The sequence below is a fragment of the Haemaphysalis longicornis genome, unplaced genomic scaffold (genome assembly GCF_048455015.1).
Source record: "Haemaphysalis longicornis isolate Haplotype H1 unplaced genomic scaffold, Haemaphysalis longicornis Haplotype H1 scaffold_10, whole genome shotgun sequence".
Taxonomy (NCBI): Eukaryota; Metazoa; Arthropoda; class Arachnida; order Ixodida; family Ixodidae; genus Haemaphysalis; species Haemaphysalis longicornis.
This window is the reverse complement of record NW_027526204.1, coordinates 33,121,784-33,193,872: the sequence shown is the minus strand read 5'-3', so window position 1 is coordinate 33,193,872 and position 72,089 is coordinate 33,121,784. Positions and strand designations below refer to the sequence as shown.

Sequence of the window (72,089 nt, the reverse complement as noted above, 5' to 3'; positions counted from 1 at the left end):
TTGAGCAATGCCTATGACGACCTGCTCAGCGTCATATTTCCCGTCGAATTTCTTTTTAAAGAAGATAGTCTTTCTTGTGCTACTTTAATGCGAACATTTTGTTGTGTTCAAAGTTCAAACAATTCTTCAAGAGAAACATACATACGAATAACCGTCACATCTAAGAAAACTGCTTGACTAGGTCATACACGTCCCCATTTCTAAGAGCAAAGAAACCCTGAACACATTTGAGCACAAGTGTAACCACATAATCCCAATTTACCAAGTTCTTAGTTACGGATACACTTTTCGCGTGGTTTTGCTGTAACACTAGCAAAAATACCGAAGATAAACATGAATTTAAACATTAGCAAATGTTAGCTAATGATAGCGAATGTAAAAGTAATGGCGCACGCCGGCACCAGCTTGTTCGAGATAAAAGTAATGTGAAAGAGGACAATGCTCGCGTGCTGATCCCATTCTAGAAAGAACAAAAAAATAAAAATATAAGCGCTTTCATAAGAGATGCTGCGTCTGCAGTACAAAGGCAGGAAAATTGAACCAATTTAAACTAACTCAAATAACGTTTCAAGGAACCAAGAGAAAGGGTATGAGCACAAGGAATATTTTTACCTACTGGCCGTCACTTCTACCTCTGGAGGCACTGGTGCTGCAGTCGTTTTGACGCCACCCATCGGTTCGCCGTGCCACGTTGCTGCGCAGTTGGCTTGCAGCGTGTGACCCTTGCTTTAGGACGCACTTTCTAATTGCAGTGTCGAGTAATTTTCGGCGTTCGAAGTCAGATCTTAGTTCGTCAAGCGTAATTTGACCTCCTGGGGTATTCGTAACCGTAACAACTTGGCTAGACTTCCCGCAAACAACTCGAGCACAGTGGTGCATGCGGACCTACGCCACCAAATTTTATGTACGCGTGCGCTGCATCTCGCTTTCCCGATCAACAATGTACGTCATGACGAACGCTTCCGGTTCTGCATGCAGAAACGGTATGAAACGGCCATTACACACGCCGACTGTACGTGCACGCACGGCCAATGCAGCGGCTCCAACCGACGCAGGCGGCGGCAGCAACGCCTTGGCGCATTTTAAAATAACATTGGTCACGGAAAAAGACGTTACACCAGGGCAAACATAGATGGTAGTTTGGCGCAGAAATTGTGCAATCTTTTTCCGGAGCGATGATTTCAAAATCAACGATCACAAAAAATGCCGCAGGGCGCACTGGTTGTCCAAAGATAGAGAAAAATCACAGCTAGCGGCTCCTCTGCCCTCGTCGTAGATTGGCTGGTTGCACCTCATATGTATTTGCCGACTTGCGCTGAAAGTTTTCCATGACTGCCAGACCCGGATAGCTTCGTCGGCAAGCTTTCCCATCTTTATAAAGTGGACCACGTCAGCCCGCACTAGACGTACGCCATTTCGAAAAAGCCAACCCGGGGATACGAACCCAAAGAGAATTTTTTTGCGCCTGGAATATAACGATAGCTCAGACACTAGGTTCATAGTACGAGGCAATTAGGTTTGATTCCGGCAAAGGCAAGCGTTTTTTTTCCCCAGTGGGCAGCTTATCCTAATGTGCCCCACCGCTGCTAGCCCCGTAGCACTTAGGCCCAGTGGTGATGTTGCCGGTTGCACGAAGTGAAGGTGCAGGATTCGATTTCCTGAGACCTCCGAAACCACGATTCTTTTCTCAAGGCACCCACTCCCAACACGTGTTCAGGGTCTACTAGCCACTTGCCCACACTCTCCAAGGTTTTTTATTGCAAAGGTTTTTGTTGCTTGGCTTGAACAGCTCCGCTTTTAATAATTGCGAATAGATAATACTCGCGAATAGACCGTTTTAGCATACTGTGTTCCGTACGTCCCGCTTGTACAGTGCCTACCACAGCCCGACTGGGACTGCGCAGGCGGGAACGGTGAGGGGTGCCGCACTCCGCCAGAAATGACTGCGCGCACATGGCGAGGCGGGGGCGGCCCGTCAGTGGAACGAAGCCGCCCTACCGGAATGAATGCGCAAGTGCCCAGTCGGGTGGCGGTACGTACGGAACACACGGCCGCAATATACGGCAACCGACTTCAGAGGTCGCTGCGCGACCATGCACAGCTGGCACCAGAACGTGCTTTTTCACGCGCGCTACAGTGAGCGGGTACGGAGGTAGAGGAGGATCAACACTTTATTAGAGAGCTTTAGCAGTCCGTCCTTTCCGTCGCGTACGTAGATAGCGTGTTGACCGGGACCGGTATGGCCACTTGGGCATTCGTCACGGTAGTGAGATTAGTTACGCGGGCGTGCCTTCGCCATTTCCGCGCCTCCTCGACCTTCATCCTCGCCCTTCCGCGCGCGCAGGCGTAGACCGGTCCCGGTTAACCCGGTAACAACGTAACCAACGAAACGGACGGACTGTTAAAACTCTCCATTAACAGTGAAGCCAAGCGGTTTAGTAGGCGTGGTCGGCCCTACTCTCGATGAAGGATACAGAGGCTATGGCAGGCTTCTTGATAATCGATCGCTAAAATGACAATCGCCACGTAAACCAAGTTCCACATGTGAAACGGTTGCTATCATGTTATGAAAAGTTGTGTTAATGAATTATATTCCGAACGGTATTGCTAGCTGAGATTAAATATTTGCCTGACGCTAAGGATAAAGTTCCCAACATCCGACGCTGAGCAACTGAAGCCGGCTGCGTGCTGCAGGAGGGGACCCCCTTCTAACCTACGTCTCCCGCTAGCTTGTTGAGTTTGGGTTCCTCACTTCTTCGGTTCCTAATGCTTTATTATCCTATTCTAACACCTCCTATTGCCGGAAAGCTTTACACTACGCCTTTTTGGCTACGTAAACATCCGCTCCTTTTGCGCGCTGTTGTACGTTCTTTACCTTGATACTACCGACAGGTGCGCTTATTCAGTTAAAAAGACCAAAGTAAAGCCAGCGTTGCACATATAATTTCTCACTCTGAGGAGCTAGGAAAAAGTAAACAAAAGCATGAGTAAACCCGCTCGAAGCCGCTGAAGAATTTTGTTGATAAAGGGCGGGAGAGTTGTGGCAAAAGGTAAAAATATCCCCCGTACAGACTGCGGCAGCGGTTGGTAATGAAATGGGGGAATCACTAAAAATCTTGCATCTCTTTTTCTAAGGACGACGATGGTTGAACGCGAAGCTTTGTCGTTGGGGATTATTTGGTTTGCGAACCCCACAATGCGAGTGTGTGCTACTGCGGAGGTATGCACCACTTTTCTAGAATAAATAGAGCAACTATCGGGAGTGCGCTGTGTAGGCCTTACGCTTGGCTTCAGGGTGTACGGCGCGAATCGATACCAGTTGCGTCGCGTTCGCTTCGACCATGTCGAAATTGAGCGCGCGGATAGTCCCCGGCTTCCCAACACGAGAGACCCAGGTTCTGTTCCTCCCACGAAAAGCGTTTCACGTTAGAAGCATTGGAGGGGAGATGGGCGCGGCTTACGCCACAGTAAATAGATTTTATTATGAGGTTTAACGAGCCACGCTATACAAGCGTGCCGTAGGAAATGGCTCCGGATTATTTTTACCTATGTAGCTGCTTTAACGTGCACCAAATTCTCGAACATACGGGCGCTTTCGCTTTTCGCCACGAGCAGATTCTGGCAAATTGCAGGTCATACCTGCACAGTTAAGCATGTGGAGCGAAGCACTCAGCTGAACGTTCTCGCGTACAGTTTATGATTGCCAGGCAATGCTCGCCGTAAGCGCGCTAAGATCAAAACTGAGCAACACGTTTCTGTCACTGTTGCAAGATTTGTTGTATTCGTTGCACACACATTCTGGTACATTAGGTCGCAAGTATTTATGCGTCAATTAACAGCGCACTTTCTTCAGCATCAGTTGCGTTGTCCTATGGCGTTGACTGACTATACGAGCTGTGAGTCTCAGTGGTAGCAACTATATATCCAGACGCGGCGGTGTCGCCAGGACTAAGCGAGTCGCTGTTTTCTTACACAAATGTTTCGGTCACTCGACAACCTTCTATTGCCAGAAACAACGTGGAGGTTGGGAAAAGGCCGCCATATCAAAAACACATTACTCGCGGTAGCATAAGCCCATGAAATGTGTTCTAGGAAACGACAACCTGACACTGCTTCTAATAAATGGCGTTCCTCGTGGGCTGCGCCAAGTTATGTCCTCGAGGCGAATACTGCACCCTGTTGGCAATTATTTTCCTTTCATTTATTTAATTGGGAATGACAAATGTTGAATTGATGCAGTATAAGGACGAATAAATTTTCATCACGCTGGCGGCACCGAAGGGACATGAAATGTGTAAGCTTGAGCAGAACACTGTAATTTATGCTTTCTCTTTTCTTTTTCTGAACTTTGCTGCCAGCTGGCGATTCCACCGAACCTGACGATTCTGCACCGGAGGGCAGTGATAGGGATGAAGGACCAAGGACTCGTCGCCCCGTTATCCAACCAGAGCGACGAACATTGACCGATGGTGCGTGCAGAAAATACAGAAGGCCGCAGGAAGATGGAGTGATTTGCTACAAAAATAGAAGAGGGCTAGAAGCGTTCCACTTGCCAATAAGATGACTGAATCCTCTGCTAAGGTTGCCGAGTTCCTCGTATGCGTTTGCAGGAACGCAACAAAGGGGCAAAAAAATTTGGAAATAGTCTTTTCGTAACCTTCTAGTGAGGAGTCATGGAACCGTTGATGATGTGGCCTCCTATATTTAATCAGGATGTGCGAGCCAGGCCTTAACACAAAGGATGGCAAATACAGACGACCGCCCTGGCGCGTGGTTGTATTCGATCTCCGTCGCGTCGCACAGCTCACGCGACTGTCCCCGCAGCGCTTATGATGTTTATGGAGAGAAGTGGATGACGATGATATTGGCGTAAAGATCTGTCGAGGTTGAAGCCACTACAACGTAATTTGAAGGGGTTTCTCTTTTGATCTCTGTGTGACGCTTGAACTGGCTACCAATGTTATTGGTCCGGAACTGAACCTGTAAGAATTCGGAGTGCGTTCCATATTCCTACGAAGAAAAGATAAGTTCAGAAGGGGAAATTGGAATATAAAGAATAAGGACAATGGGCGAGGACGAGAGAAAATAGAATTTGCAAGAGTAGCAAGAGAAGTACGGAAAGGGAGGGCTTCCAAGAGAATTGCGAACTAAACGAAGATAGGGAGATAGTAGAATGAGAAGAGAGTGAGACGGTGTAAACAAAAATTATGCTGTACTGATGACATTATTAAAAAAAACATACCAAGCAAGACATGAACGACAGGCAGTAAAGCGAAAGAGCGAGTTAGCATAGAACAGGGTCAAAAGAAAAGTAGGAATTTAGGAAAATCAGTGTCCACAAGAGGAAAAGAGGAAGGAGAGAGAGGTAAATCGAAGGAGAGAAAAGACCGAAAAGAGGGGTTGAGAGATCTCTGGCTATCGAAGAAGGCGAGGTTTAGGAAAAAGGGAAAGGCCGGAGGTGAGGGGAATCCTAGAAGAGAGAATATGAACGGGACGCAAGGGGACTGTATGGTAGGAGGAAAATAGAGGAAAACTGTACATGCCAAAGGTTTCGGCGAGTTGCTATTCCAAACCATACTTCACGCACGCGAAAAAGACGACGGATGAAGCCCGTCCTGCAATATTTGAACAGTGTGAACATAATGCGCATTGTGAACATTGTGAACAACATTGTGAAGAACTGCGCAAACTAAGTTCGCATTGAATTCACCCATTTTCCTTCACGCAGGAGAACCTAGCATATCGTCGGAAAACGCCATGGAGACGACGCCCCTGACTGGTAATTCCGGAGCGGGATTATTTTGCAGATTAATTTTTAAGAATGATTCGTGGACAGCATATATTTTGCTAAAATCAAACCTTTTTACGCAGAAAATTAGTCCCTATGTGAAGTTTAACTTTCGCACGTAAAGGGTATGCACGAACGAGCCAAGAAAAGAGTCGGAAATCTTGCCGAAACACATTGTACCGCGTAGGTTCGACATTTGCTTGCCTAGTAAAACAAAAATAGGTAGAGATTTATGAAGGCACGGGAGATTGAGAATAAAACACAGTGTGGTAGTAAGGCTCCGCACAGGTCACCATGCTAGATGTCGTCGTATAGTAAGGACTAAGACGTAATGCCAGGTACCAATAGGGTGATGAGTAGGTTACGTTCGGAAGCGCTGAGCAAAGGGACAAAAACGGCTTATGCCCGTCTTTCCACCCAGTGTGAGAAGCCGGGAGAGAAGGTCATATTGCAGGGTACTTAAAGTACGCTAGCGACAAAGGACCTATTAGAGTGCATGTGTGGTAAACCTCACCGGCAGCAGGCCTCACCTTTTGATTAGGCTGGAAGAGACTAGCCTCAATACGAGCAAAGAAGGTTCCGTGCACTGTGGAGTGTGCACTTTTGATGTTTTGCACTCTTACAGGACGCCACATTGCACGAACTCTTAAACAGCGCCGTTGCTGTTTCCCAGAACAGAAGCCAAAATGTAAACGTGCAGCGGTCGCTGAGTTATGCCGGCTATGGTGTGATACAAAACCGTGCTGCTACTCAACAAAACCTTGCTTTGCTGGTTTGCCCTCTTGTCTGACTGCTTGTTTTCTGGGTCCTGATATGTGGCAGTTAAATGTTCACCGCTAACACTTTCACCCATTTGGACAACGTATCACGGTAGATATTAGCACACTCTTGCAAATTTCCTCCGAGGCTGTTCGATATCTTTGCGTGAGTAAAACACCGAGTTAGAACAGGAAGGCTTGATGTTGAGCACGTTTGTATAGGGGCATGAAAAATGTATAACGCTTTTGAAATTTCAGGTGGAAAGCACTAAAAAGGAAAAGAACCTACAGCATGAGTGAAGTTAGATTTTCTGTTTACGTAATTTCCGTACATTGTTTTTTTTTGCGTGTTTTCAAAAACGCTCTCCACTTTGCCATGTGTACAGGTAGAGGCTCTTTTTATTCATTCTTAGTCTTTCGTCTGGCAAAAAGGCGTGGGGTTGGTCTGCCATAGGGTAATTGCAGTTTGTCCACCCCCAGTCAGGATCCTAACAAATCCCTTTGCGGTTGTGATTGCGGCCAGGCCAAATTTTTTCTGGACTCAATTTTGGCCACCAGGCACGTGGTTGTCTTAAGCATTCTGTTCTTCTTAACTCTTCGCGTGGGCTGATGCAGCCTAATCATCAGTATGTGTGGAACCCAGGGGAAGAACTTCGGTTTATAAGCCCAAATATGCTTTATGTGTCCCCTGCAAGCTTATATGTATGTGGGTTACAGAGTCGTTACCAGCCTACAAGAATGCAACCCCTCCATACATTCCATGGTAGCGGCTTCTATTTGGACCCAGCATCTCATGAAGCAAGAGCTCAGCAACAGTTGCGAAGTGTATTGTGAATAACATTGTGAAGAACAGCACAAACTAACTACGCATAGAATTCACACAATTTCCCCACGCAGGAAAACCTACCGTCTCGTTGGAAACCACCGTGAAGACGACGTCCTTGACCGGTAATACCACACCAGGATAATTTTGCAGATTGGAATTTAAGAATAATTCGTGGACTGCATCTGATTTTGTTAAAATAAAAAATTTCTAGGCAGCTTACTAGTTCCTATGAGAAGTTTACTTTCACACGTAATGAGTATACACGCATGAGTGAAGAAAATAGACAGAAATAGGACATTTTTCCGAGACAAATTGTACCGCGTACGTTCGCCTTTTGCTTGTGCAGTAAATGGGGTGTATAGAATTTGTAAAGGCATGGGAGATCGAGAATAAAACACAGTGTGGTAGTAACGCTCCGCACAGGTCTCCAGGCAAGATGCCGTGGTATAGGGCGGACTAAGACGTAATCGAAGGTAAGAATAGAGTGAAGACTAGATGAGATTTGGAAACGCGCCGTAGAAGAACAAAAAACGGCTGATGCCCGTCTTTTCACCCTATGTGAGAAGCATGGAGAAGAGGTCGTATTGCAGGGAACTTAGACCCCGCTAGCGACAAAGGACCTGTAAGAGTTTATGTGTGGTGGCCCTCACCGGCAGCAGGCCTCACGTTTTGGTTATGCTGGAAGAGACTAGCCTCAATACGAGCGAAGAACGTTCCGCGCATTGTGTAGCATGCACTGCGGATGTTTGGCAATCTTACAGGACGCCTGAAGGCGCCAACGTTTGAACATCGCCCGTGGCTGTTTCCCAGAAGAGAAGCCAAGTTGTAAACGAAACAAGAGTCCGCGTGCACCTGCTGCTGAAGCGGTTGCTGAGTTCTACAGGCTATGCCATGAAGGGAAACCGTGCTGCTACTCAACAGAAACTTGTTTCGCCGGTTTGCCATCTTGTCTGACTGCTTGATTACTGGGCCCTGATATCTGGTATTTCAATGTTCACCGCTACCATTTTCACCCATTGAGACAACTTGTTAGTGTAGGTATTTAGCACACGGTTACCAATTTCCTCCGGTGCTGACCGATAGATTTGCGGGAGAGAAACTTATAGTTATAACACTGAAGCCTGCTGTTGAGCTCGTTGTTATAGGTACATGATAGATGGTATGAGGCTTTTGAGGTTACAGATCGAGACCAGTAAAAGACACGAACATACAGCATGAATGAAGTGCGATTTCCGGTTTCGCGCGTGTGCTCGAGCTTTACGTTCCCTCCGTATATTGGTTCTTTTGTGTGCTTTCAAAAACGCTCTCCAATTTGCGATGTGTACAGGTAGGAGCTCTATTTTATTCATTCTGCTTGCTAAGTAGCGCAAAAAGACGTGTGGTTGCTCGGCCATTGGGTAAATGCTGTTTGTCTATCCACATATTGGAACCTTAGAAATGCCTTTGCGGTTATGATTGCGGCCAGCCCTAATTTTCTTTCGACTGAGTTTCGGCCACCCGGCAAGTAGATGTCTTCAAAATTGTGTTATTGTTAACTCTTCCGCGTTAGCTGATACAACCTTCTCACCAACATGTGGGGAACTAAGGGGAAGAACTTCGGTTTACAAGCGCAAACATGCTTCAGGTTGTCACACAAGATTAGATGTGTGTTGGTTACGTAGCCGCAACCTGCCTTCAATAACGCAACGCCTTCATAGATTCCATGGTAGCGGCCTCTAAGTTTAACCTTCATCTAATGAAGCAATGGCTAACCAACAGTGTCGAAGTGCATTGTGAAGAACAGCACAAAATAACTTCGTATTGAATTCACCCATTTTCCCCACGCAGGAAAACCTACCACCTCGTTGGAAACTACCGTGAAGACGACGTCCTTGACTGGTAATACCGGATGAGGATTTTTTGCAGATAGTTATTGAAGAATGATTCGTGCACTGCCATGTTTTTTAAATCAGAAATTGCTAGGCAGCGTACTAGCCAAAGTGTGAAGCTGGACTTTCGCACGATCTGGGTATGCACGCACGAGCGAAGAAAATAACCGAAAATAGCGCGTCTTGGCGAGACACATTGTACTGCGTACGTTCGACGTTTGCTTGGCCAGGAAATGGCAAGCATACAATTTATAAAGGCAGGGGAGATTAAGAATAAAACACAGTGAGGTAGTAAGGCTCCGGACAGGTCTCCAGGCTAGACGTCGTGGTAGTGGGAGGACTAAGATGCAATCGCAGGTAACAATAGAGTGAAGATTAGGTTATGTTTGTAAGCGATCAGTAAGGGAACAAAAAACAGCTGATGCCCGTCTTTCCACCCAATGTGAGAAGCATGGGGAAGAGGTCATATTGCAGGCTACTTAGACCCCGCTAGCGACAACGGACCTGTCAGAGTGCATGGGCGGTATTACCCACCGGCAGCAGGCCTCCCGATTTCATTATACTGGAAGAGACTAGCCTCAATACGAGCGAAGGATGTTCCGTGCACTGTGGAGCGTGCACTGTGAATATTTGGCAGTCTTACAGGACGCCACATAGCACCAACGTTTAAACAGCGCCCGTGGCTGTTTCCGCGAACAAAAGCCAAAATGTAAACTAACGAATATTCCGGGCGCACCTGGTGCACCTGCTGCAACGTGAACCTGCCACGCGCACCTGCTTTTTCAGTGGTAGCTGAATTCTGCAGGCTCTGCCGTGAAGGAAAACCGTGCTGCTACCCAACAAAACCTTGCTTCTCTGGTTTGCCGTATTGTCTGAATGCTTGATAACTGGGGTCTGATATCTAGCATTTCAATGTTCACTGCTAAGATTTTCACCTATTTAGACACATTTTTACTGAAGGTATGAGCATACTCTTACCAATTTCCTCCGGGGCTCTCCGATAAATTTGCGCGATTGAAACGTCTAGTTATAACACCGAAGCTTGATGTTGAGCTCCTTGTTATAGTTGAATAATAGACGCTATAACACTTTTGAAATTACAGACGGAAACAGCAAAAGGGGAGGAACATACAGCACGATTGAAGTGCGATATACTGTGTCGTGCGTGTGCTCGAGCTGCTCATTTTTTCTGTATATTGGTTGTGTTGTGTGTGTTCAAAAACGCTGTCCACTTAGCCATGATTACGGGTAGACAGAGGTTCTATTTTATTAATTCTGATTTCTTCGTCTGGCGAAGAGGTGTGTGGTTGCTCGGTCGTAGGGTAATTGCTGATTTTAGAGGGGGCAGGAGTTTATTTCATAAAAAAACTGTACAAACATGTTGATATACAGACGAGGGTCCTAGAGTCAACAGCCGGATGACGATAATGGTTGGATGTTTATGGCGCAAGGCTAACTGGGGCAACGAGCACCAAAACAATAGTCATATATGAGGGGTGAAACCTTAAACACTAGGAAAAGTCAGCAAAAACAAAAGTAAAAGCACAAAACGACAATGAGCATGGCTCCTTTTAAAAATTTAAAAACGCACTTGATAGAAAACATGGGATCGTCAGACAGGAAAAACGCTGGGTATAGTGGTACGTGTAGTCTGTATAGCTGTGGGAAGTGTTTGCGTCGTGTTGTGTGAAGTGCTTTGCATTGGATGAGCATGTGAACTATGGATAGGGCCTCTCAACACCTGCCACACAGAGGTCTTGAAGACCCCGTGAGGAGATACGAGTCTGTAGCATGTGGGTGACCTATCCGTAACCTAGCAACGGCAACTTCTGTGTATCTGTTGCGTGTGTCAGGGGTTAATGGCCCCAAGCGTGGTTTTATTACGTGTAGCTTGTTATCTGTTTGTTCACTCCAGTGTGTTTGCCATCTGTTGCGAAGTTGGTGTCTGATGTGTGGCTTCATATCTGTGTATGGCAATGTTGCTATGTCCATTCTATTTAAGAGTGAAGCTGCAGTGACCATTCGATCTGCGGTTTCGTTCCCGGCAATTCCAGAGTGTCCTGGAACCCAACAGAAAGTTATTTGAAGGTTTGATGCATATGCAGACATTGTAGCCTTAAAAACATGATTGATGACAAAGTTTTAGAATGCTTTCCTGATGCAAGTGCTTGTACAACGCTAAGAGAGTCCGTGTACACGATGGATTTTAGGATTTGATGTTGGAATATGTGATTTATTACCATTAAATACCGTATGCTTCCGCTGTGAATATACTGCTACAAAGGTTCATTGTTTTACTGACGTGAAAGTTTGGCCCATGCGCAGCACAAGCCACAGCAGTTGCAGTATTGGACGCATCACTGTAAAACTCTTCACAGCAGTACTTATGCTCCACAAACAAGTATTACTGCAGAATCGCAATCCTTGGTGACCTGTTCTTGTTAAATTACATAAAACACAGGTCACGTGACAAAGGGCGGAGATGCCATGGTGGAATTGAATCAATAATGGGCGTCTTGTGAATGCCTGAAAACGAGACTTCTAGCTCAGAAGCTTCTTCTCGCACTCTTAGAGGAAACGACATGGATATTGACGGACTATTTAAAAAGAGTTGCTGTGAGGATGCATCATTAATGGTCGGAGCAAAAAGATGATTTGTCATAGAAAGGATTTGTGAGGCATATAAAACGTCCATTCACACCCTCTGGTGCTCTATTGACCATTTATTGCATTCTACATACAGACTTTGGACAGGGCTAGTGCGAAAAACACCACATGCGAGGCGTAGCCCTAAATGAGGCACCGGGTCCAGCATTTTTAGTGTCATTTTTGTTGCGCACCCATATACAACACTGCCGTAGTCCAAGTGGGATCCCACGAGGGCGCTATAAACCCACAGAAGGAGTTGCCTGTCTGCACCATACGAATGGTGGGAGAGAACTTTGAGGATATTCATAGTTTTTAGGCATTTTTGCTTAAGATGTTTCAACTGTGGAACAAATGTTAGCTTGTTATCGAATATTATGCCTAAAAACTTGTGCTCCTTTTTAACAGAAATTGAAACGCCATTCAGAGCAATATCTGGGTCCGGATGGGTCCCGCGCTTTCTGGAGAACATAAAACAAGAACTTTTTTCTGGATTGAGTTTAAAACCATTCTTGTCTGCCCAGCTGGCAAGTTTTTTAACACCAAGCTGGACCTGACGTTCACAGATTGACATATTACAAGATTTAAAAGATATCTGTATGTCGTCTACTTACATAGAGTAAGAAATGGTAGGTGCCAATGCCGTACCAAGAGAGTTCATTTTAATTATAAAAACAGTGCAGCTTAGAACTCCACCTTGCGGCACGCCGTTTTCTTGCACATGAATCCTTGATAGTGCGTTACCTACTCTCACGCGCAACGTTCTTTCGGACAAATAACTAGGAAGAGTGTTGAGCATATGCCCCGAAACACCGAAAGACTTCAGGTCACTGAGGATCCCGTAGCGCCAGGCGGTGTCATAGGCCTTCTCAAGGTAAAAAGACACCGTTGTGCAAAACTGTTTGTGAATGAAAGCGTCCTTTATGTATGATTCAAGGGCGACAAGTTGGTAATTTGTAGATCGCCCCGCCCTGAAGCCTGTCTGGCAGCCCTCGAGAAGATCGTTGTACTCAAGAAAGTACACGGGTCCTGTTTATCATCTTCTCGAGGAGCTTGCACAGCCTGCTTGTAAGGGCGATGGGCCGATAGCTGGCGGGAGAGGAAGGGTCCTTTCCTTCCTTCAGGAAAGCCACTACTATGGCCTCCCACGAAGAGCGAGGAATGTGCCCCAAAGGCCATATGTTATTGCATAGATGTAGAAGTGTTTCAAGGGTATCTGAGTGTAGGTGTTGTGTCATGGTGTGTGTGATTTTGTCTGCACATGGAGTTGAAGGCTTACATGTTGTCAGGGCTGCCTCCAGCTCATGAATTGAAAAAGGAGAATTGTACGAAGTGTGCGACTTGTTGCTATCACGCAGTGACTTCTTGAAAAAGTTTGTGTAGTGTGCTGAACTTGACACATGTTCGAAGCGTTGTGCAAGTGTGTTAGCCTGGTCTTCAGTGTGTCCCCTGTTGTACTAACCATGGGCAGGCTGGTGTCGGTGGTCTTTTGAGCTTACGTATGTATGTCCAGACTTTGTGTGTGTCTGTGTACGAGTTTATGGATGTCAAGAAGGAGTGCCAACTCTCTCGTTTTGCCCCACGGCGCACACGTTTTCCAAACGCCTTGGCCCATTTGAAAGAGAAGGTTACTCGACGTGGGGTACCGACGAAGGATACCCCACGCATTGTTCTGGCCCTCTCGCGCCCTCGTACAGTCCTCATTCCACCACGGCCTCCTCTGGTTGCGCGGGACACCAGAGCCGTGAAGAATGGACTTTTCGGTGGCATCGAGGATGTGCGCCGTAAGAAGTTGGGTAGCTTCTTGAACGTGTAGGTGCCCTATAGATGTGTGGTGTAGTTTATATGTCTCTGTAAATGTATTCCAGTTAGCTCGTGCTTCATTGAACCTATTATGGGAAGATGGACTGCATGGGATTGAGTTTACATACCTAACATAACTATGTATGTTAGTGAGGTGGGGCAGTGGTCACTGCCATATGGGACAGAGCCCACACCCCACTCAAGAAGAGGAAGCAGAACTGCAGAGCTAATAGCCAAGTCGAGATATGAGTATGTGTTGTGTCCTTTGTGTTATGGTATGTAGGCTGTTTATTGTTGAAAAGGCATGCTCCAGAGGATGAAAGAAACCTCTCTATCTGGTGTCCCCGGGCATCCGTATGAGAAGAGCCCCATAGAGAATTGTGAGCATTATGGTCGCCTGTTAAGTTGTATGGTTCGGGCAGCTGGTCAACCAACGCCTCGAAGTCAGAGCTCGAAAGTGCAAGATCAGGAGTAATATATATGGAGCGTACCGTTATCAACCTATTAAATAATATTGTTCGAATTGGTTCAGCCTCAAGGGCAGTGTTCAGAGTGACAGGGTGGCAGGCTAAGAATTTCCGGGCAATTATCGCCACACCGCCAGAAGAGTGTGTGCAGCCATCCCTGCCCTTTCTGAAGACGATTTAACTATTCCAAAAATTTGTGTGCTTGGAATTCAAATGTGTTTCCTGAACACACATTACACTTGGCTGATTAGCATGCAGTATTTCGTATACATCAAGATTTTTAAGAAGGCCTTCACAGTTCCATTGAATTATGTTTTCTCTTCCCATTATTTAGTGTGAGAGCTACTGGAGTGTGTATGTTTTTTTGTGTGTCGTCTTTCGGGGCTGTGACTCTCGCCTTTTTTGGCTTGTCGGGAGGCTTTGGCGCCGGGATGCGTTCCTTGCGGTGCACCGCAGACAAGAATGGTTCGACGTCAATTTCACCCTCGGATGTCTTCGGAGCACCTGAGGGATCAGGCTCCTTGAACCGCGGACCCTTCGGGGTGCGCTTTTCTTTGCCCGCTACCGACGAGGGTTTCAAAAACGCCTCTGATGACGCAGGCGGTGCGGGGAGGGGGGGGGGAGCTGCCGCTGGCTCCCCCATTTCCACCTCCGTGCCTTCGCATGTGGTTTGGGACGGTGGAGCGGAAGTGGAGCATGCAGCATAACTCCCACCGGACGTGGATGCCACCACAGCCGGTGCTGGCCCAGCGAGCGGTGCGGAGGCGGGTTGGGCTGCAAGAGGCAACCCAGGGGGGGGGGGGGGGGCGGCGGCCGGACCAAGTCCGACTCTCGGTACTATGTCCCCGCCGAAGCAACACGGCGCTCTGCCCCCCGGCGAGCTGCGTCGACGTACCTCCCCAGGGGGAAAGAGGCGAACCTCTTTCCCGCCTCTGGGTAGGTGATGTTTTCGTTGACTTTTAAGGCAATGATCTGTTTTTTTGTTTGAACTTTTCACAGCTCCCAGAATGGGCTGCATATGGTCCCTGGCAGTTCGCACAGGTGAAGTTCTCGGATTTACAATTGTCAATTAGATGATCATGTGCTGTACAATTTGCGCACGTCAATTTACCACGACAACAGGTTATGCCGTGGCCAAATCGCTGACACTTGAAACAGCGGAGTGGGTTAGGCACGTAGGGTCGGATTGGGCATCTCAAGAAACCTGCTTTGACCGACTCAGGAAGGTTTAAGCAGTCAAGTGTCAAGAATATGTGCTTGGTAGGAATTATTTCATCATTCTGGCGTATGGTGATTCGACTCACTGCTGTCACGCTCTGATCTCGGAGGCCCTCGAGCAGATCTGCTTCAGTCTCATTCACTAGATCCCGATCAGACATCACGCCCTGGCAGCTATTGAGCCTGAGATGGGGCGTGATCTTGATGTCAACATCTACCATGCACGTTTGCTTGAGGAGGTAGTAGGATTGTTGTTTGTTTTCTACTTCTATCAAAACTTCTCCTGTTGTGAGTTTCTTAGCCTTGTACGACTTTTCGATAAGGCTTTCATGAAACGTGGAGATTAGAAACACAGACTGGGAAGTGATGGGCTTTGTCTTGTCAAGAGATTCCATGATCAAAAACCGCGATAAATTATCAGGCTTTGGGAGAGAGATTGATGGCAACGGAGGAAAATAAACTTCGGTGCGGCCCCTTTTCGGGGGCCGTTCACGTTTGAGGCGGGGTTTAGAAAATGCCATATATTATAGTATAGAAGCAGGGGACAGGGGTACTTTCTTCTTTGACTTTACCCTGATGAACAAAGAGGTCCCGGAGCTCCATGACTGGTGAACTGACAGGGAACCGATCCGCCGGAGCTTGACCTGGGCTCCGACGGCCACTGTTTGAGGTTTCTACCCTTCACCTTAAAACTCATTACCACCGTCAGCTACAGAGTGAGTGTGGGGGCTCGGGGTACGCGGTGTCGCCAACACCGTCACCAAGATTACTCAAGGTGCACCGTGCGGGGGAGTCGATTATGAATGCACAAACAAAGGCATCAAAGCAGCAAATGGACGTGAGAGCTCATCATATAATCAAAGAAATATAAAAGACAAGTGAAGTAAATCTATAAGTACATAAACTCAAAAATAAGCCTAAAATAGATACCAAAAGGTATACAAACAGTTTGAAGATAACACGAAGGAATTAAATGCATAAGACAACATAAGAGAACAACAATCATAAATACCAACAAAACAGGATCATAATTAAATCAAAAGAAACTCTCTAAGATTTTTTAAAGCACGTAATAGATGACGATAATTTGGCCGTGACAGGCAAATTATTCCACAATGTCACAGCTGCGAAACAAGAGGTTTTCTCACCGTAATTAGTGAGAACTGTTGATAATAAGAAATTATTATTACTTGAATATATAGTGAAGCTTTTGCTTCTTAAACTAACAAGATCAATGAAATCATGTGAATGTAACAGTGCAAAAATTTGTAAAATAATATCCCCAAATTATAATAAAATACTGCATTAATTGATAGCATGTATTCTGACGTAGTAGACCTGAGGCAGAAGAACGACATGAACTAAATGGTATAAAGCGAATACATTGATTTTGAGTGTGTTGAACCGATTAAACGTGAGATGAGCAAGCATTTCCGCATAAATATTTGCCATAATGGAAGTGGCGGTGAACAAAAGCAAAATGTAAAGGCAGCAAAGCAGGATGAGGGGAAAAGCGGCGAGCCTTGATTAAAGCTCGAATGCCGAAAGCGGTTTTTTTCCTGAGATTGGAAAAGTGACATTTACAGGTAAGGTTAGGGTTGAGATGAATGCCAAGGAATGTTACTCGGTCACATGGCGCAATTGAATCAGGCCCAAGTTTTATTTCCGGAAAATGGCGCCACCAGGGGGCTACGCTGAACGGGTGAGCTCCGTATGGGCTGTGCCTTTTCACACGTTCTGTGGCGTAAATTCAACGATTATCCTGAAATAACCACCGTATCGGGCGTCCAAAGGCGCTAGCTGCTGACGGACATCGTTTCCTTGGATTACTGGACCACCGCCTAGCTCATATCAGCCGGTTTGTTCAGCGAAGCGGGGCCACCCTGCTAACCCTACTTTGGAACCATGGTCCACCGGGGAGGAGCGGCGACGGCGGCCTGAGCCCAGCCGCCTCGCCCCCGCTCGGCACCCACCCAGTCTACCGGCACCTCAACCCCCGAGAGCCGGAGAAGCACAATGGAGAGAATCGAAGTGGACGGTGAGTCCATCTCGCCTGATGAAATCACCGAGGAAGCCGGGTGGCTCACGAGCCATCGCCGACGTGGAGCTCGTGCTCTCGCGCAGCTCGGCATAACCCCGGCACACTCCCCCGGGCAAAAAGGCGATGGCTGCACGCCAACCAGCGGACACTCACGTGCCAAGAAGGCAGCAAGCCGGCAACCACGCCTTCCGCGTCAGCCGGCCTTGCCGAAAGAAGACATCAAAGTCGTGCTGCGTCCGCGTGAGGGGCTCGACATCACGAAAGTTAGCCAGGCCTGTTTGCGCGATGGCGTGCTCCGTGCGACCGTCCTCAGCTGCAACGAGGCGGCGGAAGATCTCCTCAGGATCAACCCCGCAAAAAACATCATCGTGGCCAGCACCCCCAGCATTGAGCGTGCAAGTAAATACACCGCTGTCAAGGAGCTCCACTTCGGAGAAAATTCCTACAAGGTCACCGCTTACGCGGCGCCTCCCGAAGACACCCTCAAGGGGATCATACACAATATACCAGAGTACGACAGTGCTGACGACATCACAAGAAGTCTTCTCTACAAGAAGAATCCAACGATTCTGCAGGCCCGGAGAATGGGCCGTACTAATTCTGCCATTATCATCTTTGAAGACACAACGGTGCCGCATTATATATACTACCGCGGCGCCGAATATCGCTGTTTCATCCACAAGAAGCGACACGAACTGTGTGACAGGTGCGGCAGGCTCGGTCATCGCGCGGACGTCTGCCCAGCACCCGACAAAAAGATCTGCAAGATCTGCGGCACCGACTCACCGCTTGAGAAACATCAATGCGAACCCAAGTGTACTCTCTGTGGACGGGATCATCCAACCGGCGACAAGAAGTGCCGGCTGCGATTCCAGACTCCCTACGTTCTCAAGAAGCGCAAGTGGGAAAAGCAACAGCAACAAAATAACAACCGTCGACGACAACAAAACGGCGGGCGCAACGAAACTTCGACGTCGTCCATACTCCATAAGGACGGGCCGAGCGAAGCGACAACCGGCCAGCGTGGTAGATCGGGGTCCTTTCCACGGCTTCGGCAGCATGAACGACCTAGCAGACGGGACGTAAGTCGCGAGCCAGGCACCAGGGACAACTCGGCAAGCAGTCAACACCTGCGACACCAGAGCCCCAGTATCGCTGGCCGCCAGAATCACAGACGCAAGTCGAGATCCCTGTCTCGAAACGGAAGACAGCCGACCGGAGGCAACCAAACAAACAAGGTGAGCTGGGCAAACACGGTCTCTCACGGCAAAGCCTCCCAAAAGCGCAGCGCCCCTACCACAGGCGTTCCTGGTTCTGAACATTCAGATCAACAGTCCGAGATTACAAAAATTAAGCAGATGTTAGAGCTCGTCATCTCGGAAAATTCAGCCCTCAAGGCGGAAATAGCTCTACTCAGGGAACCAGTGCGGAATCAACGACATCCTATTCCCCACGCAACCTAGGCCAGGCGGGTACTAATTCAGGACAACCCAACCAGGTCATTACGTCAGCTAAGCAGTCGCCTGAAATTATTTCAGAACACAGCTCTGCAGACGCGATGGACGACTCACCAACGGGCTCTCCACCGCCGAAACGCAAGGCCAAAGAATCGACCCCCACTAGTTCTAGCCAGCCCGCACACTCGTACTCTAAAACATACGTCGATGAGGACATGCTCGGCCAATTTGGAGAAGACCTCAGTAAGGCCATAACCGAGAATCTCAGCATAAAATTCAAGGCCATGCTGGCGGAATTGGCCGAAAATATCGGCTCCCAAATTTCTCCACTTAGAGCTAGGGTTACAGCCTTAGAAAGCACCACCACGTGGATGGGCAGGGATGGAGGAACGGGCCTCATGAAATCAACAAAACCCTACTCCCGTCCAACCTCAGCGGAAAGCTCCAAAAATCCTCACGACCATGTCTAATCACTCACAGAAGAAAACCCGAAAGCCAAGTGCGCTTGTCGTATGGCAATGGAACTGTCGAGGATTTAGGAGGAAACGCGCTCACCTTGAACAATTTATTAGGACCAAGGATTCAAGCGAAATGCCTGACGTCGTTTGTCTTCAAGAGACCGGTGTTTTTGCAAAGCTTAGCGATTACAAATCTTTCGCAGACGTAGAAGAAGACGGCGCTGGTGTTAACTCGAAGCAAAAACCCATGGTAGCCACTCTCGTGAGGCGAAACATTCTGGCGATTCGTCACGATGCCGGGGTGGGTGCGTCGTCTGCGGCTCACATCCTTGTTGAATTAATTCCAGACAGCAAACACAGAACACAGACCATATTTATACTTAACATATACAGCTGTCCTCGAAACGCCCACAAATTCGGTCAACTTTTTCGTAAAACCCTCGAACTGGCCAGGGGAAACACCCTAATAGTCGTCGGAGATTTCAACGCTCACCACACCGAGTGGAGATATAAACGGGACACGATTAAGGGGCGAAACCTCTGGCTCGATGCGCATAGAGAGGGTCTCACCTTAATAATCACTGACCCCACATGGCCTACCCGCATAGGAAACAGCGTGAGTGGCGATACTACTCCCGACCTCGCCTTCACGAAAAACACACGCAAAGATGCCACTTGGTTCAACAGTCAAGAAAACCTTGGCAGTGACCACTACATCGTCGTGATTGGGGTCGAATCTATGGTCACTAAATACCCGTACGGTAAGAAACTCCACCTTATTGATTGGGACACCTTCCGCAAAATACGGGCCGCCGAACGTACCTCATCTGACGTTGATGGCAGCCCTGCCATCGAGGAGATATCTGACATTCGGGAATGGACAGAACAACTCTGCAGGGATGCCAAACAGGCTACTAAAAAATACCGGCAGATGCAGGTCTTTATCAAGCCGATGCAAAGCTCCTTCACATGTGGGAGGCCCAGCGCAGTTTGCACCAGAGACTTCGGAAACAAAAGCTAAATCGCAACCTGAGGCGGCGCCTCGCTGCTCTCAATCGCGACATTGAAGATTACACAAGTCAACAAACACGTCAAAATTGGCACAGCACGTGTGATCGAATGGAATATGAAATTGGACTCTCAAAGACCTGGAATATTCTACGCTGTCTCATCGACCCTGACAATAGTAAAACCACACAGAAAAACAACCTCAACATACTTCTACACAACTTTAAGGGTTCCGACACCGAGCTGATCAAGACAATTAAGGATAGATACTTCGGAGACTCCGCACGTGAGGTCCTCCCTCGCTACACGGGACAGGAAAATGACCTCCTTGATCGACCCATCACTGTCAGCGAAGTACGAGGGGCCATCGTAACCCTGCGAACCCGCTCGTCGCCAGGTCCAGATGGCATCACAAATAAAATGCTCCGAAATCTGGACGATGAATCAATTGAAGCCCTCACCCGCTATATGAACGTGTGCTGGGAGCGGGGCCAAATACCCGACATTTGGAAAACGGCAAAGGTGATTATGATTCCGAAACCAGGCAAAAAACTTCAGCTCGAAAACCTCAGACCGATTTCGCTCACATCTTGTGTAGGGAAATTAATGGAGCACGTCATACTCAACAGGCTCAACAGCTACATGGAGGACAACGGTCTTTTTCCGCACACGATGATCGGCTTTCGACCAAAACTCTCTGCGCAAGACGTGATGCTTCGCCTCAAATACGACATCATAGACGGGGTGCGCTGCTCACCACTTGACACTAGAGCAATTTTGGGTCTTGACCTCAGAAAGGCCTTTGACAACGTTAAACACTCGGCTATCCTCACGAACCTGAGCAAACTCGGTGTCGGGACAAGAGTCTACGAGTACATCAGCAACTTTCTTTCAGACCGCACAGCTACCCTCGCTGTAGAGAGAATGGAATCCGATGCGATAAAGCTAGGGAACAGGGGGACGCCCCAAGGCTCTGTCCTGTCCCCTTTTCTCTTCAACGTCGCAATGATTGGTCTTCCTGAAATTTTAAACCGAATTTACAGCCTTCAACATAGCCTTTACGCAGACGATGTTACGCTCTGGGTCTCCGGAGGCAGCGACGGCCACATTCAGGACACGCTACAACAGGCAATCGAAGCAGTCGAAGATTACGTCGGCCCTGGCGGTCTCAGCTGCTCTCCGCAAAAATCAGAGCTTTTACTATATCGACCAAACAGTCGAGGGCGGCGAACGGATAAGACCCCTCCGGAAGTCCATCTCTTCGCTGGTGGTGGAACCCAACGCATCCCCATAGTCACAAGCATACGGGTTCTTGGCCTTCGCATACAGGTGAACGGACACAATTCCGAAACCATCCTCGCTCTCAAAAAGAAGGTCTCTCAAATCACCCGACTCATCTCCCGTATTGCAAACCGCCATCACGGCATGAAGGAACTCAATCTAGTAAGATTAGTTGAAACTTTTGTTGTAAGCAGGATAACGTATGTCACTCCGTTCTTAGACCTTAAAAAGGACGAAGAACACAAAATCGACGCTCTCATTAGGCGAGCTTACAAGCAAGCTATCGGGATACCGCTTACCGCATCGACCGAACGCTTCGAGGCACTTGGGCTACACAATACGCTAAGCGAACTCATCGAAGCTCAACGCTTAGCGCAACGAGAACGACTTACGTACAGCGCGACTGGACGGCACATCCTCGACTCTATTGGCATCACTTACCCGAGTACTGCAACAACCAAGGTCCCACTTCAACCAGCCATAAGAGAAGGCATATCCATACCACCCATTCCAAAAAACATGGATCCCGTGCACAATCTGGAACGAAGACACGCGCGGGCCAACGCCCTCCACAAACAGTACGAAAAATCAGAGAACGTGGCATACGTGGACGCAGCCGATTACGAAGGCCGCGACGCCATGGCATTAGTGGTAGTCGATCGGCAGGGAAAGTCCATATCTTCCGGCTCGATTCGCACGAAGGAACCGGAAGTGGGAGAAGAGGCGGCCATAGCACTGGCAATGACGTCCTCCGCAAATATCAAATATGTCATCAGTGATTCTAAATCTGCCATTATAAATTTTTCGAGAGGGCGGATCTCCCCAGAACAGTCTGCAATTCTCACATCTGGCTTCCGTCGCGATGAGCGGACCGGCAAAATCTACCTGATATGGGCACCTGCCCACTCCGGTCTGGCCGGGAACGAGTGCGCGCACGATGCTGCTCGAGGATTCACCGACCGAGCTGACATCGACCCTAACACCCCATTCGCCCATTCGCTCCGATGGTCGGGTAGGGATCGGCTCGTGTCCTACAGGGACATTAAAAATCACTATCGTCTGGAACGGGCCCGTTTCCCCCCCGCTTCCCGTCACTCCACAAGAGGCAATCCGTCGTATGGCGGCTAGTTCAAACAAACTCATATCCAAACCCGGTTATGTATAGCTACTGCTATCCAGGGCAACATTCGGATAAATGCCATAAATGTAAAGAAAGGTCAGATCTAGCATATATGCTATGGGCCTGCCCGCAGGCGGCTATACCCGCGCGCAGAATCACTCGGGCGGAGCAATGGGAGACCGTGTTGCTCAGCCACGACCCAGCGGATCAAGTCTGGGCCGTCCAGCTGGCCGAAGGCGCTGCTAGAGCCCAAGGGCTCTTGGCCGACGCCTAGGATCACCAGCCTCTCCCAATAAAGTTATTTCTCTCTCTCTCTCTACTGATAGTTTTCTGACATGACCTGAACTACATAAATTTAGTTTTTTGCAGTTAAATAATTAGGTAATTGTCATGACACTAGTTTACAACATTGTTAATCATTGCATTCAAATTAGAGGTGAGGAAATTTATTGATTTATTAGATAATGATATGGTTGTGTTGTCCGCATACAAGGTGCAGTGAGAGGAATTAGCGCAAACTGGAACGTCATTATTATATGAAAAAAAAGTAAAGGACCTAACATTGATCCCTGCGATACGCGTTGAATAAAAGTTCTTGTATCAGAGAAAGCATCAGCAACATATACAGTGTATTGTCTGTTTAGCAAGTAACTTTTAAAAAATAATAATGCAGGTCCGGTTATGCCATAAGGTTCTAATTTATTAAACAAGATTTGGTGAATAATGGTATCTAAAAAACTGAACCCACAAAATTTCCATAGTCAATTGGTTTCTTAATATACTCAGTTAACGAAAGTAATCTAGGTTAGTGGAATGTCAAGACCGGAAACCCAATTGACAGGGGTGAAGTATATTAAACTTAGTGAAGTAGCTGTTGAGGCGTTTGTAAATAGCTGTTCTATAAGTTTACTTAAACAAGAGAGAATGGAAATGGGGTGGTAATTTGATAATACTAATCGATCGCCTTTTTTGGAAATTTGAATCACTTTCGTTTTCTTTAGCGATGATGGAAAAGTTCTAGATCTAAATACAAGATATATTATGTGGCTGAGTGTATTTCCAAATAAATCGGCAACTAACTTCAAATGGCGAATAGAAGTGTTATCTATGCCTGGGCTCCTGTTTTTGAGTGCAACAAGCGTCGACAGCACTTCTTCTGGCGTAACAGGGAATAAAAAGAAAGATTGGCTAGTACGGCGCATACCAAGTTGCGGATTCACAGACTGAGGGGTATTGTTACAGACAGAAGAAAAATAATAGGAAAAAGCTTCGGCAATGTCAGTGGGCTGGTTTAGGTTTATTGTATTGTGGGTAATTTTTCGTATTCAGGCATTAACTGTAGTCGTGTTAAGAAAGGTGTTAAACGGATTCTATTGTTTTTTGGGGTTTTGTTCGTGTTTAGCAAATTCATCCGTGTATAACGTTTTTTGGCCTGTTTAAATTAATGTTTAGGAGGGAGCAGTATTTCTTGTAACGTATAGCTAAATTGGAACTGAAGGGTTGCTTTTTGGTTTTTTGTAGAGGTTATCTTTCTTTCGCGTGCTTTCTAAAATACCATTATTATTTCCAGGAATTATTACACTAGCGGAATATTTTTTTTACATTTAACCGTAGTTGTGCTAGATGACACAGCTTTTAAAAATGCACAAGAAAACTGCTGAATTGCTACTTCTGTATCATCCAAAGCGTTAATTGTACACCTGTCAGTGGTCCTTATAACGTCTGTAAATTTTACTGAATCAAATACGGATGTAAAGTGAGAACTGCATTTTTCAGGCACGTGCGCGTCAAAAAGTAGGTTACGTTCGGAAGCACTGAGCAAAGGGACAAAAACGGCTCCTGCCCGTCTTTCCACCCAGTGTGAGAAGCCGGGAGAGAAGGTCATATTGCAGGGTACTTAAAGTACGCTAGCGACAAAGGACCTATTATAGTGCATGTGTGGTAAACCTCACCGGCAGCAGGCCTCACCTTTTGATTAGGCTGGAAGAGACTAGCCTCAATACGAGCAAAGAAGGTTCCGTGCACTGTGGAGTGTGCACTGTGGATGTTTTGCACTCTTACAGGACGCCACATTGCACGAACGTTTAAACAGCGCCGTGCCTGTTTCCCAGAACAGAAGCCAAAATGTAAACGAACGAAGAGTCCACATGCATTTGCTGGTGCAGCGGTCGCTGAGTTATGCCGGCTATGGTGTGATACAAAACCGTGCTGCTACTCAACAAAACCTTGCTTTGCTGGTTTGCCCTATTGTCTGACTGCTTGTTTTCTGGGTCCTGATATCGGGCAGTTAAATGTTCACCGCTAACACTTTCACCCATTTGGACAACGTATCACGGTAGATATTAGCACACTCTCGCAAATTTTCTCCGAGGCTGTTCGATATATTTGCGTGAGTAAAACACCGAGTTAGAACACGAAGGCTTGATGTTAAGCTCGTTTGAATAGGGGCATGAAAAATGTATAACGCTTTTGAAATTTCAGGTGGAAAGCACTGAAAAGGAAAAGAACCTACAGCATGAGTGAAGTTAGATTTTCTGTTTACGTAATTTCCGTACATTGGTTTTTTTGCGTGTTGTCAAAAACGCTCTCCACTTTGCCATGTGTACAAGTAGAGGCTCTTTTTATTCATTCTTAGTCTTTCGTCTGGCAAAAAGGCGTGGGGTTGGTCTGCCATAGGGTAATTGCAGTTTGTCCACCCCCAGTCAGGATCCTAACAAATCCCTTTGCGGTTGTGATTGCGGCCAGGCCAAATTTTTTCTGGACTCAATTTTGGCCACCAGGCACGTGGTTGTCTTAAGCATTCTGTTCTTCTTAACTCTTCGCGTGGGCTGATGCAGCCTAATCATCAGTATGTGTGGAACCCAGGGGAAGAACTTCGGTTTATAAGCCCAAATATGCTTTATGTGTCCCCTGCAAGCTTATATGTATGTGGGTTACAGAGTCGTTACCAGCCTACAAGAATGCAACCCCTCCATACATTCCATGGTAGCGGCTTCTATTTGGACCCAGCATCTCATGAAGCAAGAGCTCAGCAACAGTTGCGAAGTGTAATGTGAAGAACATTGTGAAGAACAGCACAAACTAACTACGCATAGAATTCACACAATTTCCCCACGCAGGAAAACCTACCGTCTCGTTGGAAACCACCGTGAAGACGACGTCCTTGACCGGTAATACCAGACCAGGATAATTTTGCAGATTGGAATTTAAGAATAATTCGTGGACTGCATCTGATTTTGTTAAAATAAAAAATTTCTAGGCAGCTTACTAGTTCCTATGAGAAGTTTACTTTCACACGTAATGGGTATACACGCATGAGTGAAGAAAATAGACGGAAATAGGACATTTTTCCAGGACAAATTGTACCGCGTACGTTCGCCTTTTGCTTGTGCAGTAAATGGGATGTATAGAATTTGTAAAGGCACGGGAGATCGAGAATAAAACACAGTGTGGTAGTAACGCTCCGCACAGGTCTCCAGGAAAGATGCCGTGGTATAGGGCGGACTAATACGTAATCGAAGGTAACAATAGAGTGAAGACTAGGTGATATTTGGAAACGCGCCGTAAAAGAACAAAAAACGGCTGATGCCCGTCTTTTCACCCTATGTGAGAAGCATGGAGAAGAGGTCGTATTGCAGGGAACTTAGACCCCGCTAGCGACAAAGGACCTGTAAGAGTTTATGTGTGGTGGCCCTCACCGGCAGCAGGCCTCACTTTCTGGTTAGCCTGCAAGAGACTAGCCTCAATACGAGCGAAGAACGTTCCGCGCATTGTGTAGCATGCACTGCGGATGTTTGGCAATCTTACAGGACCCCTGAAGGCGCCAACGTTTGAACAGCGCCCGTGGCTGTTTCCTAGAAGAGAAGCCAAGTTGTAAACGAAACAAGAGTCCGCGTGCACCTGCTGCTGAAGCGGTAGCTGAGTTCTGCAGGCTATGCCATGAAGGAAAACCGTGCTGCTACTCAACAGCAACTTGCTTCGCTGGTTTGCCATCTTGTCGGACTACTTGATTACTGGGTCCTGATATCTGGCATTTCAATGTTCACCGCTACGATTTTCACCCATTGAGACAACTTGTTAGCGTAGGTATTTAGCACACGGTTATAAATTTCCTCAGGTGCTGACCGATAGATTTGCGGGAGAGAAACTTATAGTTATAACACTGAAGCCTGCTGTTGACCTCGTTGTTATAGGTACATGATAGATGGTAAGAGGCTTTTGAGGTTACAGATGGAGACCAGAAAATAACAAGAACATACAGCATGAATGAAGTGCGATTTCCGGTTTCGCGCGTGTGCTCGTGCTTTACGTTCCCTCCGTATATTGGTTCTTTTGTATGCTTTCAAAAACGCTCTCCAATTTGCGATCTGTACAGGTAGGAGGTCTATTTTATTCATTCTGGTTGCTAAGTAGCGCAAAAAGTAGTGTGGTTGCTCAGCCATAGGGTAAATGCTGTTTTTCAATCCACATATTGGAACCTTAGAAATGCCTTTGCGGTTATGATTGCGGCCAGCCCTAATTTTCTTTCGACTGAGTTTCGGCCACCCGGCAAGTAGATGTCTTCAAAATTGTGTTATTGTTAACTCTTCCGCGTTAGCTGATACAACCTTCTCACCCACATGTGGGGAACTAAGGGGAAGAACTTCGGTTTACAAGCGCAAACATGCTTCAGGTTGTCACACAAGATAAGATGTGTATTGGTTACATAGTCGCAACCTGCCTTCAATAACGCAACGCCTTCATAGATTCCATGGTAGCGGCTTCTAAGTTTAACCTTCATCTAATGAAGGAATGGCTAACCAACAGTTGCGAAGTGCATTGTGAAGAACAGCACAAAATAGCTTCGTATTGAATTCACCCATTTTCCCCACGCAGGAAAACCTTCCACCTCGTTGGAAACTACCGTGAAGACAACGTCCTTGACTGGTAATACCGGACGAGGATTTTTTGCAGATAGTTATTTAAGAATGATTCGTGCACTGCCATGTTTTTTAAATCAGAAATTGCTAGACAGCGTACTAGCCAAAGTGTGAAGTTGGACTTTCGCACGTTCTGGGTATGCACGCACGAGCGAAGAAAATAACCGCAAATAGCACGTCTTGGCAAGACACATTGTACTGCGTACGTTCGACGTTTGCTTGCCCAGGAAATGGCAAGCATACAATTTATAAAGGCACGGGAGATTAAGAATAAAACACAGTGAGGTAGTAAGGCTCCGCACAGGTCTCCAGGCTAGACGTCGTGGTAGTGGGAGGACTAAGATGCAATCGCAGGTAACAATAGAGTGAAGATTAGGTTATGTTTGTAAGCGATCAGTAAGGGAACAAAAACAGCTTATGCCCGTCTTTCCACCCAAAGTGAGAAGCATGGGGAAGAGGTCGTATTACAGGCTACTTAGACCCCGCTAGCGACAACGGACCTGTCAGAGTGCATGGGCGGTATTACCCACCGGCAGCAGGCCTCCCGATTTCATTAGACTGGAAGAGACTAGCCTCAATACGAGCGAAGGATGTTCCGTGCACTGTGGAGCGTGCACTGTGAATATTTGGCAGTCTTACAGGACGCCACATAGCACCAACGTTTAAACAGCGCCCGTGGCTGTTTCCCCGAACAAAAGCCAAAATGTAAACGAACGAATAGTCCTGGCGCACCTGGTGCACCTGCTGCAACGTGAACCTGCCACGCGCACCTGCTTCTTCCGTGGTAGCTGAGTTCTGCAGGCTCTGCCGTGAAGGAAAACCGTGCTGCTACCCAACAAAACCTTGCTTCTCTGGTTTGCCGTATTGTCTGAATGCTTGATAACTGGGGTCTGATATCTAGCATTTCAATGTTCACTGCTAAGATTTTCACCTATTTAGACACATTTTTACTGTAGGTATGAGCATACTCTTACCAATTTCCTCCGGGGCTCTCCGATAAATTTGCGCGATTGAAACGTCTAGTTATAACACCGAAGCTTGATGTTGAGCTCCTTGTTATAGTTGAATAATAGACGCTATAACACTTTTGAAATTACAGACGGAAACAGCAAAAGGGGAGGAACATACAGCACGATTGAAGTGCGATTTACTGTGTCGTGCGTGTGCTCGAGCTGCACGTTTTTTCTGTGTATTGGTTGTGTTGTGTGTGTTCAAAAACGCTGTCCACTTAGCCATGATTACGGGTATACAGAGGTTCTATTTTATTAATTCTGATTTCTTCGTCTGGCGAAGAGGTGTGTGGTTGCTCGGCCGTAGGGTAATTGCTGATTTTAGAGGGGGCAGGAGTTTATTTCATAAAAAAACAGTACAAACATGGTGATATACAGACGAGGGTCCTAGAGTCAACAGCCGGATGATGATAATGGTTGGATGTTTATGGCGCAAGGCTAACTGGGGCAACGAGCACCAAAACAATAGTCATATATGAGGGGTAAAACCTTAAACACTAAGAAAAGTCAGCAAAAACAAAAGTAAAATCACAAAACGACAATGAGCATGGCTGGTGTATAAGTCCAGGGAGTGATCACGCGTGGTATGAAATGAGGTCTAAAAATTGAACTCCTTTTAAAATTTTAAAAACGCACTTGATAGAAAACATGGGATTGTCAGACAGGAAAAACGCTGGGTATAGTGGTACGTGTAGTCTGTATAGCTGTGGGAAGTGTTTGCGTCGTGTTGTGTGAAGTGCTTTGAATTGGATGAGCATGTGAACTATGGATAGGGCCTCTCAACACCTGCCACACAGAGGTCTTGAAGACCTCGTGCATGTGCGTGCCCTATTCGTAACCTAGCAAGGGCAACTTCTCTGTATCTGTTGCGTGTGTCAGGGGTGTATGGCCCCAAGCGTGGTTTTATTACGTGTAGCTTGTTATCTGTTTGTTCACTCCAGTGTGTTTGCCATCTGTTGCGAAGTTGGTGTCTGATGTGTGGCTTCATATATGTGTATCGCACTGTAGCTATGTCCATTCTATTTAAGAGTGAAGCTGCAGTGACCATTCGATCTGCGGTTTCGTTCCCGGCAATTCCAGAGTGTCCTGGACCCCAACAGAAAGTTATTTGAAGGTTTGATGCATATGCAGACATTGTAGCCTTAAAAACATGATTGATGACAAAGTTTTAGAATGCTTTCCTGATGCAAGTGCTTGTACAACGCTAAGAGAGTCCGTGTACACGATGGATTTTAGGATTTGATGTTGGAATATGTGATTTATTACCAATAAATACCGTATGCTTCCGCTGTGAATATACTGCTACAAAGGTTCATTGTTTTACTGACGTGAAAGTTTGGCCCATGCGCAGCACAAGCCACAGCAGTTGCAGTATTGGACGCATCACTGTAAAACTCTTCACAGCAGTACTTATGCTCCACAAACAAGTATTGCTGCAGAATCGCAATCCTTGGTGACCTGTTCTTGTTAAATTGCATAAAACACAGGTCACGTGACAAAGGGCGGAGATGCCATGGTGGAATTGAATCAGTGATGGGCGTCTTGTGAATGCCTGAAAACGAGACTTCTAGCTCAGAAGCTTCTTCTCGCACCCTTAGAGGAAACGGCATGGAGATTGATGGACTATTTAAAAAGAGTTGCTGTGAGGATGCATCATTAATGGTCGGAGCGAAAGGATGATTTGTCATAGACAGGATTTTTGAGGCATATAAAACGTCCATTCACACCCTCTGGTAATCTATTGACCTTTTATTGCATTCTACATACAGACTTTGGACAGGGCTAGTGCGAAAAACACCACATGCGAGGCGTAGCCCTAAATGTAGCACCGGGTCCAGCATTTTTAGTGTCATTTTTGTTGCGCACCCATATACAACACTGCCGTAGAGCAAGTGGGATCCCACAAGGGCGCTATAAACCCACAGAAGGAGTTGCCTGTCTGCACCATTCGAATGGTGGGAGAGAACTTTGAGGATATTCATAATTTTTAGGCATTTTTGCTTAAGATGTTTCAAGTGTAGAAGAAATGTTAGCTTGTTATCGAATATTATGCCTAAAAACTTGTGCTCCTTTTTAACAGGAATTGAAACGCCATTCAGAGTAATATCTGGGTCCGGATGGATCCCGCGCTTTCTGGAGAACATAAAACAAGAACTTTTTTCTGGATTGAGTTTAAAACCATTCTTGTCTGCCCAGCTGGCAAGTTTTTTAACACCAAGCTGGACCTGACGTTGACAGATTGACATATTACAAGATTTAAAAGATATCTGTATGTCGTCTACATACATAGAGTAAGAAATGGTAGGTGCCAATGCCGTACCAAGAGAGTTCATTTTAATTATAAAAACAGTGCAGCTTAGAACTCCACCTTGCGGCACGCCGTTTTCTTGCACATGAATCCTTGATAGTGCGTTACCTACTCTCACGCGAAACGTTCTTTCGGACAAATAACTAGCAAGAGTGCTGAGCATATGCCCCGAAACACCGAAAGACTTCAGCTGACTGAGGATCCCGTAGCGCCAGGCGGTGAGGCGGTGTCATAGGCCTTCTCAAGGTAAAAAGACACCGTTGTGCAAAACTGTTTGTGAATGAAAGCGTCCTTTATGTATGATTCAAGGGCGACAAGTTGGTCATTTGTAGATCGCCCCGCCCTCAAGCCTGTCTGGCAGCCCTCGAGAAGATCGTTGTGCTCAAGAAAGTACACGGGTCCTGTTTATCATCTTCTCGAGGGGCTTGCACAGCCTGCTTGTAAGGGCGATGGGCCGATAGCTGGCGGGAGAGGAAGGGTCCTTTCCTTCCTTCAGGAAAGGCACTACTATGGCCTCCCACGAAGAGCGAGGAATGTGCCCCAGAGGCCATATGTTATTGCATAGATGTAGAAGTGTTTCAAGGGTGTCTGAGTGTAGGTGTTGTATCATGGTGTGTGTGATTTTGTCTGCACATGGAGATGGAGGCTTACATGTTGTCAGGGCTGCCTTCAGCTCACGAATTGAAAAAGGAGAATTGTAAGAAGTGTGCGACTTGATGCTATCACGCAGTGACTTCTTGAAAGTGTTTGTGTAGTGTGCTGAACTGGACACATGTTCGAAGCGTTGTGCAAGTGTGTTAGCCTGGTCTTCAGTGTGTCCCCTGTTGTACTAACCATGGGCAGGCTGGTGTCGGTGGTCCTTTGAGCTTACGTATGTATGTCCAGACTTTGTGTGTGTCTGTGTACGAGTTTATGGATGTCAAGAAGTAGTGCCCACTCTCTCGTTTTGCCCCACGGCGCACACGTTTTCCAAACGCCTTGGCCCATTTGAAAGAGAAGGTTACTCGACGTGGGGTACCGACGAAGGATACCCCACGCATTGTTCTGGCCCTCTCTCGCCCTCGTACAGTCCTCATTCCACCACGGCCTCCTCTGGTTGCGCGGGACACCAGAGGCGTGAAGAATGGACTTTTCGGCGGCATCGAGGATGTGCGCCGTAAGAAGTTGGGTAGCTTCTTGAACGTGTAGGTGCCCTATGAATGTGTGGTGTAGTTTGTATGTCTCTGTAAATGTATTCCAGTTAGCTCGTGCTTCATTGAACCTATTATGGGAACATGGACTTCATGGGATTGAGTTTACATACCTAACATAACTATGTATGTTAGTGAGGTGGGGCAGTGGTCACTGCCATATGGGTCAGTGCCCACACCCCACTCAAGAAGAGGAAGCAGAACTGCAGAGCTAATAGCCAAGTCAAGATATGAGTATGTGTTGTGTCCTTTGTGTTATGGTATGTAGGCTGTTTATTGTTGAAAAGGCATGCTCCAGAGGATGAAAGAAACCTCTCTATCTGGTGTCCCCGGCATCCGTACGAGAAGAGCCCCATAGAGAATTGTGAGCATTAAGGTCGCCTGTTAAGTTGTATGGTTCGGGCAGCTGGTCAACCAACGCCTCGAAGTCAGAGCTCGAAAGTGCAAGATCAGGAGATATATATATTCAGCATACCGTTATCAACCTATTATATAATATTGTTCGAATTGGTTCAGCCTCAAGGACAGTGTTTAGAGTGACAGGGTGGCAGGCTAAGGATTTCCGGGCAATTATCGCCACACCGCCAGAAGAGTGTGTGCAGCCATCCCTGCCCTTTCTGAAGACGATTTAACTATTCCAGAAATTTGTGTGCTTGGAATTCGAATGTGTTTCCTGAACACACATTACACTTGGCTGATTAGCATGCAGTATTTCGTATACATCAATATTTTTAAGAAGGCCTTCACAGTTCCATTGAAATATGTTTTCTCTTCCCATTATTTAGTGGGAGAGCTACTGGAGTGTGTATGTTTTTTTGTGTGTCGTCTTTCGGGGCTGTGACTCTCGCCTTTTTTGGCTTGTCGGGAGGCTTTGGCGCCGGGACGCGTTCCTTGCGGTGCACCGCAGACAAGAATGGTTCGACGTCCATTTCATCCTCGGATGTCTTCGGAGCACCTGAGCGATCAGGCTCCTTGAACCGCGGACCCTTCGGGGTGCGCTTTTCTTTGCCCGCAACCGACGAGGGTTTCAAAAACGCTTGTGATGCCGCAGGCGGTGCGGGGGGGGGAGGGAAGGAGCTGCCTCTGGCTCCCCCATTTCCACCTCCGTGCCTTCGCATGTGGTTTGGGACGGTGGAGCGGAAGTGGAGGATGCAGCATAACTCCCACCGGACGTGGATGCCACCACAACCGCTGCTGGCCCAGCGAGCGGTGCGGAGGCGGGTTGGGCTGCAAGAGGCAACCCAGGGGGGGGGGGGGGGGGCCGGAACAAGTCCGACTATCGGTACTATGTCCCCGCCGAAGCAAGACGGCGCTCTGCCCCCCGGTGAGCTGCGTCGACGTACCTCCCCAGGGGGAAAGAGGCGAACCTCTTTCCCGCCTGTAGGTAGGTGATGTTTTCGTTGACTTTTAAGGCAATGATCTGTTTTTCTTGTTTGAACTTTTCACAGCTCCCAGAATAGGCAGCATGTGGTCCCTGGCAGTTCGCACAGGTGAAGTTCTCGGATTTACAATTGTCAATTAGATGATTATGTGCTGTACAATTTGCGCACGTCAATTTACCACGACAACAGGTTATGCCGTGCCCAAATCGCTGACACTTGAAACAGCGGAGTGGGTTCGCCACGTAGGGTCGGATTGGGCATCTCAAGAAACCTGCTTTGACCGACTCAGGAAGGTTTAAGCAGTCAAGTGTCAAGAATATGTGCTTGGTAGGAATTATTTCATCATTCTGGCGTATGGAGATTCGACTCACTGCTGTCACGCTCTGATCTCGGAGGCCCTCGAGCAGATCTGCTTCGGTCTCATTCATTAGGTCCCGATCAGACATCACGCCCTGGCAGCTATTGAGCCTGCGATGGGGCGTGATCTTGATGTCAACATCTACCATGCGCGTTTGCTTGAGGAGGTAGGAGGATTGTTGTTTGTTTTCTACTTCTATCAAAACTTCTCCTGTTTTGAGTTTCTTAGCCTTGTACGACTTTTCGATAAGGCTTTCAAGAAACGTGGAGATTAGAAACACAGACTGGGAAGTGATGGGCTTTGTCTTGTCAAGAGATTCCATGATCAAAAACCGCGATAAATTATCAGGCTTTGGAAGAGAGATTGATGGCAACGGAGGAAAATAAACTTGGGTGCGGCCCCTTTTCGGGGGCCGTTCACGTTTGAGGCGGGGTTTAAAAAATGCCATATATTATAGCATAGAAGCAGGGGACGGGGGTACCTTCTTCTTTGACTTTACCCTGATGGACAAAGAGGTCGCGGAGCTCCATGACTGGTGAACTGACAGGGAACCGATCCGCCGGATCTTGACCTGGGCTCCGACGGCCACTGTTTGATGTTTCTACCCTTCACCTTAAAACTCATTACCACGGTCAGCTACAGAGTGAGTGTGGGGGCTCGGGGTACGCGGCGTCGCCAACACCGTCACCAAGATTACTCAAGGTGCACCGTGCGGGGGAGTCGATTATGAATGCACAAACAAATGCATCAAAGCAGCAAATGGACGTCAGAGCTCATCATATAATCAAAGACATATAAAAGACAAGTGAAGTAAATCTATAAGTACATAAACTAAAAATAAGCCTAAAATAGATACCAAAAGGTATACATAAGAGAACAACATAAGACAACATAAGAGAACAACAATCATAAATACGAACAAAACAGGATCATAATTAAATCAAAAGAAACTCTCTAAGATTTTTTAAAGCACGTAATAGATGACGATAATTTGGCCGTGACAGGCCAATTATTCCACAATGTCACAGCTGCGAAACAAGAGGTTTTCTCACCGTAATTAGTGAGAACTGTTGATAATAAAAAATTATTATTATTTGAAAATATAGTGAAGCTTTTGCTTCTTAAACTAACAAGATCACTGAAATCGTGTGAATGTAACAGTGCAAAAATTTGTAAAATATCCCCAAATTATAATGAAATACTGCATTATTAGATAGCATGTATTCTGACGTAGTAGACCTGAGGCAGAAGAACGACATGAACTAAATGTTATCAAGCGATTACATTGATTTTGAATGTGTTGAACCGATAAAACGTGAGATGAGCAAGCATTTCCCCATGAATATTTGCCATAATGGAAGTGGCGGTGGACAAAAGCAAAATGTAAAGGCAGCAAAGCAGGATGAGGGGAAAAAGCGGCGAGCCTTGATTAAAGCTCGAATGCCGAAAGCGGTTTTTTTCCTGAGATTGGAAAAGTGACATTTACAGGTGAGGTTAGGGTTGAGATGAATGCCAAGGAATGTAACACGGTCACATGGCGCAATTGAATGAGGCCCAAGTTTTATTTCCGGAAAAATACTGATAGTTTTCTGACATGACCTGAACTACATAAATTTAGTTTTTTGCGGTTAAATAATTAGGTAATTGTCATGAAACTAGTTTACAACATTGTTAATCATTGCATTCAAATTAGAGGTGAGGAAATTTATTGATTTATAAAATAATCATATGGTTGTGTCGTCCACATACAAGACGCCATGAGAGGAATTAGTGCAAACTGGAACGTCATTGTTATATGAAAAAAAAGTAAAGGACCTAACATTGATCCCTGTGATACGCGTTGAATAAAAGTTCTTGTATCAGAGAAAGCATCACCAACATATACAGTGTATTGTCTGTTTAGCAAGTAACTTTTCAAAAATAAGAATGCAGGTCTGGTTATGCCATAAGGTTCGAATTTATTAAACAAGATTTGGTGAATAATGGTAGCTAAAAAACTGAACCCACAAAATTTCCATAGTCAATTGATTTCTTAATATAGTCAGTTAACGAAAGTAATCTAGGTTAGTGGAATGTCAAGACCGGAAACCCAATTGACAGGGGTTAAGTATATTAAACTTAGTGAAGTAGCTGTTGAGGCGTTTGTAAATAGCTGTTCTAGAAGTTTACTTAAACAAGAGAGAGGAAATGGGGTGGTAATTAGATAATATAATTCGATCGCCTTTTTTGAAAATTTGAATCACTTCCGTTTTCTTTAGCGATGATGGAAAAGTTCTAGATCTAAATACAAGATATATTATGTGGCTGAGTGTATTTCCAAATAAATCGGCCACTAACTTCAAATGGCGAATAGAAAAGTTATCTATGCCTGGGCTCCTGTTTTTGAGTGCACCAAGCGTAGACAGCACTTCTTCTGGCGTAACAGGGAATAAAAAGAAAGATTGGCTAGTACGGCGCATACCAAGTTGCGCATTCGCAGACTGAGGGGTATTGTTAGAGACAGAAGAAAAATAATAGGAAAAAGCTTCGGCAATGTCAGTGGGCTGGTTTAGGTTTATTGTATTGTGGGTAATTTTTCGTATTCAGGCATTAACTGTAGTCGTGTTAAGAAAGGTGTTAAACGGATTCTATTGTTTTTTGGGGTTTTGTTCGTGTTTAGCAAATTCATCCGTGTATAACGTTTTTGGCCTGTTTAAATGAATGTTTAGGAGGGAGCAGTATTTCTTGTAACGTATAGCTAAATTGGAACTGAAGGGTTGCTTTTTGGTTTTTTGTAGAGGTTATCTTTCTTTCGCGTGCTTTCTAAAATAGCATTATTATTTCCAGGAATTATTACAGTAGCAGAATACTTTTTTTACATTTAACCGTATTTGTGCTAGATGACACAGCTTTTTAAAATGCACAAGAAAACTGCTGAATTGCTACTTCGGCATCATCCAAAGCGTTAACTGTACACCTGTCAGTGGTCCTTATAACGTCTGTAAATTTTACTGAATCAAATACGGATGTAAAGTGAGAACTGCATTTTTCAGGCACGTGCGCGAAAAATAAGCAAAATAGGAAAATGATCGGTTGTCTGTGTCAAGAACGGGATAAAACGGTTGCTGTGATAGGTTAGATAATGCATGGTTTAATAAAGTACAAGGGGCACTGCGCACGCATCTGGTAGGCGAATGTATCAGATTCGAATACGAATTCACTAAAGCAATCTGTATATGCAGCAAATGAGTTAGACTCGGTATCAAGTAAGGTAATGCTTAGATCACCAAGTAACAAAACGTCCTTGTTTTCAAATGCTAGCTGATTAAGAATGGTATCAAGAATAAGCAGGAATTCAGCGAGAGAAAATGAAGGGGAACGATAGATGACAAACTTTTTATTGTTATGTGAATGGGTGGACCTATCAGTTTCACTAAACAATAATTCGCAAAAAGTAGTAGTAAACGATAGATAATTTCTACCCGTGTACGAGTTATTAGGGGAAATGACAATTGCTGTTCCTCTATGGCTATCTGATGCTCGAAGACAATACTCGGCTTAATATGACGGGAACTGTACATATACTGTCAGAATAAGAAAGCCAGGGTAATGATATGCATATGAACGAGACGGGATGTTTGAGCGAAGCTATAAAATTATTGATTGTGTCGATGTTCTTTTTAGGCTTCGTGCATTGAAGCGAATAAGAGGCTGCTTGTTAGAAAGACGGATTTTTGTTTCATCAGGTGACAGCAAAGCCATTGGAGGCAGGTTGTCAGTAGTTACTCAGAAAGATGCACGGCAGAGGATTGTGTGAAGACCCTCAAGTCCCTCTCTGTCTCTATGCGAAAGACATTGCTCGGTTTTTTGGGCCTTGATGCGGCAGTTGTTGGTCCATAGAAATTGCCAGTGGTGTTCCTGCTTCAGAGCAACGGCCTTGGAAAAAGCCTCTTGTTATCAAATGTGAAAAGCTCATTGACGAAGACAGGCACATCGTTCTTCCCAGAAAAACCTATGTACCTCCTGCACGGCCTTGCCTTACGATTCTTCCGGAGGAAGTCGTTGTTTTTGTCGCGTGAGCAAAAACGGACCATGATGTTTTCTTCATTCTGTTTTTTTAACATTGCCGGGATGCGATGCACGACGTTGATGTCAGCTACCTCAGCAGGGCACTCAATAGCGTTTTCCATGCTCTGCACAATGTCATGGCAGCTTTCACCTTCCGTCACTGGGACTCCCTTGATCTCAATGTTGTTCAGTCTTGAGTACTGCTTTAGTTCGCCCAACCTTTTTTCAAAAGGTGCGTTCCATGCCGAAAGCTCGTTATTCGACGCTATCAGCTCCGCCTGTTTCACCTTCATCAAGTCGTACTCTGTACTTTGAACACCAACAGTGTCGGAAAAATTAACATGTTCCCTGAGTCCCAGGTTTTCCAATTTGGCCTTAAAATTTTGAGCAATTGCGTTGATCACACAATTCAGCTTGTCATCAAGCAACACCTCAAGGGACGTAATCCTCTGAGCTAGCTCTGCATTAGTAGGCATTGCACGGCAGAAAATGAGCTCCAAGACGCCACAAATGCTGGGAAGCAACAGTTGCTGCAAGACGATAACCAGCAGTAGCAATATTTACACAACCAAACTGTAAATAGAGCAGACGTGGCTTAGAAGCGTGTCTCGTCGCCGCAACTGCTGCACATTGTGCATCGACAGACGGTGACCTAACAAATGCCTTTGCGGTTGTGATTGAGGCCACCCAAATTTTTTTTCTTGCCATATTTTTGGTCACCAGTCTCGTAGTTTTCTTCAAAATCCTGTTATTGTTACTTCTTCCCTGTGAGCTGATGCAACCTCCTCACCAGCATGTGTGGAACCAAGGGGAAGAACTTCGGTTTACAAGCGCAAACATGCTTCATGTTGCCACACAAGATTACATGTATGTGGTTCGCAACCTGACTTCAAGAATATGTCTCCATAGATTACATGGTAGCGTCTTTTTAGTGAAACCTTCATCTCATAGAGCAATGGCTCACCAAAAGTTGCCAAGTGCATTGTGAAGAACAGCGCTAACTAACTTCGCATTGAATTCACCCATTTTCTTCACGCAGGAAAACCTACCACCTCGTTGGAAACCTCCATGAAGACGACTACCCTGACTGGTAATATTGGACCGCGATTATTTTGCAGATTGTTTTGCAAAGCTGCGCAAAGGTCTCCAGGTTAGACGTCGTGGTATAGGGAGGACTAAGACATAATCGGAGGTAACAACAGAGTAATGAGTAGGTTATATTTTTTTGTTGAATTCAAAAATTTCTAGGCCGCGGACTAGTCAAAGTGTGAAGTTGGACTTTCGCACGTAATGTGTATGCACGCACGAGTGAGGATAATAATCGAAAATAGGGCGTCTTGGCGAGACATATCGTTCTGCGTACGTTCGAGGTTTGGTTGCGCAGTAAATGGGAAGCATAGAATTTGCAAAGGCGGGGGAGATTAAGAATAAAACACAGTTAGGTAGTTAGGCTCCTCACAGTTCTCCAGGGTAGACGTCGTGGTAGTGGGAAGACTAAGACGTAATCGGAGGTAACAATGGAGTGAAGAGTACGCGATGTTTGGAAGCGATCAGTGAAGGAAAAAACATAGCTGATGCCCGTCTTTCCACTCTATGTGAGAATCCTGGAGAAGAGGTCGTATTTCAGGGTACTTAGACCCCGCTAGCGACAAAGGACCTGTCACAGTGCATGGGCGGTATTACCCACCGGCAGCGGGCCTCATGTTTTGATTAGGCTGGAAGAGACTAGCCTCAATACGTGCGGAGAAGGTTCCGTGCACTGTGGAGCGTGCACTGTGGACGTTTGGCACTCTTACAGGAGGCCACATGGCAACAACGTTTAAACAGCGCCCGTGGCTGTTTCCCCGAACAGAAGCCAAAATGTAAACTAACGAAGCTTCTGCGCACACCTGGTGCACCTGCTGCAACGTGAACCTGCCACAAGCACTTGCTTCTTCAGCTGTAGCTGCGTTCTGCACGCTATGCCGTGAAGGAAAACCGTGCTGCTACCCAACAAAACCTTGCTTCTCTGGTTTGCCGTATTGTCTGAATGCTTGATAACTGGTGTCTGATATCTAGCATTTCAATGTTCACTGCTAAGATTTTCACCTATTTAGACACATTTTTACTGTAGGTATGAGCATACTCTTACCAATTTCCTCTGGGGCTCTCCGATATATTTGCGCGATTGAAACGTCTAGTTATAACACCGAAGCTTGATGTTGAGCTCCTTGTTATAGTTGAATAATAGACTCTATAACACTTATGAAATTACAGACGGACACAGCAAAAGGGGAGGAAGTTACAGCATGATTGAAGTGCGATTTACTGTATCGCGCGTGTGCTCGAGTTGCACGTTTTTTCTGTATATTGGTTGTGTTGTGTGTGTTCAAAAACGCTGTCCATTTAGCCATGATTACGGGTAGACAGAGGCGATATTTTTATATTTCTGATTGTTTCGTCTGGCAAAAAAGTGTGTGGTTGCTCAGCCGTACGGTAATTGCAGATTTAAGGGGGGAAAGCGAGTTTATTTCATTTAAAAGACAGTACAAACATGTTTTCATACAGACGAGGGTCCCAGATTCAACAGACTGTAAGGGGACCCTCGATTATTAATGCACAAACAAATTAGTAAAAGCAGCAAATGGACGTGAGAGCTTCTCATATAATTAAAACAGTATAAAAGACATGTGAAGTAAATTTAAATGGTACATAAACTCAAAAATTTAGCCTAAAATGAATACCAAAAATTATACAATTTGAAGATAACGCAAAAGAAATAAAAGTATAAGACAACATATGAGAATAACAATCATAAATACGAACAAAACAGGATTATAAAAAAAATCAAAATAAACTCAAAGATTTTTTTAAAGCACATAATAGATGACAATGATTTGGCCGTGGGAGGCAAATTATTCCGCAATGTGACAACTGGGAAAGAAGAGGTTTTCTTACCGTAATTAGTGCTAACCGTTGGTAATAAGCAATTATTATTACTTGAAAGTCTAGTGAAGCTTTTGCTTCTTAAACTAACAAGATCAATGAAATAATGTGAATTGTAACAGTGCAATTATTTGTAAAAAAAGATTCCCAACTTGTAATGAAATACTGCATTAATTGATAGCGTGGTATTCTGACGTCGTAGATATGAGGCAGAGGAACTACCTGAACTAAATGTTATAATGCGAATACATTGATTTTTAATGTGTTGAACCGACGAAACGTGAGAGGAGCAAGCGTTTTCCTATGAAATATTGCCATAATGAAAGTGGCTCTGAACAATAGCAAAATATAAATCCAGCAATGCATGATGAGGGAAAAAGCGGCGAGCCTTGAATAAAGCTCGAATGCCTAAAGCGGTTTTTTGCTTGAGATTGGAAAAATTACATGTACATGTAAGGTTAGGGTCGACATGAATGCCAAGGAATGTAAGCCAGTTACATGGCGCAATTAAAGTAGGCCCAAGTTTTATTTCCGGAAAAATACTGATAGTTTTCTGCCATGAACTGAACACCATCAATTTAGTTTTTTCCGGGTTAATATTTAGGTAATTGTCATGACACCAGTTTACAACATTGTTAATCACTTTATTCAAGTTAGAGGTGAGGAAATTATTGATTTATTGGATAATGATATGGTTGTGTCGTCCGCATACAAGACGCCATGAGAGGAATTACAGGAACATATAGAGTGTATTGTCTGTTTAGTAAGTACCTTTTCAGAAACAATATTGCAGGTCAGGTTATGCCATAAGATTCTAATTTATTAAGCAAGATTTGGTGATTAATGGTATCGAAGGCTTTATGGAAGTCTAAAAAAGTGAACCCACAAAATTTCCATAGTCATTTGATTTCTTGATATAGTCAGTTCACGAAAGTAATCTAGGTTAGTGGAACGTCAAGACCGGAATCCGAATTGACAGGGGTTAGGTATATTAAACTTTGTGAAGTAGCTGTTGAGGCGTTTGGGAAATAGCTGTTCAATGAGTTTACTTAGACAAGAGAAAATGGAAATGGGGCGATAATTAGATATTAATAATCGATCGACTTTTTAGAAAATGGGTATCACTTTCGCATTCTTTAGCGATGATAGAAAAGTTCCACATCTAAATACAAGATATATTATATGGATGAGTGTATTTCAAATTAAATCGGCAACTAACTTCAAATTGCGAATAGAAGTGTTATCTAGGTCTGGGCTCCTGTTTTTGAGTGCACCAAGCGTAGACAGCACTTCTGGCGTAACAGGGAATAAAAGGAAAATTTGGTTAGCACGGCGCATACCAAGTTGCGTATTCACAGACTGAGGGGTATTGTTAGAGACAGAAGAAAAATAATAGCAAAAAGCTTCGGCGATGTCAGTGGGCTGGTTTAGGTTTGTTGTATTGTGGGTAATTTTTCGCACTGAGGCAATAACTGTAGTCGTGTTAAGTAAGGTGTTAAACGGATTCTATGGTTCTTTGGGGTTTTGTTCGTGTTTAGCAAATTATTTCTTATATAACGTTTCTTTGCCTGTTTAAAGGAATGTTTAGGAGGGAGCAGTATTTCTTGTAACGTATAGCTAAATCTGAATTTAAGGTTTACTTTTTGGTTTTTTTTTTGTAGAGGGTATCTTTCTTTCGCATGCTTTCTCAAAGACCATTATTATTCCAGGGATTAGTACGGTAGCGGAATCGTTTTTTAAATTTGACCGTAGTTGTGCTATATGACACAGCTTTTAAAAATGCACAAGAAAACTGCTGAATTGCTACTTCTGCATCATCCAAAGAGGTAAATGTACACCTGTCAGTCGCCCTTATAACATCTGTAAATTTTACTGAATTGAATACGGATTTAAAGTGAGAACTGCATTTTTCAAGCACGTCCGCATCAAATATACGCATAATTGGGAAATAATCAGGGATGTCTGTGTCAACAACGGATAAAAAAGGTTGGGGTGATAGGTCAGGTAACGCATGGTTTATTAAAGTACAAGGACCATTGCGCACGCATCTCGTAGGCGAATGTATCAGACATTCGAATGCGAATCCACTAAAGCAATCTGTATATGCAGCAAATGAGTTAGACTCGGTATCAAGCAAGTTAACGTTTAGATCGCCAACTACCAAAACGTCCATGTTTTCAAACGCTAGCTGATTAACAATGGTATCAAGGTTAAGCACGAAATCAGCGACAGAAGATGAAGGGGAACGATAGATGCAACCAATGACGTAATTTTTATGGTTATGTGGAAGGAGGGACCTATATATTTCGATAAACACTGATTCGCAAAGGGTAGTAGTAAGCGAGAGATCATTTCTACGCGTGTACGAGATATTAGGGGAACTGAAAATTATGGTTCCTCCATGGCTATATGATGCTCGATTACAATACTCGTTTATTATGAAGGGAAACTGTACATATAACTGTCAGAATCAGAACGCCAGGTTACTGATATACATATAAACGAGAAGGGATGTTTGAGCGAAGCTGTAAAATTATTCATTGTGTCGATGTTCTTCTTTAGGCTTCGTGCATTGAAGTGATTTAGAGACTGCTTGTTAGAAAGACGGATTTTTGCATCATCTGGTGACAGCAAAGCCCTTGGAGGCAGGTTGTCAGTAGTTACTCAGAAAGATGCAGGACAGAGGATTATGTGAAGACCATCAAGTCCCTCTCTGTCTCTATGCGAAAGACCTTGCTGCCCTCAATTTTTCTTGCCTTGATGCTAGAGTTCTCGGTCCATAGAAATTGCCAGTGGTGTTCTTTCTTAAGAGCAGGACCTTGGATAAAAGCTTCTTTTTATCAAATGTGAAATGCTCATTGACGAAGGCAGGCACATCGTTCATCCTTATGTTTATCGTGCACAGCCTTGCCTTACGAACCTTCCGGAGGAAGTCGTTCTTTTTGTCGCGTGAGCAAAAACGCAGGATGATGTTTTTTCATTCTTGTCTTTTGACATTGTTGAGACGCGATGCACGACGTCGATGTGAGCTACTTCAACAGGGCACTCAATAGCGTTTTCCACGATCTGCACAATGTCATGGCAGCTTTCACCTTCCGTCACTGGGGCTCCCTTGATCTCAATGTTGTTCAGTCTTGAGTACAGCTCTAGTTCGCCCACCGTTTTTTCAAGAGCTGCGTTGAGTGCCGAAAGCTTCTTATTCGACGCTATCATCTCCGCCTGTTTGACCTTCATCAAGTCGTACTCTGTGCTTAAAACGCCAACAGTCTCGGAAAGCTTAACATGTTCCCCAATTCCCAGGTTTTCTAATTTGGCCTTAAAAATTTCAGCAAGTGCGTTGATCATACAATTCAGCTTGTCATCAAGCAACACCTCAAGGGACGTAATCCTCTGAGCTAGCTCTGCATTAGTAGGCATTGCACGGCAGAAAATGAGCTCCAAGACGCCACAAACGCAGGGAACCAGCAGTAGCAATATTTACACAAACAACCTCTAAAAAAGCAGACGTGGCTTAGAAGCGTGTCTCGTCGCAGCAACTGCTGCACATTGTGCATCGACAGACGGTGACCTAGCAAATGCCTTTGCGGTTGTGATTGCGGCCAGCCAAAATGTTTTTTCTTCACACATTTTTGGTCAGCAGGCTCGTAGTTGTCTTCAAAATCCTTTTATTGTTTACTCTTCCGCGTGAGCAGATGCAACCTCCTCACCAGCATGTGTGGAACCAAGGGGATGAACTTCGGTTTAAGAGCGCAAACATACTTCATGTTGCCACACAATCTTAGTGTAAGTGGGTTAAACATTCACCACCTGCCTTCAAGAATACGCCTCCATAGATTCCATGGTAGCGGCTTTAACTTCGCAATGAATTCACTCATTTTCCCCACGCAGGAAAGCCTACCACCTCGTTGGCGACCTCCATAAAAACGACGACCCTGACAGGTAATACTGGACCGGGATTTTTTTTGCAGATTGTTATTTGAGAATGATTTGTAGACTGCATGTTTGTTTGTTAAATTCAAAAATTTCCAGGCAGCGTACTAGTCAAAGTGTGAAGTCGGACTTTCGCACCTAATGGGTATGCACGCAAGAGCGAAGAAAATATCCGGAAATAGCACGTCTTGGCGAGACACATCGTACCGCATACGTTCGACTTTTTCTTGACCAGTAAATGGGAAGCGTAGATTTTTTACAGGAAGGGGAGATTGAGAATAAAATACTGTGAGGTAGTAAGGCTCCGCACAGGTCTCCAGGCTGGACGTCGTGGTAGTGGGAGAATTAAGATGTAATGGAAGGTAACAATAGAACGAAGAGTAGGTTATGTTTGTAAGCGCCGAGTAAAGGAACAAAAAACGGCTGCCTGTCTTTCCACCCTATGTCAGAATACGAGAGAAGAGGTCGTATTGCACGGTACTTAAGACCCCGATAGCGACAACGAACCTGTCAGAGTGCATGGGCGGTATTGCCCACCGGCAGCAGGCCTCACGGTTTCATTAGGCTGGAAGATACTAGCCTCAATACGTGCGAAGGAGGTTCCGTGCACTGTGGAGCGTGCAGTGTGGACGTTTAGCACTCCTAATGACGCCACATGGTACCAACGTTTAAAGAGAACCCGTGGCTGTTTCCCAGAACAGAAGCCAACATGTTAACTAACGAAGATTCCGCGCACACCTGGTGCACCTGCTGCAACGTGAACCTGCCACAAGCACTTGCTTCTTCAGCTGTAGCTGCGTTCTGCACGCTATGCCGTGATGGAAAACCGTGCTGCTACCCAACAAAACCTTGCTTCTCTGGTTTGCCGTATTGTCTGAATGCTTGATTACTGGGGTCTGATGTCTAGCATTTGAATGTTCACTGCCAAGATTTTAAACTATTTAGACAACTTTTTACTGTAGGTATGAGCATACTGTTACCAATTCCTCCGGGGCTCTCCCATAGGTTTGCACGAGTGAAACGTCTAGTTATAACACCGAAGCTTGATGTTGAGCTCGTTGTTATAGGTTCATGATAGACGGTATAACACTTTTGAAATTACTGACGGATGCCGCAAAAGGGAAAGAGCATAAAGCATGAGTGAAGTGCGATTTACTGTGTCGTGCGTGTGCTGCATCTTTACGTTCTCTCTGTAGATTGGTTGTTTTGTGTGTGTTCAAAAATGCCGTCCACTTTGCCATGAGTACGGGTAAAGAGAGGCTTTATTTTATTATTTCTGATTGCGTCGTGCGACAAAAAAGTGTGTCGTTTGCTCTGCCGTAGGGTAATTGCCTATTGTCCATGGACAGACTGGAACCTAAGAAATGCCTTTCCGGTTGTGATTGCGGGCAGCCAAATTTTTTTTCTTGCCACATTTTTGGTCACCAGGCTCGTAGTTGTCTTCAAAATCCGGTTATTGTAACTGTTCCGCGTGAGCTGATGCAACCTCCTCACCAGCATGTGTTGAGCCAAGGGGAAGAACTTTGGTTTACAAGCGCAAACATGCTTCATGTTGCCACACAATCTTAGATGTATGTGGGTTAAACAGTCGCCACCTGCCTTCAAGAATACGTCTCCATAGATTCCATGGTAGCGTCTTTTTAGTGAAACCTTCATCTCACCAACAGTTGCCAAGTCCATTGTGAAGAACAGCGCAAAGTAACTTCGCATTGAATTCACCCATTTTCTTCCCGCAGGAAAACTTACCACCTCGTTGGCGACCTCCATGAAGACGACTACCCTCACTGGTAATACTGGACCGGGATTATTTTGCAGATTGTTTTGCAAAACGTCGCACAGGTCTCCAGGTTAGACGTCGTGGTATAGGGAGGATTAAGACGTAATCGTAGGTTACAATAGAGTGATGAGTAGGTTATGTTAGGAAGCGCTGAGTAGCGGTACAAAAACAGCTGATGCCCGTCTTTACACCCAATGAGAGAAGCAGGGTGAAGAGGTCATAGTGCAGGGTAAGTAAACCCCGCTAACGACAAAGGACCTGTTAGAGTGCATGTGCGTAGCCCGCACCCGCAGCAGGCCTCACGTTTTGATTAGGCTGGTGGAGACTAGCCTCAATACGAGCGAAGAAGGTTCCGTGCACTGTGGATCGTGCACTGTGGACGTTTGGCACTCTTACAGGACGCCACATGGCACCAACGTTTAAACGGCACCCGTGGCTGTTTCGCAGAACAGAAGCCAAAATGTAAACTAACGAAGAGTCCGGGCGCACACCTGCTGCTGCAGCGGTAACTGAGTTATGCGGGCTATGCCGCGAAGGACAACCGTGCTGCTGCTCAACAGAACCTTGCTCCGCTGGTTCGCTGGTCTGATTGCTTCATTACTGGGGTCTGATATCTAGCATTTCAATGTTCACTGCTAAGATTTTCACCTGTTTACACAACCGTTAATTGTAGGTATGAGCATACTCTTACCAATTTCATCTGGGGCTCTCCGATAAATTTGCGCGATTGAAACGTCTAGTTATAACACCGAAGATTGATGTTGAGCTCCTTGTTATAGTTGAATAATAGACGCTATAACACTTTTGAAATTACAGACGGAAACAGCAAAAGGGGAGGAACATAAAGCACGATTGAAGTGCCATTTACTGTGTCGCGCGTGTGCTCGAGTTGCACGTTTTTTCTGTATATTGGTTGTGTTGTGTGTGTACAAAAACGCCGTCCACTTAGCCATGTATACAGGTAGAGGCTCTATGTTCTTTATTCTGATTGCTTCTCTGGAAAAAAGGCGTGTGGTTGTTCGGCCGTAGGCCAATTGCAGTTTGTCCATCCACAGACTTGAACCTAAGATATGCCTTTGCGGTTGTGATTACGGCCAGCCCACATTTTCTCTCGACTCATTTTAGGCCACCAGGCACGTGGTTGTCTTCGAAATTCTGTCATTGTTAACTCTTCCACTTGAGCTGATGTAATATTCTAAGCAGCATGTGTGGAACCTAGGAGAAGAACTTATGTTTACAAACACAAACATGCTTCTTGTTGCCACACAAGCTTAGATGTATGTGGGTTACACAGTTGCCACCTGCATTGAAGAATGCAACGCCTCCATAGATTCCATGGTAGCGGCTTCTAAGTGGAACCTCCATCTGGTGTAGCAATGGCTCACCAACGGTTGCGAAGTGCAGAGAAGCTGGCCCATTGCTGCTCTTTCTGCCAGGTCCCGTTTCACTCATCGCTCATTGATGCAGCGTAGATAGTTTCCCTACTGCACTCCTCCATGCCTCATGTCATCAGAGGCCAATCCACGACGGCGACTGTGCAGATCTCGTGAAGTATGGCATGATTTCTTTGTGTACGTTTACATCTTGGTGCCTGTGCCGAACGTTTGCGGACATAGTTGCGCAGATTTATGGGAGAGGGCACCAGTTGAGGTAAGTGCGGTTTATTTTACATTGTTAAGCTCGATTGTAAGCAACCATGAACGTGTGATTTTAGATATATCGATGCCCCGGCGTGTTCGGGTTTTGCACAATGAGGGACTTTTTGAGCGACCTCCACGAGCACTCGAATGAAATCTCTGCGTCCTTCGACGGAAAAAATTGTGATATTGAGGTCTTGTCTGTGGTATTGCGGGTAGATTTGACAATTGAAGATTTTGGGCATGACTTCAAAATCGCCTTACTAATTGTTCTCAAATAGGCTGATATTTTTGATGACAACTCACTTTGACCTTCCTAGCTTGATGTCAAATTCCCATTTCTGTTGATTCATTGCTGTTCATGGCAGGTAGATAACACAGTTTAAACAAGGCAGTGGATGTCTATTACAATTGTACGGCAGTACAGCGGGGTAAGCGTCATACCTACTTCTTCTCTTATGGCCCTTTGTTTATCCCTTTACGGCCCAGCCCACACAAACGTGTGGGTCCACAAATTCTTTTACTTACTGGCGCCTGTTTCGGTTTCGGTTTCACAACCATGGATAGCTGTTGCGAACGCTTCCGAGACTTGATTGGTTTCGGTAGTTCACTCATTTTGAGACCAGGGGGCGAGAAATCGCCCAATAAAAACAGCGCCCCAGCAGGTGCGATCACGCTAGCCGCCTTCAAGATGAAAACTGATATTTCTTCTTGTTATTCTCCTATTTTCTAAATAACAAGCGTAAGACACGACTTGCGGGACTTAAGAAAAAATGATCGGCTAAAAAATACACCAGTTCCCTTCGCGTGCGTTCCGTCATCATGCTTGAAAAATGCTCCCACACATATGTGTGGGCTGGGCTTTCGTCGTTACGAAAATTTTGCTGGGCGGTATAGGCTGGCGGGCTCGTGCACTGCAACGCTAGCGATAAATAATTTTTTCTTGCTTTCTTGGTGTCTCATTTATTCGCGGTTTTGTGCTGGCTCGTTGGTAATGTTTTCTTGCGCCTTAACCTTGAACTAGTTCAGTAATGACTTGTGATAATAATGTTAAATATAAATATTAATTAAAATAATTAAAACATAATTTATATTTATTTTCGCAAAATCTTATGTATAAAAGAAGTACTCCTGAAAAAAATATAACACCTATAAATAATACGTAAAAATGCAGTTTTTCTGCGCTTGATGCTGTTTTTAAGGTATTCTTGCTATGCGCAGATCATTCGAATATAAGCCCAGCCCGCACATATGTGTGGGTATGTTTTCTGTGTGAAATACTCTGAACTTTCCATTTTCACTTGTCGAAGCATCATTAGGAAGGGGTAGATACACAGAATTTAATTACTTGTGGCCATTTTTTCTAAAATATTTTTGTTGGGAAGGGAAGGGTTATCTGCTGTCAAGGCATAAGCGTTCGCTCATGAGTAGCCCCTATCATACAGAAGTTGTCGCTTTCACACATTGATTGAGTCTTCCCACTTTATTCTTGTCTTTAGAAGTACATCAAAGAATGTAATTAATACAGAATAGGGTCCAAGAGAAATATACTGCAGTGATCCACTGCAGTAGTATAGTGCGGTTTTATACTCCCTTAATATTCAGAAAATGAGAAGTAGATCAACAGGTGTCTTGACGTTTCAAAGAGTTGAAAAAAATATTTTATTGCTACTGGCTAACCTATAAGCCAGCGTTTCATCAGTATTCATGCGAGTGTGTAAAGCAGTGATCATTGCCCAGGAGTTTCCCAGCCAAGATTTTATACCTTTAGTAGAGATACGCAGCATACGGCGCGATAATAGGTCTTTTTTGTTACGGATGAAAGTAAATCCACTTTTGGGGCAATTGAGACCGACGACCGGGCCTATTACAAGAAACTATGCACGCAATAGGCACTACATACTGCTTCAGCGCTCTTGCATCGGCGGCCAAAGAGATGACTGAAAACTTCACAAAGGGCAACGCGGCAGCTGCAGCTGAAGAACGCTCAGTGAATTGGCCTCCTTTAGACATTAGGAAGACGTGATGAAGCTCCGTGTGAGCGCATCATTAACGGAGAGCAGTATTGCGTGCGTTGCAAGGAGATTGGGCACCTTGCTATTCATCCGAACTGCGCAGCGACGGCAATTTACCAAAAAGTGGCAAGGAAAAGGAGGCCCACAGGAGCGAACAAAGCTCACGCCGGGAATCAAGACGCCGATTTATTTTTTTTATTTGTTTATTCATTTATATGTTGTTCATTTATTCGGGAGTGTCCACCAAAAGCACTATGCTTCCGTGGGTGGGGCAGGGTACGGTGCATTGAAGTACAGGTTCCATGGAATCATGGAAGTACAGGTGCGTGGAAGTACAGGACTTCACTCAGGGGAAACAAACAATATAGTAGGGAGACTGCTTGAGAAGTGCAATGAATTGACATAGTAAGGCGAAATGCACCCAGAGTACCATGTATAAGCGCCATTCTAGTGCGGGGCTCATCGGGTAAAGTTTGCATAGAACAGCAGATAGAACCAAAGACCCCAGTCTTTACGTCCCACGAGCGGAAAAGCCAAGACGTGGAACGGCAATATAAGGAATGACAGTTTGAACAGCAGCCGAGGCGTCCAAACTTAGCAGCAAAAGCTCTGTAAAGTCTAGCAAAAAAAGTAAGAACTACGCACTGACTTTCGCCAATGGACAGAAGCTCACAGTGACTGCTGGTGCGACGATGAGATGAAAGTATTCGACTGAAGTGAAGCGTTTACATCGAGGCCTCCAGACTGGCACTAGTACACTACCGTGGTCACACGTTGAACCAGAATTACCCTCACGAAGTAATACCTTTAATCAAGTGTACCAAATCACGAGATTCCCATTATGATTAAGATAGATCTACTAGTGAAAGAGAAGAAACAGCAACTTCCGAATATTGCTGCAGCAGGAACTTGCACATTGGAAGAGCCCCTGATTTGTGTTCATCTACTGATACATGCTCTACACCAAATCCTCGAGTATTACAGGAACCAGCTGCTTCAGGAGATCACGCAGACATTGGCACAAATTATACCATCTTCAGGATTATCGCAGACGACGCCTGCCAGTCAACGACATCGTCAACATGCTGAAGAATGACCAGTAATGACCAGTAAGCTGACCAGTAATGAATGCATCGGCATCTTTAACGCCTTCTGACTTCCTGAAGGGGAATTGTCACTTGCTCCGACAGTCTCCTGGAGAGTTGATGGAGCTCTTAAGAGTTGTTGGCTAGCCTGTGGCAATTGTACTTTACCAGACGCGAGGAGATGGACAAGGTATTGTGAGTTAAAATGCAGCCGTAGGATATCGGGTACCCAGGAGTCAACAGAAAACAATAAGGTTTGATTGATTGATTGTAGGGTTTAACGCGCCGACGCAACGCAGGCGATGAGGCGCGCCGTAGTGGAGGGCTCCGGATTAATTTTGACCACCTGGGGATCTTTATCGTGCGCCGAAATCTCGTACACACGGGCGTTTTTGCTTTTCGCCTCCATCAGAAAAGCGGCCGCCGCGGCCGGGAATCGAACCCGCGACCTCGTGCTCAGCAGCGCAACGCCTTAGCCACTGAGCCACCGCGGCGGGTGAGAAAACAATAAGGTTGACGCAGAGGCCGTTGTGTAATTCGTCACGACACCCCCCCCCCCCAAATTATTCCTACTCTATGCTGCAGAAGTTTTCAATACATACTTAGTGTACGTGTGGCCATGGAGAAAATGAATGCAGTCCTTGTTTCGTATTACGCGTGAATTCTCCTTCGCTCTTGCCGCCTTCGGCCAACGCTGACCATATTGAGTGCAAGTCGATGCTTCATTTGAGAAAACGGCAACCCAGAAACAGTTTTCTGGTGACTGGAGACTTTAACGCGTATGTCCCATCTTGGGGACAAGAGTACCGCCGACGGACGAGGGACAAATCGTGCGGAGACGGTGGGCACTGCTTGCCTCACGCTCATTAACGACTTAGAACACCCTACTAGGAGCGGATGTCCGGCAGGGAAGCGGGATACCGTCATTGACATAACTTGGGCGCACCCGGATTTTGTCAGTGAGTGGCACTCTGGTGTAAACCGTATGAGGTTTGCCCACTACACAACATATATTGAAGTAAACACAAAGCTTCGGAAACCGTAACCGCCGAACATAGACGGTGAATGGGGGTGATTTGCGTACAGATATCGCAGCGTAACAACAGTCCCTATTACAGAGCACTTTCAACGAGCAGTTCCATACTCCACGTGAGAGGTGGTTGTGAGTGAGGACATTGCGGCCCCTTACAAGCCTTTGTTTAGATGATAGAGGACTGTGTTCCGCTATCTGAAAACTGAACGACATTTCCATGACCTTCTCAAGGCGGAGCCAAAGCAGATTATGCTCAACCCCACGCTGATTCTCGCGCAAAATCAGAAGGGCTGGATCAGAGCGCCTCCTTCAGCGCAAGGACTGATTCTCAAAAACTATTGTACGCCTGCCGTACCCTAACGGGGTAGGTGAAAACCCCCAATACACCACGCAACGTGTCTTGGGTGACCAGACTTTCTGCAGAAGTATTCGCAGCCCCACGCTGCTCTCAGCTTCTTCCCGAAACGGACCCACCGCTCCCCACGTACTAGTGGCAACCTCCAAAGTGTTATGTTGTGCAGAACTCTTCGTTCACTCCACAGGAACTGGTGATAGCGCTGGATGCACTTAACTTGAAAAGCGGTTCAGGCGAATACGGCAACACATGACGCATGCTCCGGAATCTGGATAGGGACACCAGGATACAGCTCATGTCTAAACTGAACATTGTGTAGATGTCTGGAAATACAAGAAGCTCTCCGTGGTCCACAATATTCTCGAGGCAGAAAAGATGAACCGGATCAGTAACATGCAGCCTGTCGTGCTTCCTACCACGCTTTGCCCGCTCATCGAGCACATTGTTTTAACAAGGTTAACCAACCTTTTTGAACACGCCAGCTCAAACCCGTGCTACAGCGTAGCGCAAGCTGGGTTCCGACCCGGGCTTTGTACCCAAAACAGTTCGATATTTCTGCGGGAATTTACTTGCACCATAATACAGGGCAGAACAAAAGTCTCCGCCGTGCTTGTCTTAGTTGGGGCCTTAAAAGAATTTTGATACCGTTCAGCATAGCGCTGCTATCGCGGTTCTGAAGGACAGCGTTTCTGGTACACGCATGGATTATTTCGTGAAGGGCTTTTTGAATGCCCAGACATTTACATGACAACGGTTCCGCATAATCTCCTTGTGTTCACGAGCACCACTAGAATTGCACAAGGCGCAATTCTTTCGCAACCACTATTCAATTTTCAAATGAGAAAGATAGCCAAATGCCATGACATCCCAAACCTACAGAAAACAAAGTATGACTACAAGATTAACATCTTGGCGGACCTAGAAAGTACAGCACTGGATGTGCGTGACGTGGTTGCCACAGTACATGATCTAGGCTATCAGCAGGATTCTTTTGCAACCGGGAAATGGACGAGATCACCACGTGATAAAAATTACCAGTGGCTTAGCGCGGCTACGCCAGGATATACGTAGCGTGAACTAAGGTTCAGCTGCTTATTCTTAGCTTTCTCGGTTGTCTAGGATTAACTTTATTATGAGGTATACTGCTGCTTCAATGACGCACCCACGGTGTACGTATTATGTGACGCACGTATATTAATTTCACTCAACGTCCAGTTGCTTCTCTATTCCCACAAAGTTGGCTCGGTGGTTCGACACAGCTTCAGACTTGGCTACTGCGCCATTGAGGCGCACAGCTGGGCACGCGCCGACGCCAGTACGTCTGCCGCGGCTATGACGTCACTTCTCTGGAATCCACAGGCCAGCGAGCCGCGCGCGGCAGCAGCGGCTCCGGCGCTCCTAGCTGTGCGCCTTCTTACGTCACTGCCCCTCGCGCATGCGTAGCACGGCTCTGCAAGAGCTACGAGAAACTGATCAACCTCTGCCTGTGTAGCTAATGCTAGGAAAAGAAATTTGGTCTTCATTGTTACCTCGACCACTTGCAAGCGCTAGTGCCTTTACCATTGAACATACAGCCAATCGGTCGAACTGACGCCAATAGATGGGTCCGTATACTTGGCGTGCCTCTGCACGAAGGAGGAAGGGCAACCGAGTGGCCCGAACACTCAAAATTGCTTCGAAGCAGCAGCTGCAGATTATTACCCGCCGCGGTGGCTCAGTGGCTAAGGCGTTGCGCTGCTGAGCACGAAGTCGCGGGTTCGATTCCCGGCCGCGGCGACCGCTTTTCTGATGGAGGCGAAAAGCAAAAACGCCCGTCTGTACGAGATTTCGGCGCACGTTAAAGATCCCCAGGTGTTCAAAATTAATCCGGAGCCCTCCACTACGGCGCGCCTCATCGCCTGCGTTGCGTCGGCGCGTTAAACCCCACAATCAGATCAGATCAGCTTCAGATTATTAAGAGAATAGGAAACCGCTTCGGAGGCGCGAGTACAAAAGTATCCGCACACTCACACAGGCTATGCTGATGCTGAATGCTTGTTATGGTGCAGTATGCTTGGCCCATATTAACGTCCGCCACCATCAATTCAATATTAAGCACCCGGAAAGCCTTCGAGTCACTAGTGGCATATCTGAGCACACACATGTGGAGGAACCTCACCGTTATGCCCGCCCAGCTTCACCTAAAGCTTTAATGAAGAGGAGGTGTGTCATACGTGTAAGGCGAAATGTAGCCACCCGCGATATTGAGATCGAACAAACCTTGGCTCCCGGTCACTTCAACCGGCATTCCACCCAACTACCAACTTTCGTTTGCCAATCAGCAACGACGTTTTATCACTATATGGCACTGCTGAACACCATATTTTTGTCGGGCGGAACTTCATGGAATCAAGGCACGGCGTCCACCGCTGCACCGACGCGGGGTTGCTCTCAGTAGGGCTAACACTACCTCCATAGCCAGAATAAACGGTGGCGTTCACTCACCAGGCCCAGTGAAGGAGCTTCTTGCTTGGGTTGTACGTCGTTTGACGAATCTGCTTGGCTCGGGGGCATTTCTTTTGCGAAAATAGGAGTTTCAAGTCAGTTATCAAAAGACCTAAATAACTTTCAAAAACGAGAGACCCAAGGACATTGGAACCAGCTGCTCCAAGAACATTGAACCAGCTTTCTAGCTCCACTCTATCTCGACAGAAGATGCTGTGGTGCAGAATAGAGCTAGTCAGGCGAGGCTGTGATTACATACGGCTGGCTACGTCTATTATTTTGCTGTATTTGAGAGGCCCACGCCATGATATTGTCACGAAGCCGAGGACGACGCTGTTGTCTTCAAGGAGAAACAAGTTTATTGGAGCGAACTTGTGCTCCCCTAACAACTAAAAAAAATACAGGGGCGGCGAAGCAGCGGTAAACAAAGTGACTTGCGTCGGCGAGCATCGAAGATTCGAATGCCGCGACGTCTGCTGTGCAGGCTTTTATCTTTCGGCGCGAGAGTTTCTGGAACCGTCGATTCACATCCAGAACATTGTAGATCACAGAAGATTATTCTGGGCTAGCGGTGTTAGGGCAAAACTCTCTGCTTATCTGAATGATATAGCCCGTGCGGCATAAAAATGAAAAATGGAACACGCGCTTCGCATGGGGCCTAGATAACAGATCGGGGCACGGCCGGGCAAGGAAAACAAACAATAAATAAACAAACCCGTATATGGTTCCAAGCAATATTGCCTGTTTTTCACACGCCGATCTTACGTTTGACTCCATGTTGCTGTAATACATGTTATGTAGACGGATTGCCTTATTTAACCTAATAAAAGCTATCGTACCTGCCTACCTCGGTGACACAAGCCACGGCGGTTGGGTCGGGGCCGTTGTGTGCCTGCGGCTTGATCTAAAAAGAAAGCGCGGACTTCACTTCATGCAACACTGCTTTCCGCAATCTATCTCAGATTTACAACACGTTTTTCTAATTTGGAGTAGGTGCCGGACAAGCGTATATCTATCAAACTCTTCCAGAGCGGCCGTATGCAGCGCGTGTACACGCTATACTACATGGAGGGGAAATCGGAAGACCCAATGGGTTCCTTTGATTTACCGCTCACCGCCGCTCCGCCACAGAGGAAGTTTTTTGACCCTGCTAGATCTGTGTAGGACGACGTTCTTTCCTCCTCCGAGCGACGGCTGTTCGCCGCCGGGCGTTGTTCGTCATCTTTTATTCGCATATTCGCTCTATATATTCTGGCCCAATACGCGAATGTACCGCATTGTTCAGAGTAACTCGCCAAGCCCGTATCGCACACCTCTTAAAGCCTTCCTCACTGCTGTAGAATACCTCAATCCTACCTACAGCGCAGACAGCAAGGGAAGGTTCACAAACTTTACGGACAGCCGTGAAGCCTTCGGTGGACTTGGTCAGGTACCACACATGGGAACTACATGCGACATATCAAGAGCATCCGCCGTCGATTGAAGGACCGCAGCAATATAGATGTCCGAGTAGACTTGATACTAGACCCCACAAGAATAATCGCTAACGAGACCCCTTACGCGTGGGCGTGTGAGTGAGCCTGAAGATCTCTCCCAATTCGGCTGCTCCGTCCCATTCGCACGTTGCGATTACGACCCAGCTGAGGTAAAAGCGGCACCCAAGGAAGCATCTGAGACAGTCATGCGGGGTCTGATAACGCAAGGTGCTATTGCCGGCACAACTGCCACGTGTCGCGGAAGTGCTCCAGAAAAAGGTACGAGATAGAGTCACTCTGACCGAGGATGTGTTGGAAAAGTGGCGGACCTACGTGCCGAAGCGGCATCAGCATGCTGATGAGGACCAAGCACCTGAAACAGCGGTTACCTGCACCTTCTGCGCAGAAGGACAAGACCCACGGGGCAGCATATGCTATGGGCTTGTCCACGGTACAAAGGCAACGCCTAATTTACCGTCCACCAAGTATTCGGCGTCTCTATAACTACGAACACGGTGCATATCAGCAATACATGGCATAGGTGGTTCTCTCTCTCTCTCTCTCTTTCTCTGTCGAGTGGTAGTTTTCCCACTCTACAGGTATTGACCCCCGCATGCAAATATTCCCGTGCAGGCCGCTGTGTCATCCTCGTGCAGATAACGATCTTGATGAGTTTTATGTATCAGCTCATTAGGAAGGCGGTAATTATGTCATGCTGACAGCCTTCTCCTCCGCTACCTTCTACGCATACAACAGACAAAATGCTGGGATAGAGTGAGGGAAGCAGCTTTACTTGCACCAGTCAAGAGCCCTAGGAGGTGAGGAAAAATGCTCCCAATTGGCTCCGTAGGCTGTCGGCTGTCGGCTACCGTATCTGTCGGCTGAATTCCTTGGGACTCAGCAGCAGCCAGGCCGAGATGATGACTTTACTTTGTACTCTAGCGGGCAAGCTGAGTAGCAGGGTCTTCCACGGCGTTCCAAAGTGATTGTTCAACGAGGGACATGTTCATATCACGTGGACGAGGTCCGTGATGCCGTTGCCGTTTTTAAAACGGTGGTTGAAGATATCCGGTTGCTATTCACGGCATATGAGCGGGTTCGAAAAGTGTCCGTTAGGGCTCCTTCTCCATATGGTGTACTTTCTTCGAAGCTGCTTCCTAGCATTGGGATATATTTTTCGCGAGAGTCTATAGCACTGGGTGATTTTTTCAAAGTCCTAAGTTTCCCTTCCAGCAAGTATGGGTCTGCAGGAGGTGTTGGGGCATTAGAGACTTCTAGGTGACCGTTTCTGAGTGTCCGCTCCGCTCCGATAGCAAGCCCAAGCACCATTGTACATGGGTGGCACGCTTGGGTGCTAACAGCGATACCGGAGCGCGGCCCCGCTCCGCTAGCCGGGGTCTTATAGCTGAGCGTGGAGGCACCTCCCGCTACAGTGCGATAATCTACAATGTCCAACCCCTGTAATACGAGCGCGCTGCACAAACTCCGCTTCATCAGTTGAAACACGAGCTACAAAACGGAGAAAGCTCTTCCGAATAGGCAAACGAGCGAAAAACGTGGACATAGGGCAGGCCAAGTTTTATGCACCTCCAAAAGCAGCAACCTTGCCTATGATGGTCGAAATTTGAATTGGTGACTTCAATAAATATTTTGCATAGTTATATCGTGTCAGGGACTCAATTATATCAAAAACGTGCAGTAAGGCACTAAACAAGAAAGTTTGCTTTATTGGAGTGACTAAACTCCCAATTTTCTGGATGACGTTTGGTTTACACACCACCAGGGACCGAGCAGTGGCGCGAATGATTCCCCACTGAGCAAAATACGGCTATCGCTTATCGCTTAAATGCGGTTCTTCCACTGACGCTCCGCCCTCGCTGAGCGGGCTGCCGGCTGCGGACCCGATTATCAGAAAGGGTCAGATAAAACTCTCTACTGACGGTGTTCGTCCGAAAAATGAGCCTTCGGATGGTCGTTTCAGCCTTTTGGATCCCGAAGAGGCCCTGATGAGCTGGGGGCCACATGACTGTCACTTTCGTTACTCGCTCTCTTACATTTTCGATAGTTTTACAGGCACCAGAGGATATTATGCCTCTGTCGTTGTTCATTATACCTGATGGAGAATTCGCTAATTATCTCGCTTGTCTCCGGTTTCGTCATTAACAGGGCGATGGCTACTTCATCTGCTTCCTCCGAGTCAGAGGTCTTGATTGTGCAGCATGAGTGAGGGATTACATTTCTTATGATAGCTACAGTAGTGTCCCTTTCTTTTTTGGCGTTCGGTGGTGTCTGCGTATAGGACGTCCAATCTACCACCGTATGTACTTTGTAGGGTGGTTTCCCTGCTTTTCCTCCTACCTACCTGATAGACGGGGTGCATGTTCTTGGGTAGGGGCGGTATTGGCAGCATTTCCGTGATTTCTTTAGACATTTTAATGCTACTAGAGATTGTCTTAGGTACAAAGCCCAGCCACTCTAGAAAAATAAATTTTTCCAATTGGACGAAATTCTATATTAGAGTACACGACGCTGCTCGTTGTTTGTGAACGCCTGTCCACAGGCTGACAAGGCCTGAGGGCGAGCTCAAGGTGTTCAATTAAGGCCAACCATTGGGTCATACACCCAAACGATAGCTCATCATTTGAAGAAAGTATCTGGCATACAGAAAAGGCCTCTGATGGTCTCTGCGCCAAAGAAACTTAGCAGTAAGGTGAACGAACATGCTCTAGCGGCGACAAAAGTTCAGCGTGTCAAAAGCTTATCACATGTGATGCCGACTGTTCCATTTCAGTAGTGGTGTTTCTGGTGACTACGCTGACGTGGGGTAAGGTGTGCATTGTTCCTAGTGCAGGGTGCATAAACAACCGCAAAGGGGAACATCCCCCGTCAATGAAAGCAGCTGCAGAGTTCACTGGCTGAGCCCCTGCGAAAGCCAAAGATGCGAATATTTTATTCCGGTGATCAAAACTGTTAACATGAGCCCGAAAAATGTAAACAAAAAATATAAAAAGCTTGCTCCCTGAAAAGGGCAGTTGTGAAGTTTGGCAGCGAGATGCTTCGGACGCAGTGAGAAGAGTTGTTTGGATTTCGTTAAGAATACAGTAACAGTTTGATATACAGCTTCAATCTTTCGGCGTAACGAACAAAGTTGATTGCAAGCACTAGCTCCACCTGCTGTTTGTTTGTGTGCAGGTTTCTTTCTTAAACTCGGAAAGACTCGCCAATGTACTCGCTTAACGCAATATAATAAAGCGCAATCTTTTGGACGGATCACTACTCTGGGACACTACCCTTTTTCCATGCTTATGGAACCAGCTCTTCTAAAGCATTCAATAAATTAGTGCTAATTGGTTTTCTTTGTTGAAGTAGGGGGCACTGGTTCATTAATTAAGTTTGTCTTTCTTCTAATGTGCATGCACCATTCACGTTGCGGGAAGGAGCAATTCGTTATTTTCATTTTGCCATAAAGTACCTATACTGAAACTGATACCTTGATTTATCCTGCACTTAGACATATTTGTACACTGATCGTGGAGTTCCATGCCATTTTATGGGATTTTACTGGGGAGTTCTACAGGTAATGGTGCCACCTTAATGAGAACGGAAGCCGTAATAAACCACCATGGGTGTGCCGAAACAAGCTCAACAATAGAAGAAAATTATCGAGGCACAATTATAGCGGCTTCACGTTGGTAGAGGGGCTTTAAAAATGCACTTTTTTTGGCAGTTCAGCACTAACATTACGACACTTTGTCCCCACAGGTGGTCCCAAGTTCCTGACTTCCCTATTTTGCACGGCGAGGATAAGTGATATGACTTCACCACCCCTGCTTCCGGAAGACGGTCTTTGCTCCTATACGTTCCTGGATTCCATTTATTTGCCCAACGCACAGAAGCTGACACCTCCTTACACCAGCGGGGCAAAGGAATTCATTGACGTAGCGAAGATTTCCCAGAAGACGGAATATGGTTTTGGGCTTCACTGGAAGTGAGTCTTTTTTGTCATTGATATTCCGTTTGCATCAGCAGTGTACAGATTGATAGGTGCAAACTCTGGAGCTCACTCCTGAATTCCCAAATAATATGATGGGGCACGCCTACACAAAAATGCTTCCCATTGGTGAAGGAAATCCTAGGGCGTCTGAAATTATACGCTTTGTTGGTTAAAACTCGACAATACTTATGAAAGACTTTTCACTGCACCGTTCTATTTTCGTTTCGTGTCTTTTGTTTCATAATCATAGATTTGTTGTGACAGCGTTGCTTGTTTTCTGCATAAATGGTGAGAAACAACACCGCGTGGTTGCTTTTTGTGTAGGGTCATCTAGAGGAAAAAGAAAGGAGCAGTTTGGACAATTTCTCCAGGCGGGCATGCTAGAGTGGACGTGCACGTGCCAACATTCTTGCGCGTGCGTTTGTGAATATGCTTATCTTGACCTGCGGTTACACTGGCTGTTCTCACGTACCGTTCATCCGCAAAGTTGGAGGTTATGGTTTGCTCGCATAGCGAAGATCAAACTCATCAATGTAGAGCAATATAATAGCGGGGAAACTTGAGCCTTCAACAGGCTTCTCTGCGGCGCCCTGCAGATATCATGGTTTCACAGAATAATTGCGTACACCGAGCAGTTACCAAATGCTAGAAAATTTACAAAACAATACCATACGAACGTTGAGAGAAAATAAAAACAAAACAAAAGAAACAGAAAAGCAAAGGGTAGAGAAGAAAATATTGCTGAGCACTTCAGCTCAGCCACTTTCTAAAGTAAGTGTGATGCCTGTTCCTCTGGTATTCAGGTTACGTTGCGAGGCAACCTCCTTCCGCATTGCCCTCAATACGCATTGTCGGAGACCGAATCCAAGAAAATGGGGCTAACACCGAAACTATTCCACCCTCAAAAGACAGCCCACCAGATTGGCAGACTTTTCGCCCGCACAAGAAACCGCAACCATGGCATCACAGAAGCTAACCTCCTTCGCCAAGTGCGAGTATTCTTTATCAGTCCGATCTCATACGGCGCCCCCTTTCTAAGGTTTAGGCAGGCCGAAATTGGACGCCTCCATTGCATAATACGCAAGTCGGTTAAGTTGACTATAGAGCTCCCACAGCTTACCTCTACTGACAAGCTTCTTAAATCCGTGGTATACAACACCCTCGGGGAGCTCGTTGAAGCCCAGCGTGTTGATAAACTCCACCGTCTGGCCTCTTTTTTGAAAGGTAGGTCCGTCCATCCTAAAAAAAACTTCGCATCTCGTTTGCTACGCAGCGTCAAAATAAGGTCAATTTGTGTGACTGTCCGATCCTGCTACAGTGTGGCTCCCATCCTCCGGAACACGAATCCTGCATCCATCAAGAACGCCGCCTTGCGGGGGCCGAGGCCTTACACGAGGCCCACGGTTTTCACACCTGTACCTGGTACGTCCACGCAGCGGAACCTCCCGACCGTGATGCCTGCGTTGCCGTTGTCGTCAACTCCTGAGGAGACTCCGTTGATCTGTGCTCGATCTCCCCGCCGTACACTGAATATGGTGAAGAAGTCGCCATTTCTCTACCCTTACAGCTGCCCCGGCCACTACAATAATCTCTCAGCAGGCTCTTGGAAACTTTGTTACAAGTCGTGTATCCCCCATCACTGCAAACATCCTGTAGACACAACTGAATTCCCCTGCACATTGCCCCCGCATGATATAGACACCGGCCCATCCGTACCTTCCGGATAACAAGCTGCCAAAGGAGGTAGCCCAATATTTCTGCTGCCGGGATTGCTCGGATGCTGTCGGTCCACCTTAAAGCGGAGGGAGTTTTTCAGTGCCCGCATCCCGCATCCCGCAACACTTTCCCGCATCCCGCACTGTGCCACCTGCAACGCGCCTTGCGGTACTGCCACACGAGCACGTGGTGCGACGCATCTTTTGCTTCCCTTCACCACATAGTGGGCGCGTGCGCCGCGAAACCCCCTCCATGCTACTCGGTCTGTGCTCCTTACCACGCTATAACAGTGAGAGGCGGGGTGGTCAGCTCCGACCCGCCAGCGCAGGAGTGTGTGATACAGCTGGCCGAGCTCGCCGGTACGCTCCACTGGCTCCTGGCCGTCCATTAGGGTACTGTAGTGTGCTGGGGCTGCCAGCCGGTGCCTTATTTATACAGCTTTGGATGAATAGTTTTCACCACCCCTACCACTGGACTGTATAGGTGCTATTTATTGAAAAGTTTAGATGTCACTTTCTTATCTCTGCAACAGTGGAAACCGCCGCAGAAATGTCCGATGCGCCACGGACATGGCGCGGCTTCTGAAACCACGCCCCCAACGCCAAAACAAATGCACCGGCGTGCAGCGTCTGCTCAATTTCAACCGGATTCTCAACGGTAGTGACAGCAAAGATGTTATTAATTGCACTCGGATTGTACTCGAGGCATTAGTTTGCGTTTTGTTGGGTAGAGTGTTGAAAGTCCAACGCAAATCATGTGCTTGGCACGGACAAGTACAGCCATCCCACGGAGCCCCACGTAACCAGTAACGACGCACTCACGTGGTTGCCTGCATCCGTGCTTCACCAGTGCATACAAGTTATAGAGACCTCACGGCAGTGTTTAAGTAGTCACAAATGTCATGAGACTAATACCGATGAGGATCAGGACAACTTCACAGCAGAGTGTTACGGGTTGTTCTACCGGGGGTGAAATCAATCCTTTGTTTATGTTGGACATAGAAAATTTATCTGTAAAGACACAAATGTTCCAGAGGGGTTTATTTGTACCGTCGGGAAGGGATAATTAGCTAAGCAATAGCACTAAAGATATCGAGCAATCTTTTTCACATTGTTCAAAGGCAGTTAGTCATCTTATATTTTTGGGGAATCGCACAGAAGAGGGTGACCTAGCACCTGGTACATAGCAAACCACTATAATCATCATTGTAGATCTGTTATTCTTCCCCATTAAAAGGGTTCCATGGTAGGTGTCGCAGATCCGCTCTCTGGCGGCGAAACCTTGACGATATGGTCGTTCCGCGACATTTGGGGCCCAAAACCCAAAGAACACCAGAGGCTCGCGACGACGTGGGCGTGATAACTTGACTTTGCCACTGACCACTGACAATGTGAACAGCAACACGAAGAGCCAATGAGAGCCCCGTGTATGAGGAATGGCTGTCCCTCGCAGACAGCCCCTTGCTGACATTAAGCGCACGCTTCGATGGTAGAGGAAACGTACACCCGCGGAGATAGGGATGAAGGCTCGAGCACCTTTGTTGACTAACGAGCCGTGCTTTGCGTTCACGAACCACAGCTCGTACATGTTTTATTCACTGACGTGGCGCACATGCTGGAAACCATGTGTGTTCGCCACCATGCCTGTGCCGACGCGGCGCCGCTGCTACGGCCAAGTTGTATGCATAGGCTGTACGCAACGCAGGCTGCATCGACTTGTGGGCTTTGTCACCATAACGTCGGTTCTGGGAAGGCAATGGCTTTTGCGTTCATCGGTAGGACGACGTTGGGCTGAAATTTTACCAAAACTTCTTTATTGCAGAGCAAAAGTTGGTCGTGCCTACAAGGCTGCAGAATGAGTGCGTTGTAGCGCTGTTCTGCGGTACCGTCTGTGCAGGCAGCTGCAGCAGCGGCAGTATAGTGTCCCAGTGAGCTCAAACGCATTACTTCGGCATCAATTGCAGTTTAGCTCAGCTTCCTACAGCCTACCTGTCCAAAAAGACGAGTGAAGGCGTCGGCACAGACCAGCTGATAGCCAGCTTCCGGGTTTTGGTATCGGTCACAGATTGCTCATCTGTAGATAAGCGCCTTCTCATTTGGCCACTTTCCAGTAGATGCCGCTAGTCTTCCAGCTAATAATGGATTCACTGCTACACGGCCGCTTACACTGAATTGCCGTGGGTGTGCACGCTCATAATTTGTTCTCAAGAAATATTTTATGTTTGTGCTCAACTAATTCGCTGCCGTGGCAAAATACGCGTGCACCTGGGCTGCAGCGTTAGAGATTTCGTGCTTCATGCGCGCTTCCGTTCGCGACCGTGGCCCCACTCTGCGGTAGTAATGCGGAGTTCTTATGGGAGGGTGCATAGACCATCACCACATAATATCACTTGGATTATCTATATCTTTTTACGCCACCCCCAAGAATTGGGTGGTAACGGCGAAGACGACGGGTGCCGGCGCCTGTGTTATTTTCTGCGAGACGTGGAATAATGCTCAGACATGGCAGGCATGGTCATGGTGGTTTTTAGAGTTGCGAAGACAACAAATCTAGCGCTAAACATTTATATGACCACCAGCTACAAGAAAGCCCACTGCCAATACATAGGGTCGCTCACGGCCCACGCCGCTGGCCGAGCCTGCCTGATGCCGTCCAAGCCATTCAGCCGCGTGCTACTTCATGCGGTTTAATCCCATCTTATTCCTGTCCTCTAATCTACACATTAAACAATTCCAGGAGAAAACCCCCACCAACAAAGCTATCGCAGGTAGGAACGAAATGAAAACAAAGAAAATGGGGACTAGGCCAACAACAGTTTTAGAGAAAAAAGGATTCGATGTTGATTAAAAATAAAATGCACGCCAGATCTAACAGAGCTACACTCTACATCCACACCAAGAAATTCTTTACTTCAAAGCTCATTTTAAATATAACAATATGAAACTTAATATGCGAAAATAGTTGAAGGACCTTATAAAACGACCACACACTAAAGCTCCATAAAAACGTACATTGATTGTGTCATTACAGCAAGTTCTAGAACTATGCGAAATTGGTGCATCAATAACCCTTTTCTCACCGCATGCAGACCCTCGGACACAGTAATCACACTGAACATATCCAGCAGACATAAATTCACTAGAAGTGACACGGAACCTGATAGTTCAAAAGAAAACAGTACTCGGAGGGAACGTAAACACTTTCGTGAACTAAACATTGCACGGTCTTTCCCATTGTACAGCCATCAACTATATATACACTTCACTACGCTGCCGTGTCTGCGTCACTGTGATCTAAAACTGGAGTTCATCATTCACCAAACCACACTAAGATGACGCCGGAGTCACTACGAACGCGCATTAGGTCCATGGAAAAGTCACCACAAATCACCGCACCTCGCAGCCCTTAAGCTGCTTGCGTACGTAGAGTTAAGCAACATGGACGTCACCGGCCCTGCCGCTTCGAATCGATAACACCTTCGTCGCCAATCTCTTCGTGTAATATCGTGTTGCAATGTGTTTATTTGGCCTTTATTTTGCTCATTCTTGCCCTCACCGATAGTTTCAATCGAAAAACAGTTTTGTTGTTGAGAAAGATGGCGGTTTTTAAGCTAATAAACCTGACGAAGTAGCGCATGTCGTCATTACAGCAACGGGGTCACTGGATCACGAGTGGCCACGGCGGTCTCTGTGTGTTAGGAGATGGTGCTGCGAGCACCACGCGGCTATGGGCGGAGGGCACTTGCTTGAAGGTGTCCTACGTGCAGGGCGTGTCGCATGCGTGTAACTATCAGGGTTTCAAACTTAATGCGCGTGGGCTCCGTAGACTTTTCAATTGTGCCTATTGAACTCCATGCGCACGAGATACTAAAACTGCCTACTGTATGCTATCCTGTTCCAAGATATCTGTAGCGCTAGGAAGACGTAACCTCACCGCGAATTTCTTTGCACAGAAAAGACTATGCTACCAGCGGGAGCTTTATTACTACGAAACCTTCTCGGTGAGGAGAAGATAGAATTGTTACTGATGGAGGGTGTTTTATAAATATATGGCATGGAAGTGCCCATTACCCAGTCCAAACAAGAGGGACCTGCGTACTAGAACTGGCGAATGGAGGGTGCCACTTCCAAGAGACAATGCTGCCGCTGCCAGCACTAAGCAATGGTGTGCATGAGGGTGTTGTCACCTGCGACTTGCCAAGGTACAGTCCGGAGTGGTGTAGAACAATATGCAAACAGCGGAGCTGCATAGGCTGTCACTCCTGTCTCTCAACGTAGGCATAAAAATACTGAGAAAAATTACACCATCTTCCAAAGGGGAACCACGGGGTGATGCGGATGCGGAGCGAGTACTGCTGCTCGCTCAGCTACTGCTACTCGACGTTGTCGTTTCGAAGCGGCTTCTCGTTGTCGTAGTTCAGGTTTCGCTGGTCGACGTTCTCGAACCGCCGCTGCTTTACGTTGTCGTAGTTCAGCATCCGCCGCTCGGCGTTCACGAAGCAACGCTGCTTCACGTGCTCGAGGTTCATGTACTGCTCCTCCACGTTGTCGTTTCGAAGTGGCTTCTCGTTGTCGTAGTTCAGGGTCTGCCGGTCGCTTCAAACGTTTACGTTCAGCGTCGTGTGCCCTTCGCTTCGCAGCTTAGTCTTAATTGGACGTAACGTTGCTGTGTGCGTTTGTGCTGATGCTAGTATGAGGTTGCGTCAGCCCACTCGCAGTCGGGGCTGCTGCTTCCATCACACTGCATCTGAAGTCAACGGAGTCAAGCGGAGCCAACTGACGTCAACAGAAGCAAGCGCTGCACTAACGCGCGGAGCGCGCTACCGCTGCTTATATTCACACTTGAAGGAGAGGAGACTAGAGGAGGAGAGATGCGCAAGCGCCGAGCACGTGCCGTGTGAGTAGAAGCGAACGCACGCGAAGCCCTCGCAGCTGGTAGAGAGAGAGAGAGAGTGGAGAGAGTAACGCGCAGCTGTTTGAGAGAGGGAAGGAGGAGAGTTGCGCATGCGCAGTGTGAGTGCGGACACCGACGACACCGACGCCGACGCCGAAGCGGGACAGGCCACCGCTATGAGATGCTCCGCATCTAAAATTACCGAGCGCACATAAGCGTGCACCTCGTGAGGATCTCCATGTTCGAGAACTCTTGCAATAGCGTTTCTGTTGCTATCTCTCCCGTGGTGCTCTCGCGCCAGTTCCCGGGTGTTGGCGCCTGAAACGGTTAGCGCAGACGCCCAGTGCACACTACAGACACACAGATTCGCGAACTTGGTTAGCGCGGATTCTGGTGTTCGCTAACTGAGTCCACTTTGGGAGAGATGTCAAATCCTGTGGAAAAAACGATCCGGGCCCGCCAGTCAGGAGGAATTTTCAGTGACAACTTCGAAAATCTATTTGAGCTGCAACAGCCCGGCTTCCAACTTAAGGAGAGGAGCCGCCAGCTCTGCTGTTTCTCCAGCCTTGCAGCATTAGTGCAAGCTGCGCCAATTTTATGGGCGAATTTTGTTAGCGGCTCGTTCTATGGCGTATCCTGTGTTCGTCGTCGTTTCATGTAGTCACAGTGATAAAACACCGGAACATGTGTTTTTAACGCCTCGCGCTATAACGTAACGCCTAACAATAAAGCCGTTCGGGACACCTCTTTTCGAACGCCTAGCACTTACATGGTTCATCTGTGATCTACTGGGAGACACCTCGGGCCAGTCGTTTATTAATGCCTCGAGGCAGAACAATGCGTGCATCAAAGACAAGACTTTTACAACAAAGCTGTATACCTCTACCCGTCAACGGTTGATTCTCCGTGAAAAAAAGAACGCCAAGGCGCCAAGAATACACTAATATACGATGCACACTTCGCCACTCCGTGGGTTTCACATTAGGGAGGTGGCCTGAGATTTTTTTAGGCGTCCGGAGTCACGGGCACACTTGGCTTATTTACCGTGAGGAGACAACTGGCCGACTGTCTTTTCCCGTGATGAACAAAACCCTGCTGGAGATCAAAATACTTAGGAACAAATTGATCGGCCCCATTATACCGGCGGAGATGGAGACGAGCCTTGAGATGAGGCTGTATGCCGCCGCATAAATAGAGCCGATGTGCGCGATCAGTTCCACATCTTGCACATTCCCGAACCCTGGAATTTCAAAATTCGAGAAATAATACCTGCGTTGCCTTCTCTACATCCAGCACAGGCATCTGACATTTCGAGAGGAACACGCGCACGATTCTCACCACTGATGCCAGCCCAGTCCAAGGTAGATCATGAAGTATTCGAAATGAAAAAAGCTTGATCTCCATGTGAACGATATTCTAGAGGATTGGTCATTGAGCATTCCACGTCACCCATCAGTGCACCGGTGTTTCTCGTGGAGAAGCCAGATGGCTATTACTGCTTTGTCGTAGACTACCGTGACCAAAATCGTGTCACTTGTGTAGACCCATACCTATTACTTAACATCACCGAAAACCTGTCAGAACTCGATTCTGCAAAGTTTCTCACGGTCGCAAACATCACGTCAAACTATTGGCAGATTGAAATCCACGAATATCACAAAGACAAGACTGCATTCAACTCATTCTCCGGACCTTACCAATGGCGACGGATGCCTGTGGGGTTAGTTTGGGAATTCAGGAGCGGTTTGGGGCCCGACAGCCGATGTCGTCCTTGTGAGGCTGTTTCGAAACAGCTGCCGTTTTCATTTTGACTACACAATAAATTATAGCCGCACGTTCGAAAGTGAACCTCTGACCTACACACTTTACTTCACATGCTACAAGCTGTGGGCTTAAAGCTTGATCCATAGAAGTGCAAATTTCTCCAACTAGAGGAGAAATATCTCCGGCTACTCGTAATCGCTGAGGGGATGCGACATGACCCATCTAAGATCTACATCGTGTAGTATTTCCCCTGGCCTAGAAGAAGGACGGACTTGAGGCAATTCCCGGTCCTTCATTCTTACTACCGTCGGAATGTGCCACTATTCGCTGAGGAGACGCGGCCGCTCACGCAGCTTGTCACCAAGATACCCTTTCAAAAGAAACCCGAGCAGCAACGGACCCTAATGTGGGCGAACGGAAAGTTGGTTTAAGCACCCACACACAAGTTTCGAGGCTTGAAGCGGCCCTTCCCGCTCACGACGGATGTTTCCTAAAGCTACTATACCGGCATGCTGTCACAAGAGTTTCACGACAAAGAACACTCAGTCACGACATAGAACACCCAGCAGGCCGCTGAAATTAACCGAGCAAACGTATACAGCTAACGGTACGGAGTGCCTCACAGTAGTAAGGGCTGTACTCCATTTCAGGTGTGAGGGAGTCTTTTATTGACATAGAAAGTGGAAAAGAAGTTGACTGGGGATATTTTGAACTCACCTGGGAGTTCACCGGCATAGAGCCCAGTCCGGCGGCGTAACGGAGGGGGAATGCAGGGGGTAGGTGAGAACAAATGCGGATAGAGAAGGAGAGAGAGAAAGAAAAAGTTAAGGGGTGCGTAAGGCTGACCGGTAGGCACTGGGCTAAAGCCGTTGTATGATGTTGGTCCCTCGAGGAAGGCCAGGACAAGTAGGAATGGTTCCCGCCGGATGGAGCTGGGTTCTATCTGAAACCTGGTCAGGGTGTGTCCGGGCAGACCGAGACGTTAGAGTGCGGCGCGAAGCTTTGCTCGCAGGCCGTAGTGCTGGCGGCACGAGCAGGGCAGGTGTTCGACGGTCTCGGGCTCTCGGCAGTCAGCCCATGTGGGCGACGACCGTAGTCATTGTCTGTGCAAGCGGGCTGCCACGTTGTAGCAGTCTAGCCGCATTCGGAGGAGTATGGAGCGGGCGTCCCTGCCGATGTGGCCAGGTAGTACCTGTGGAGCTTGGCCGCTCATCGCGCTGACTATTTATGCTTGAACTTTTCTGGTGCCGACGCTTATCCCCGACTGATATAGCTACATTTAGTGTGGCGCCTTGGCGTTGTGGTGCGGCGATTTCCCTCACTCGTGGGGACCCAGCCGTACATCTCGGTTTCCCTATTTGTAGTCAACTTTTTGCAGAGACAAATTTCTTCTCTCTGGACAGGGTGTCTACGTATCTTCTCTGGAGGCCGTTTCAGTATGAGCTTTTCGGGACACGGAATTTTTGGGGACATGGGCGTTTCGGTACAGGGCGATTCAGTGCGAAAACGTATTAGGGCGAGCGTTTTAGGCAGCAACAGGCGTGCGTATGGTTGAGGTAAGAGTTGCAAGCACGCAAATCGTACTGGTTTATTACAATTGCTCTCGCTCGTAATACTGCGGGAAGGCTACTGAAAGATTACTCGTCCTTGTCAAGTATCTATCTTCAAAGAAATTGCAATGTTATGTGCTGCTTTCAGATAATCTTGCTCTTTAGTATTTTAATGACCTATAGCCACCAGCATTTTATACAACATAATGCTGTTAGAAGATCATCATGTTTTATTCACTCGTTTTTAAAAAATTAATTATCACGTGTTTTTTTTAAATCTCAGCAATTGTAGTATACATTTCTTTCGCTTTCTAGAACCCGCCAATAAAGCCGTGTAATTGAAGGAGCCCACAGGTGCAAGAGTGTGTGCGTTGCTGTCTTTTGATAACGTTTTGATAACGCCACCGCATAGCCTCCGTCTAGCATCATCGTTTGGATAGGCCCTGGTAGAATTAAATGACCAGAAGGCCCTAGTATAATATTGAGAATTCTATGCAATGTTTTTTGCATCGTGGGTACAGAATATTTTTGCAAGCACTGCTCACTTTTTTTTTCTGCGGTTGGCTGGAAATAATACTTGTCCTAATTTGCTTTCGGTTTTCGTTTTATCTGAGACCAATATCAGCTTCGGCTTTGTCTCATTTGAAGTTTCTGCGTACATCGGCGCGAATCCTGCGTCATTTTGACCGCCTGTACCTATTGAACTTCACACGGACGGTGCGGAGTGGGCATTAGTGCCGTGCTAGTTAAACGTCGTGATGGCGTGAACACGTGACGGCTCATGCCAGTCGTTCGCTTTGGAAAGCGCCGCCCAACTACGCGGCCACGCAACACGATTGCCTGGCAGTCGTATCTGCGACGCAACGCTTTCTTTCTTACCTGTACGGCCATAGCTTTACCGTAGTTACGGACCATAACTCACTGTGTTGGCTTGTGAACCTCCGCGACCCTTCAGGCCGTCTTGCACGGTGGCATTTGCGTCTCCAGGAATTCAACTTTACGGTCACCCACAATAGCGGCTGCAAACATTCTGATAGAGATTGCGTTTGCCGCCTCCCAATGGAAGCAACAGGTGGTGATTCTTATAACCTGGACGAAAATCTAGCAGCTTTGACAAAGGCGTTCTCTGACTTCAGTACATTCAAGAAGGCACAACTGCAAGATCCGCATCTATCATCACTGTCTGACTGCGCACATCACAGTCCAACGCACACCTCCTTTTTTTGTGTGCACGACGGGGTGCTCTACAAACAGAATTACTCGTCAACCGGTTCCTGATTGCTTTCTGTGGTTACCCAACGCTTACTTGTTTCGGTTCTCCACACCATGCACGATGATGCCACAGCGGACCACATGGGACTTGCTCGGACGCTTTACCCCATGCTCCAGCGCTTTTAATCGCCCAAAATGCGTCAGGTGACAGAAAGATACAGCGCGAGGGTCCTCCAAAGTTAACTGCACAAGACGACTGCGTCCAGGCTACTTGGCTAGCTGCAACCGGTA

The 72,089-nt window shown here is 46.6% G+C and overlaps 1 protein-coding gene across 1 annotated transcript; it reads left to right on the top strand.

Annotated features, from left to right (window-relative positions):
* The first annotated feature begins 17,046 nt into the window (after positions 1-17,046).
* LOC144159780 (uncharacterized) lies at positions 17,047-62,149 on the top strand. The gene is made up of 3 exons (XM_077691468.1): positions 17,047-17,076; positions 17,352-18,653; positions 61,982-62,149. Exons 1-3 carry the CDS (start codon positions 17,047-17,049, stop codon positions 62,147-62,149), a joined length of 1,500 nt encoding a protein of 499 aa, XP_077547594.1.
* Positions 62,150-72,089: the final 9,940 nt, after the last annotated feature.

What these genes read in the sequence shown, in the direction of transcription:
- LOC144159780 (XM_077691468.1), top strand. Translation starts at nt 17,047, where the DNA reads ATGGCGCCACCAGGGGGCTACGCTGAACGG. An exon ending in CAGGGGGCTACGCTGAACGG is followed by an intron (nt 17,077 to 17,351) that starts GTGAGCTCCGTA and finishes GCACCCACCCAG; the next exon opens with TCTACCGGCACCTCAACCCC. An exon ending in GAGGCAACCAAACAAACAAG is followed by an intron (nt 18,654 to 61,981) that starts GTGAGCTGGGCA and finishes ATCCTGCTACAG; the next exon opens with TGTGGCTCCCATCCTCCGGA.